Source organism: Benincasa hispida, chromosome 9 (assembly GCF_009727055.1).
Source record: "Benincasa hispida cultivar B227 chromosome 9, ASM972705v1, whole genome shotgun sequence".
Lineage (NCBI taxonomy): Eukaryota > Viridiplantae > Streptophyta > Magnoliopsida > Cucurbitales > Cucurbitaceae > Benincasa > Benincasa hispida.
This window is the reverse complement of record NC_052357.1, coordinates 89,390,907-89,462,995: the sequence shown is the minus strand read 5'-3', so window position 1 is coordinate 89,462,995 and position 72,089 is coordinate 89,390,907. Positions and strand designations below refer to the sequence as shown.

The 72,089-nt window shown below is 34.2% G+C and overlaps 3 protein-coding genes across 4 annotated transcripts; 1 reads left to right on the top strand and 2 right to left on the bottom strand.

The window, feature by feature from the left end:
• Nucleotides 1–21,549: 21,549 nt before the first annotated feature.
• On the top strand, nucleotides 21,550–24,565 carry LOC120084487 (50S ribosomal protein L13, chloroplastic). The gene is made up of 4 exons (XM_039040283.1): nucleotides 21,550–21,903; nucleotides 22,352–22,537; nucleotides 22,745–22,915; nucleotides 24,146–24,565. The coding sequence occupies exons 1-4, from the start codon at nucleotides 21,646–21,648 to the stop codon at nucleotides 24,260–24,262; spliced, it is 732 nt and encodes a 243-aa protein (XP_038896211.1). The 5' UTR covers nucleotides 21,550–21,645; the 3' UTR covers nucleotides 24,263–24,565.
• Nucleotides 24,566–25,724: 1,159 nt separating this feature from the next.
• On the bottom strand, nucleotides 25,725–28,598 carry LOC120085368 (probable small nuclear ribonucleoprotein F). The gene is made up of 6 exons (XM_039041315.1): nucleotides 28,444–28,598; nucleotides 27,639–27,778; nucleotides 27,341–27,428; nucleotides 27,225–27,262; nucleotides 26,455–26,519; nucleotides 25,725–26,056 (listed from the first exon to the last, which is right to left on the bottom strand). The coding sequence occupies exons 2-6, from the start codon at nucleotides 27,639–27,641 to the stop codon at nucleotides 25,987–25,989; spliced, it is 264 nt and encodes an 87-aa protein (XP_038897243.1). The 5' UTR covers nucleotides 27,642–27,778; nucleotides 28,444–28,598; the 3' UTR covers nucleotides 25,725–25,986.
• Nucleotides 28,599–31,180: 2,582 nt separating this feature from the next.
• On the bottom strand, nucleotides 31,181–35,005 carry LOC120086078 (zinc finger BED domain-containing protein RICESLEEPER 1-like). 2 transcript variants are annotated; one of them, XM_039042513.1, is made up of 4 exons: nucleotides 34,629–35,005; nucleotides 34,012–34,088; nucleotides 31,722–33,710; nucleotides 31,181–31,641 (listed from the first exon to the last, which is right to left on the bottom strand). In XM_039042513.1, exons 3-4 carry the CDS (start codon nucleotides 33,685–33,687, stop codon nucleotides 31,586–31,588), a joined length of 2,022 nt encoding a protein of 673 aa, XP_038898441.1. In that variant the 5' UTR covers nucleotides 33,688–33,710; nucleotides 34,012–34,088; nucleotides 34,629–35,005; the 3' UTR covers nucleotides 31,181–31,585. The 2 variants fall into 2 exon arrangements, with proteins under 2 accessions (XP_038898441.1, XP_038898440.1); XM_039042512.1 differs by lacking the exon at nucleotides 34,012–34,088 and having other exon boundaries at nucleotides 34,629–35,004.
• Between the last annotated feature and the right edge of the window lie 37,084 nt (nucleotides 35,006–72,089).

Genomic DNA, 72,089 nt, shown 5'->3' with positions numbered 1-72,089 from the left:
AGTTCATGAGGCTTGTTTGAGCTGTTTTACACGTTCTAGTTGGCCTTGCATCTCCTCAACGCATGGTGCCTTAATCCTAACCTTCCTAAGACCTCTTTGGACGCAAGGTAGCTCTTACCATGCATTTAACTTCCCATGTTTTCCTCATTCCTTCTTGGTGGTGTCATACTCAACTCGACATAGTTGAGGTTCTGTGGAGACCGTTCATGGTGTTCGGGGTGTTCGTGACCTTGGCGATCACTTAGTTCGAGTACGCGGTGATTGTGCAGTGTAGCAGTCGTGTTGGATGAGCATTTGTGTGTTGTTGTGTTGTTGTGATCGAGTGTTCGTGATTAAGGAACTTGAAGATAAGTCGACAAATGTTTGTTGATTCTTCCCTTGATATGTAGTAAAACATGCTGTAATTTCTATTTTATGCATAGCCACATATTTCTGTTTGTGATTGTAATTGTAAGGTTCATATACGATTGAAATTTGGAAAAATCCTTCCGCTGCTCATGAAAATCCTCGTGTTCGATTTCCTTCAATTGGTATCAGAACCAGGTTATGTAAATGAAGGAAATCGAACACGAGGATTTCCATGAACAGCGGAAGGATCTTTCCCAATTTCAATCGTATATGAACTTTACAATTACAATCACAAACAGAGACATGTGGTTATGCATAAAATAGAAATTACAGCATACTTTACTATAGAGCAAGGGAACAACAAACTTTTGTCAACTCATCTTCAAGTTCCTTGATCACGAACGCTCGATCACAGCAACACAGCAACACACGAACGCTCGTCCAACACGACCACAACACTGCACAATCACTGCACACTCGAACTAAGTGATCGCCAAGGTTACGAAACACCCCAAATACCGCGAATGGCCTCTACAGAACCTTGACTGTGTTCGACTGTAGTATGACACCACCAAAAACGTTACCTTGGTCATTCTCGGTGTGAGAATCCAGAGGTGGACTCTGTGTGGACTTGGTTTGAGGAAAAAAATCGGAGGAACCACAATCGTGTAAACGATTGAGCAAGTGGGAGATGGAACAACCTATCGTATAGGTCGATGCCCAATTGTTTAGGAAAAGTTATGCGATCGTCTAGCAAAAGCTATGCGATCATTAGCTCATTTTCTAGCTAAGTGTCTATCGTGTAAGAACACTCCACGATCGTTTAGCTAACTCTAAATTATCGCTTAGTAAATTTGATTTACTTGACAACTTCTCCGTGAGAATTTTTCGAGATTGGAAATCTCAAATCAACATTACTCAAAATAGGAAAACATTTTTCCTTTTATCTCACGATTACCATGAAACCATCAATAGCCTCCCACTCAATTGGTTATTAGAGAAAAAGAGATAATTATCCAATAATTAATATTATTATAAATATAAATGATATCCAACTTACCATACTATATTTATAACCTATAGTTTTAATATTTCCTCTCATGAAACATACAAACCATAACTCTTTTTCTATTCCATAACTCTTAATGTAAATCTCATTTATATTAATCCTCCACTTGATGTATCTCATACACCATATCGATTATATCATATATAATCGAATCTCTTGTCAATTTGAACATTTCCAATCAACCCTAAGAACTGATCCTCAACTTGAATCCATTGAGCTTCCAAGGGGATCTTATGGATCTGTAGCTCGAAGCTCCGATGGTACGTGAATAACTGACTAAACTCTTTAGTCACGGGATCCACCATCCGTTAACTGCCAGACACTTCACTAAAGATTGACAGCTGAACTCTCCTTACCACAAATATATTATGTGCCCATCTTAATCAATCAACAATGCGAAAATCCTTCACAGATCGCTCGTAAGTACAACTCAGGCCGTTATGCCCCTGTAGTTACATCTAACTCCTTATACTACTGAATTCTCTAATGAATATAAGTCATAGTTCTACTATGACTGAGTCATCTCCTCCAAAAAGAAGCTGTGGGCACTATGTTCAAGCCCTGAAATCAGCCCTTAAGGGAGCAATCTATCTACTTACCCATGCTTCAGGGAAGGAGTAAATTTCATCTTGTGTATTGAGTTTCCAGCTCCCAAATCAGACAAGTCCCCAAAAAGGTAGGCATGTTGAGTTGGCAATCTGGCCACTCTCACCCATACTAATTAAAGGATCGCCCTCAAAGGCGGAGTTCCCAAAATACTCAGGATTGAGGTCGTGTTAGATATGGTCATTTAGGTGAGATGTAAGTCTCCAGTATCAACGACGTTATATACAGAGTCTAGTCATCTCGTGGTCTGGTCTTATACAAACTCTTTGTATAGGACACCTCTCCACATGAATGATCAGGATCTACCATCTATAGTAGTTTATAATACTTCAAACCTCTACAAATTGGGTCGTATCCGTAGTGTCACTAGGATCAGGTATCCCACCTTAATCCTTATACTACAGACCTATTTAAGTTATCACTTAAGGCATGATCCACTTGTATATCTCATATACATGCTTAAGTTTACGCAAAATAACCATGGAGCTTTTTTTTATTGGATATGAGTAAATGCCAAAATGAAATAACAATTATTTTATTCATCAAACAATGTGATAATTACAAACAATGAGACTCTGGGAGAATTAGGACACCAATCCCAACATCCTTAGTTTTTAAATTCTTCCTCAAAGCATGGGTTCTCTACTTGTTCAAAGCATAGTTCTTGTGTTTCTCATTGTGCTAGGTGTCTAAGTGGCTATTTTTGTTAGGGTATGCGTCCACATGGCCTTCCTTAGGGTTCCTTGGTGTAACTCCTTCCCAAATAGAGGTCTCATGCTTTGCCTAGACTCCGAATATAGCCTTCCCCACGCCCGAACTACTTGATCCCCACCTATGTGTTGAGCATCCTCTTGACCATTCCTTCAACACATGGGTGGCTTTTCTTTACCTTTACTTAGCTTGGCCGACCATTTTTTATCTTTCCCTTATTCATTACTACATATGGCCTACTAAACTAGCTCAACGTGTGATGCACTCTCCTTCCATTGAACTACCTCCAACACATGGTTGCCTCTCTTGGCAACACTTAACAATTTATTTTCATGCTAAGTATCTTTGTGTGCATCCACCTTCTAGAGTATACCTATCTTAACTTAGCCAACTCAAACCTTCCTTCCCATTCTCCTAAGTCCAACGCAAGCCTTGTCTTCAAGCACCTCGTCAAACCTTCATAAGTCGCTCCACCTTGGATAATCCTTAAGGAGAAGTTTTAGGGGTTACAAATTCTGCCTTGATTACTTCTTTCCATTGAAGCCAATCTTTTCTATGTAGACATTCTTCAACAAATTTTGGTTCAGGATCCCCACTTTCAAATATTATTCATCAAGAGCAACATTATAGGAAAAATGTTGTCAATAACTACGCTAGTTCAGTTTCATATTTTCCTTGTCACGACATAGTTTATTGAAATATCATTATTATCTTTGGGTATTTCTCCTTCCTTATTAGTTATGTCATGAATTTCTTCAGGGGTATTAACATCTTCAACCAAATCTTTTTTACTATTAATTATTTTTCTTTTTTGAGGATTTTTAACTTTGGAACCCATTGGTCTACCACACTTCTGGGTGTCCCAAATTTATTAATGACATCTTGTTGTGTCGGGATATCAATTTTCAATTGAACATTTCAACTAATATACATGATTTAGTTACTTTCTTAGTATCTATAAATGCATTTGGTAATTCATTTGCTATATTTTGCAAATGAATTATTTTATGAACTTCAAGTTCACATTGATCTGTAGGGGTATAAATGAGACAATAACGATGTATTCCATGTAATTTCTTTTTCCAACTTCATAATTCCTCCCCTTAATGTTGGAAAATTTATCTCATTAAAATGAAAATCAACAAATTGTGCAATAAATTAATCACCCGTGAAGGGTTCGAGATATTTAATAATTAATGGAGAATCATATCCAACATATATTCCTAACCTCATTTGAGGACCCATCTTAGTACGTTTCTTAGGATTTGCCTCAAGCACATGTGTTAGGCAACCCCAGATTCCGAAATGACGTACTAGCCTTACGACCATTCCATAACTCCAAGGTGTTCTTGTAACACTTTTGGATGGAACAGAATTCAAAATATACGTTGTAGTCTATACTACAAAACCCCAAAATGAATTAGGTAAGAAAACATAACTCATCATATACTGAACCATGTCCAACAGGGTTCGATTTCTCATTTCTGATACACCATTCTGTTGAGGTGTACTAGGTACTGAGAGTTGGGATACAATTCCATGTTTTATCAAATATTTCAGTGTTACCACAGTTTTAAACATTTCAGTATTATGGAGGGCTTTAGTTGATAAGAGTCTTAGTACATAAAGATTAGTTTCCAGTTCAAGAGAACAAATATTGACACCATTCTTTAAAATAAACACTTTATCTACAAAGAAATTGAAAGAACCCTTAAGCGGAAGTGGATCTCCCAAATCCTAATTTTTTTAGAATTGAAAATTTGTATAGAGAAGAAGGAAAAAAAATATGCATTTAATTTTAAAACATATAACATGCTAAAAAATAAATTAGGATTTCATATACCCTTACCTTTGAAGAACTCAAAACTTCACGTATCCTTTCTCATGAACAATCACGAACTGTGAATAAAAAGGCCAATTGGGCACCACCTCAAGAAAACATTGGTATTCTCTAGGGTGAGAACCCAAGAGGAGTGAGCTAGGACTATTTTGGATTTTTTAGGGAAAGAAAGATATTGAGAGGAAGAGAGATTACAGAGGAATTCTACAGATAGCACTGTACAAACCTTAACTTTGTGTATTTTTTCAGAAAGAAGAAGAACTGACCATTTAGTTTCCCACTTCCACGATTAGGAGAGAAAAAAGGGGAAGGAGTTGCAACTCCCTCCCTTAATTAATTTAAAATAATTAAATATTAATTAATATATTTAATTAAATAAATAATTAATATATATTAATATGATAACTACCTTATCATATAATATATATTAAACTATATGTTATCTCATATAACCTATAGTTCTAATATTGTATCATATACAATTTAACCTATAGTTTCTTTTCTCTCACTAAGGACATTTAACCTATAGTTTCTTTTCTCTCACTAATGACATTTAATATAAATCACATTTATATTAAATTTAATAATATGAATCCAATTCACATAACTAACATTTGAGTCATATTCAAATATTTATTTCTTCTTAAATAATCTTTATATTATAATGTATCAAATACATTATAACAATTATATCATATATAATTAATTTAACTCAATTATATCATATATATAATTAATTCCCTCAATTAATTTGAAAATTCATATTAATTTAAAACTGATTCTCATTTAATCCCATTGAGCTACCGGGGGACCTCATGGACCTGTAGAGTAAAGTTCCAACGATACATGAATAATTAATTAAAGTATTTAATTAAATTATTCACCATCCATTAACTGAAAGACACTCCACTAAAGACCATCAATTGAACTCTTCGCACTATAGATATATTTCTATATCCATTGGATATAAACAGTCAACAGTACAATGACCTTTCGCAAATTGCTCGTGAGTATAGTCGGGCCAAAATGACCATTTTGCTCCTATAGTTACATCTAACTCCTTAAGTACCATCGATCCCTCTAATGAATAATAAATCATAGTCTAATTATGATCAAATTCCTCTCGGGCAAAGTGAGGGTGCGGCGTCACATTATTCAAGCCCCAAAATCAGCCTTTAAGAGAGCAATTTATCTACTTGCCCCGACATTGAGGAAGGAATGAATTCCTTCTTGTGTAGCTGTGTTCCCAGCTCCTCAATCAGAAGAATCCCCAAAATGGTAGGCTTGTTGAGTCGGCGATCTGGCCAATCTCACCCATATAAATCAAAAGACCGGCCTCATAGGCAAGAGTTCACAATTCACTCAAGAGTCAGGTCATATTACCTATGGTTATCCTGGTGAAATATGAGTATCTATTATGAATGACGTCATATAATGAGACTAAACATTTCGTGGTCGGGTCTTATACAAACTCCTTTGTATAGAATATCCCCGTTCACATGTCTCCGCATGAAGGATCAGATCATTTTTAGCACTTTACAACAATTGTAACACCTATAAAGCGAGTCATACTCGTAATGTCACCAGGATAAGGTATCCAACCTTATCTTTCTACTACAGACCATTTAGGTTATCACTTAAAACATAATCCACCCATATGTCTATACATACATATTTAAGCTACAAGATAACTATGAATTTTAGTTTATTGGTTTGTGGTTAATGCAACTAATTTTGAAATAAAACATCAGATATTTTATTACATAAATAAAATGTTTGTACATTACAATTACACATTATAGGACCTTACAAAATTTAGGGCATCAATCTTAACAATCTCTCACTTGACCTAAAGCTAGTAGGATGTACAATATAGATAATATACATAGTACACAAAGTAATAAACTAGGGCATAACACGCGTTCAGTACAAATCTCCCACTTGCCCTAGTCTAGACGTGGCCTGACCTATAGACCCATACTCTGTAGGTGGCCCTCAAACACCTTAGCCGTGAGGGCCTTTGTAAATGGATCAGAAACATTGTGCTCCGAAGCTATTTACGTGATGATCACATCTCCTCAATGCACAATCTCTCGAATGAGATGATACTTTCGTTCGATATGTTTATCACGCTTATGACTCCTAGGCTCTATGGAATTAGCCACAACACCACTATCTAATTCACCTTTCCAGGTAAGTTCCCAAGTAGGTATGTTACATTTCTGTCAATTTAAATACCCCAACCTAGACAGAATAGCCTTAGACAAAAGGTCTTTTATAGATATATTTGTTACAAAGTTAATCTTTTATTAAGAATCAATTTAATCCTATTCAACCGATTAAAAGATTAAACTTAGAATTCTAATCTTATTAGAAAAGTGATCTTAGGTATATGTGAATCATATTTTAAAACAATTTTAAAAGATGATAACCTAAGGTTTGCATGCAATTTTGAATTATTGATTTTTATTTCTAAATTCATTTAATTATAACAATTATAAAAAATGAAACAAAATTAAAACCAATCAATTGCCTCGAATGACGTACTTGGTAAATTATAATAATTATAAACTATCTAAGGTAATGTCATGCTTCATGCATTACCAATTCATTACTAACTATATATAACAATTATATAATAATGTAATGAAATAATTAATAACATTCATCCATACATACTCAAAACTATATATTATGACATTTATAATACAAATTATGCATGACAATGTTATTAATACATGCAAATATAGTATAACACTTATATTATATGATGCATGAGCATGCTATATTTATTAAATCACGCATTTATATATATTATAACACTTATAATTTAAATTATGCATGAAATTAAATGCATAACCTATGGTGGGATTTTTACTATATGATATACATTATGACATATAATTATAAATATAAATCATAATCAAATACATAATTAAAAAAGACAATTATTGGATTAGGATTGGACACCTTAAAAATTAATTAAATTAATATAACATTTATATTAATTTAATTAATTAAAAAAACTAACTATTACAAAATAATAGTCAACTTGTTCGAAACAAGTGAACCGAACCTTAAACCGCTTGAACCGAATCGCCCACAACCAACACATAGCCAGATCATCCAACGACACACCTAGCAATGATCGTATGGTGCTATCATATAGCATTGATCGCATAGAGCTATCACATAGAGCTATCGCATAGCAACGATCGCATAGTGCTATCACATAGTAACTCATGCCTTGTGCCATCACATAGCAAGCATCGCCTAGCAATGATCGCATATTGCCATTACATAGAAATGCATGCCTAGAGCTATCACAGAGCAAGTATCACCTAGCAACGAACAAAGAACGTTCTTCTTCTTCCAAAAAGAACTTTGATTTCTCTAGAAAGACATCAGAAACAACATGAACGACTCAAAAACTTTAAACTCAGACTCGATCGCAAACAATAATGTCCAAAACGAGAGCCCTTACAAACCAATTTGTAAATTGAAAGCGATAAATCTAAATAGTCCAATCCCGAAAAACATCCAATAATTGTAAACCATTCACATTCACAAACATCCATCACATGAACATATACAGAATGCTACCCACCAATTCTGTAAAATTAAAATCTGGAACAATAAAAATTAGGGATCAAAACCTGTTCTGATACCAATTGAAGGAACCTTTGAAGGTACTTGAGCAGAAGCGTAGAGATCGATCCAAAAATTATTTTCACAAAATTAAAATTACAGAGTTCAAATGTTATGCACAATCATAAATTTATAACATGCAAATAAAAAGAAAATAAGAGAATTAGGGTGAGAGAAAACTTATCCTGAAAGAACCTTTCTTCACGTATTTCCTTTATCCGGAGCTGTCAAGGATGAACTCGATCTAAATGGTCACCACCACAAAAAGAGCCTCATGTATTCTCTAATGGGATGAGAACCACTAAGGAGTTGTGGGCTCTTAGGTTTTTGGATGAGGGGAAGTGATTGAGAGGAAAAACTGTTTTTCTAGAGAAAAACTTCCATCTCCTTTTGGAATTTTGTTAGTCTATTGAGCACTATCTCTACATATTATATGTTAAATTATTTTAATTTATTTTTAAAATGATTTTGGGAGGGAGTTGTATTATCTAATGGGATGAGAACCACCAAGGAGTTGTGGGCTCTTAGGTTTTTAGAAGAGAGGAAGTGATTAAGAGGAAAAACTTCTATATCTTTTTGAAATTCTGTAAGTTTATTGAGCACTATGTCTACACATGCACTAAAATAGATAGAAATAAGGGGAAGGGAGTTACAACTCCTTCCCAAAACCATTTTCAAAATAAATTAAAATAATTTAATATATAAATATATGATAACTACCTTATCATATAATATATACTAAACTATATGTTATATCTAATATAACATATAACCTATAGTTTAATATTATATCAAATACAATATAACCTATAGTTTTCATTCTCTTAACAATGCATGATATTTAATATAAATCCTATTTATATTAAACTTAAATATATGAATCCAATTCAAATAATTAATATTTGAATCAAATTCAAATATTTATTTCCTCTCAAATAATGTATCAAATACATTATAGTAACTATATCATATATAATTAAGTAGAATTAATTATATCACATATAATTAATTTGAACAATTCAAAATAATCCAAATTGATTCTCATTTAATCCCTGTTGAGCTACAGAGGGGACCTCATGGACCCGTAGATTGAAGCTCCAACGATACATGAATAATTAATTAAATTCGTTTAATTAAATTATTCACCATTTGTTAACTGTCAGACACTCCACTAAAGACCGACAGCTATACTCTTCACACTACATATATATTTCTATGTCCGTTGGATGTAACCAGTCAACAATACAATGACCCTTCACAAATTGCTCGTAAGTACAATTAGATCAAAATTACTATTTTGTCCTTATAGTTACATCTAATTCCTTAAGTACCATTGATCCCTCTAATGAACAATAAATCATAGTCCAACTATGACCAAACCCCTATCGGGCTAGGAGAGGGTGTATTGTCACATTGTTCAAGCATTAAAATCATCCCTTAAGGGAGCAACTTATCTACTTACCCCGATATTAGGGAAGTAGTGAATTCCTTTTTGTGTAGTTGTGTTCTCAGCTCCCTAATAAGACGAATCCCCAAAATGGTAGGCTTGTTGAGAGTCAACGATTTGGCCACTCTCACTCATACAAATCAAAGGACCACCCTCATGGGCAGGAGTTCACAACTCACTCAGGATTCAGGTAATGTTACCTATGGTTATCCTGGTGAAATGTAAGTTTCTATTATGAACGACATTATATAATGAGACTAAACATTTCGTGATCCGATCTTATACAAACTCCTTTGTATAGAATATCCCCACTCACATGTCTCCACATGAATGATCAAGATCTGATCATTTGTAGCACTTTACAACAATTGTAACATCTACAAAACGGGTCATACTCGTAGTGTCACTAGGATAAGGTATCCAACTTTATCCATTTACTATAGACCATTTAGGTTATCACTTAAACATGATCCATCTATATGTCTATACATACATGTTTAAGCTACAAGATAACCTTAGATGTTAGATTATTGGTTTGTGGTCAATGTAACTAATTTTGAAATAAAACATGACATATTTTATTAAATAAATAAAATGTTGTATAATACAATTACAAACTATAGGACCCTACGAGATTTAGGGCATCAACCCCAAAAATAACTATTAGTCTAATACGTATAAGTGATACAACATGCAAACTAGCATGACCCCGTACAAATGTAGGAATCTTAACTCTCATAAGCAATGGTTTAACAATTAATTGCAAACATTTTATAAATGATTATGCTAAACCATTTTGTGTATAAACATAAGTTACAATATGTTCAACACTTATCCCAATTGACATACAATATTCATCAAAAGCTTGAGATGTAAATTCACCAGCATTATCAAAACTAATGGTCTTAATTGTATAATAAGAAAATTGTGCTATTAACTTAATATTTGAGCTAGTAATCTTGCAAATGCAAGATTTCAACTTGATAATAAGCACACGTGTGACCATCTACTAGATGCATCTATTAATACCATGAAATATCTAAATAGTCCACTTGGTGGGTTAATAGGTCCACATATATCACCATGAATTTGTTCTAAAAATGTAGGTGATTCACTTCCCACTTTGGTTGGTGATGATCTAATTATTCATTTGCCTTGAGAGGAAGCATCACATGATAATTCATTAGATTGAAGAATCTTTTGAATCTTTGATGAATGTCCATTTGAATTCTCAATAATTCTTCTCATCATTATAGACTTTAGATGACCCAATCGGTTATGCCAAATAGCAAATATATCTAGATTCATGAACTTCAGGTTCATTGTTGCATATGTTTCAATTAATCATATATGAGTATAATATAATCCAAAATATAAGGCAGACAACTTTTCCAATATATGTCTTTTTATTTGAGACAATAGATATGATATAAAGATACTCTATCTTATTCTTCCTATCAGTCTCAAAACGATAACCATTGCAACGTATATCTTTATTAAGTAGATTTATCTTTGATTGACTAGAGAATGATGCATTGTCAATTATAAATTTTGATTCTCTAGAAAAAATAATATTTGCTTTTCCAAATCCTTTAATCAAGTTTGTTGAACTTGATATTATATTGACTTTTGCTTCCAGCATTGTTAATTTGGAAAAGTATTTTTTACTTGTAAGTATTGTGTGTGTGTCTACTAGACATAGATCATATTTGCTCATTTTTTAATCACTCAACATATGAAAATGATCTAGGTTTCTTCACTAAAAGAAAATAATTACAATTAAAAAAATATTTGAATATACAAAAATTAACATTTACTAAGAAGGGAAAAAAAACATTAAGTCTAGATATTTAAAGTCAAAAGAAACACTTGATGTTCCATCAACTATGCCGATCTTCTCTTCATGAGATTCAAAGAAGTTCGCCACATCCAAAATTTTTATATAGGACGGGTCAAATATATCATTATCCTAGTATGCAAAATTTGCTTCCACATTTTCCCATTTTTCCTATAGGGAAGCTCAACACAAATCCATTAAGTGTTTCGATGTACAACAAATACATGACCAATGCCCCATCATACTACATCGGAAACATTTTTGTTCATCACTTTTTGAATTCTTGTCTTGTGGAGCTTTTCCTTTATGATCATCATTTCGTGTGGTTCTCTTAAAATTTAGATGATTATAATGCCCACCACGAATAGAAAAATTACGTCTTCTTGTACCACAGTCATGACCTCGACCTCGACCTCGACTACAACCACGACTTCAACCATGATTATTATTAAAATTCATAACATTCACTTCCGGGAATGATGTCGTTCTAGTTGGTTGAGATTAATGATTTTTCATCAATAACTTGTTATTTTGTTCAGCCACAGAAGACATGAAATTAATTCAGAATACTGTTTAAAAACCTTATCTCGATATTGTTGCTGTAGAAGCATATTCGAGACATGAAATGTAGAAAATGTATTTTCTAACATATCGACAACAATAATTTTCTCTCCACATAACAACAATTTCAAACTTATTTTAAATCATATGGAATTGTAATCACTTATTGATTTAAAATTTTGTAGCCTCAAATGCATCTACTCATAACGAGTTTTATGAAGAATTACTGTTTTTTTATGATAATACTTTTCTTTCAAATTTTTCACAAGATACAGGATCTCTTATTGTAAGATACTCAATTTTCAATCCTCGTGGGGATGATGACAAAGGAAAATCATAGCTTCTACTTTGTCCTGATTGGATATTGTATTTCCTACTTTAATTATTTCCCCATGGTTCATAACATCTAGGTGGATTTCACTATCGAGCACCCATGACAAATAATTATTGTTATTAATGTCAAGAGCTGCAAATTCTAATTTTATAAGGTTTGTCATGACAACACTATCACAAAACATTGTAGTTATATTAGAATGTACTAAATATGCAAAATAATATTTAATTTATTTATTATAATGAAGAAGGGAAAAATGACATACCTTTAAGACCTACTTTCAGCAGGAGAAATAAAAGAAGCTCATGTGATAAGGTGTTGTAAAATTTAAGAGCACAATGGCGCATAACGAGAACATGGATATGGAGAACATATAATATAATAATAAATAAAACAAATAAAGTATATAAAATAAATAAATAACAAAAGTAAAATTATGAAAATTTATCCAAATTCTCCATTAATTTTCTAATCTTTTTAGATTTCTCATCAATATTTGTCTCTACAAAATCCACAAAATGTCATTATTTATCGGTAATTTGACAAGTAAGAGGTGCACTATGTTGACACTCATATTGTGTAATTTTGAAACACATCAACAACACACGAGATAATGTCTAGAGAGTTCTGATGTATGTGTTTGGGTTTGTAGAGTTGTTATATCTGAGTTGATATGTATGTGTTTGGGTGTGCAGAGTTGTTATATTAGTGCTATCTGGTTCAGTTTTTGTACCCTATAATAATTTGCCTGTATGAACACTTTTTTTTAAATCTTATAATCCAATTATTGTATCCATCCTATTTGGAATAAGACATTGATTTGCACTTTTTTATTCTTTCCAATCTCAAGATATGGTATACAGTTCAATTTTATATTATTCATTCCAAACGTCTCATTAAAGAAAGCCAAATGGTTTTACAAAATAGTGTTAATTTAGACCGAATATGAAATTAATTAAATTCATTTCACTGATAAAATAAAAAAATAGACCGGATATGAAATTCATTAAATTCATTTCCCTCAAAAGATTTTACATAATTTGATAGTCCTATACATGACCATTTTACAACTTGGTTAGAAATATTTTCATCTATATCCAAGGACCACATACCACGAGCCATTCGTACATGTCACAAAAAATCAACAAATATTAAAAACCTATGGAATAAGAGACTAGGGGAAGTTACAAAAAATAATAACAAACCAACTTGCAAATACCGACAAAAAAATTAGTTAGTCTTGCCCAACAAACGCATGCAATACCTTTTCCTTAATGGTGGTGGAATGGCTAGAAAACCGCCTGTTCGCTGAATATCATTCACCAACAGATCTATGAGGGTCAACTGATCATGTTACTCTAAACCCTCAACTTAGTAGATCTGTTCGATGACCTCCTGATACCTTTTGAGCTCCAATACATATTTATCTTTTTGCCATTATACAAGTTTCTCCATTTTGCTTTCTTACACATCCATTGTTGTGCGTACAATGTCAAGCATTTCAGATTGGAAGGGAGTCTTGTTGCATTTAGTTCCTCTCGTATCGTTACTTGATCCAGTACGCTTACTGATGGGTGTATCTAGGAAAACCTCATCCATCTCATCAACGGTCGGCATGTTCATGTTAGGTATACTTTCTTGTTGCTCATTAACCTGTGATCCCAACCGAATATCCTCTAAATGCTCATCTGTTGCAGATGCTTGATCGTACGGGGTTTCACTGCCTTCACCAGTGAACCTATCTTTCCCAAATACGATTGAAAGCTCATCATAGTGGGGGAATGATTTGTGTCTCCAACCCTTCGTGTTGGGATGAGACTACAAACAGGAACATATATTATGTTAGAACATCATATTATATTAGAAAGAGTTCACCATTGTAAGATAATAATACTATAATATATTCTCTTACCCGAACCCATACATCGAAAACCTCTTTCTCTACTCGTCGTTCCAACCAAAGTCACTGAATGCATTACTCAGTATCTCAGCGATTGCACAATATTGTCGCTTTAAAAATCCAACCTTACACTATATTGTCGACAACCCGATGGAACAACTAGGAATTTTTTCCATAAGTAGACATTATAGCTGTTGTAGATAGCCAGGTTTGAATGTTCCATTATTAGCTTGCCAACTTGTTTCTACCAATTGCAATAGTTACTCCACTAATTGTGCATCTTCAACCTTTGTCCAAATGTGTTTTATCATTTTCTCACCTCCTGCCATCAGCTTCATACATACATATAACTTAATAAAATAAATTGGGCATAGTTAGATAAACAAATTTTGAGTACGAATAACATAGAACATGTATTTTCATTTACATGAACCAATTAACACAACATAAATTAAGATAATTCAATATAGTAGATTGTTTGAACCGAAAGATAACATAGTCTAAAAGTAGGAGGAAGTTATTCATAGTAAAGCTAAGTAAACAAGAAACTTTGTGCTCATGATGCTTGTTCCCATTCATCGAACATTCGTGTCGCTAACTCATCCTTGAAACTGGACCATTTATTGGACGTTTCAATAAATTCTATATTTTCATCGTCGAGCTCGTTAGATGTAAAATCTTCATTGTATTCTAGCCTATCTCCCTCATTATCATGTGTCAGCAGGCAACATGTTGTTATTGTTCTACATTGGATCTTAACTGGATAGTAGGAATTTCCATGTAGGATCGCCCAATGACCTTTGAGTACGCCAAATGATTTTTCTATGCAGTTTCTAGTGGATGATTGTTTCATGTTAAAAAATTCTCATGGATAGTCGATGCATTTCCAGCACCACGCCATTCTGAAAGATGGTACCACTATCCCCTATATGGTGCCAAGAATCCCTTGGCATTAGGATATCTAGCATCACATAGGCATTAATAAACTAGATATGGTATACAGAAAATTATTTGGCAAACTATTTGGTTTTGAATCCAGATAATGGAATCACAAAAGTCTACACCTTTAGGAACCTTCTGTTGGGGTTGATGCCCTAAAGTCTCATGTTCTGTAATTTATAGACACATTTTATACGAACGTTTGTGATGTATAATATATGATATTTACTTCACTTCTTGACTTTGCACATTTAGATGTTTTATTTGTTTTACCACAAACCAATAAACTTAAATCCCTGGTTGTCTTTATGTAATTTAAGCATGTATTAGTGACATACAAGTGGATTATGTCTTAAGTGACAACCAAAATGGTCTATAGTATATGGATATAGGAGAGAAACCTTATCCTGATAACACTACGGACGCGGCCCGCTTTGTGAAATAGTTACAAGTGTTGTGACTTGTCACAGATGGTTTGATTCCGATCATTCTGTAGGGGACATGCAAGTGGGGGCGTCCTATACAAAGAGTTTGTATAAGACTTGACTACAAAGTGTTAACGTTTCGTCATATAACTCCGTTCATGACAGAGACTTCACTTCACTAGGATGACCATAGGTAACATGACCTCAATCCTGAATGAGTTGGGAACTCCTGCCATTGAGAGCGGTCCTTTGATTTGCATGGGTGCAAATGGCCAGAGCTCTCACTCAAACCTACCACTTTGGGGATTTGTCTGATTTGGGAGCTGGGAACTCAACTTCACAAGATGGAGTTCACTTCTTCCCCGAAGTAGGGATAAGTAAATAGATTGCTCCCTTATGGGCTGATCCTGGGGCTTGAACAATGTGGTGCCACACACCTTCTCATGGTCCGAGAGGTGTTCACACATAGTAGAACTATGTTGTATTGTTCATTAGAGGGATCAATGGTACTTAAGGAGTAAGATGTAACTATAGGGGAAAAATGGTAAATTGGCCTAGTTGTACTTATGAGCATTTATGAAGGGTCATCGTACTGATGATTGGTTATATCCAATAGACTTAGAAATATATCTATGGTAAGAAGAATTCAGTTGTCGGTCTTTAGTGGAATGCCTGACAGTTAATGGATGGTGGATATCGTGGCTAAAGAGTTTAGTCAGTTATTCACATACCGTTGGAGCTTCGAGCCATAGGTCCATAAAGTCCCGTTGGTAGATTGGATAAAAGTTGAGAATCAGTTTTTGGATCAGTTTGAAATGTTCAAATTGACAAGAGGGTGCTCGATTTTATATGATATTATTGAGCTAATTAATTATATATGATATAATTAATTTTATGTATGAGATACATTAATTTGGAGGAAATTGGATATAAATATGATTTATATCTAGTGGAGGAAAAATACTACAGTTAATATATGATATTAATCCATAGGTTCTGAATATAATATGATTATATTTATTGTTTATTAATTGGACGGTTAAGGGATAATTGGTCGACGTCTCTTCTGTTTTCATAACGAATGAGTAAGATGAAGAATCGCTTTGAGACACTTATAGCTCATGGTGTGTTAAGCATTGGCGCGGACATAGTGTTGAAGTGTGTCATCGCTTAAAATCAGCCTATACGATAGTGTTGAATGATCGCTTAACGCTTACACCCGCGCACACTATTTACTAAATAATCGTTTAGCGCCTGAGTTTTTCTAAACGATCATATAGACGATCGCTTAGCTTTTCCTACACGATCATTTAGACGATCACTCGCCTTTTCATACACGATCATATAACCTAAATGATCAAGCATTTTGTCTATACGATAGACGAGCCTTTCTCGCACTTACTTGATCGTTGTATACGATCTATTTACTTCATTCTCTCTACCAAATTCGAACAAAACCCACCCTTTGGATTCTCAGTCCGAGAATACTGAGGGCTCTGAGTGGTGGTGTCGTCCCCGTTTCCTTCTGTTCGTGTGGAGACTGTTCGAGGTAGGCGATTGGGAGTTGCTGAACGATAGCTCGCCATTCCAGTGAAAGCGAGATTTACTGTGAAGAAAAATTCTTCAACTGGTATGATCTCTCGGTCTCTTATTTATTGATTCTCTAAGCATGCCAGTAATTTAACGTTGTGAATGCATATCTGTATGTTTGAATATATATGTGAAAATTTTGTCACAATGAATTGGAAAGATCCGCTTCCGCTCATAGGTACTTTTGAATAAAAGTTCCTTCACCTTCAATCCGTGTGGTCGAGAAATTGCATCCCTAAGCAGTCTAGAATCAGCTGTAGACCCTTTCCACCCTAGCAACACAAATATGAACTCACCAATTGTTGAACAGACGGCAAGCACATTCGTGGTTATCCCACCTTTCCAGGTACGATAGCGGGACGATCAACTGCACTTACATTGACCTTTATGTATGTGCCATCCAATGCACCCTGACAGTTCTGTATGGGATCATACATTGACAAAGGGATAAACATTTCCTAGTTTCCTAAAAATCAAGAACCTAATATTTAACTGGGAATGGAATTAAAATTGTTGTAATACCTCAAACCATTTACACCTACTGTCAGTGCAGTCACTTGTGATAGGCTCTGGTTTTTTCAACAGTAACTCATGAAGTTGTAGTACTGTGGTCAGAATGGACCTAAAATGCCTCAAAATAGTTTCACCAGACCGTGCGAATTGTTGTCCAACTACTCGGTTCTTGGACGTCAATGCATTGAGTAGGTGCCAGATGACCGACCATCGTAAGCATGTTACAGAGGTTGACAAAGTCCGTTTATCCATTTGCATGCTCTCACAACAGTAGACGTCATTCTCATAAATAAACCGAAAGAAGTTTAGCTGTCTAATTTGATGTCTAATGTAGGAGGTTTGGTTCTCTATTCTACGATGGTCATTTAGTAATAGAGCCAATGTTAAGAATAGTTGTCGATGGGACGTGGTGGTGATCGAAAGGATAGTAAAGACTTCTTCATTTTTCATATTTTGGGATAGAAACCTAAAACTCTAGGATACAAAAGGAAAAATAGTTTTATCAGGGATTGGACCTTCATTAAAATACATAACTTATATTAGAATTAGTACTTAAGATTATTTTGATTATTATCCCTTTCTTTAAAATGTTTTTTAAACAATTCTTTATTATTGTTGTTTAAGAAAAAAACTAAGTCAAAATTTAAGATTAATCGTAAATAGTCAACGAAATACCAACTTTTTAATACTAAATTGAATAATACGTACCGACTTTTTTTCTAAAACATTTTTCCGCTTTTTAATATTAAATTGAATAAGGTGTATCAATTGTACTATATTAAGAAGTTTTTCCATTTTTCCACTTTTCTAAAACATTTTTTCACTTTTAATGATAATATTTTCATTCATTAAATTGTACCTTAAATTGAATAAGGTGTATCAATTGTACCATATTAAGAAGTTTTTTGACCGTTTTGTTGTTCAAAATACTCTCTATTATTTCATAATTATATGCTTCATTTATAACTATTTAAATGTAAAAGATGGTAACCATAATGATTAATACAAAATTGTTATAAGTTGTAGCACTTGTAAATATTCGTACATCATCATTATCAAATGCACAAAAAAAATACAATTTATGAGTCAACTGTCAAATGTCCATTTTCAATGGGTAGTATACGAAAAAACCACAAATTACAAAGAATAGGAAAAAACCACAAACTAATGGCAGTGTACTTCAACTACAAGTCAAACCCAAATATACTACATTTAAAATTAGGAAAAACATATGTAATACATGAACCTCAAACTAATGGCAATGTTATTAGTTTGGGCTGAAAAACAACAAGGAAAGTATTTAGTTAGAAACTCACGGTATGTAAGACTAATAATTTAGGAATACATTTTGGATAAACGTATACATACTTATTTTACTTGGGGATTGTAGTTTGAGGATCAACGAACTACCGAATCGACTCTAGTACTGAAATGGTGTCGTCGTTAATGCCCATCAAATAAACCATGAACACATAGATAAGCAGAAGTGAATAGGAAGAAAATGTATATAATCCAAAAACAATGACAGCAAGGAATAACTCACCAGACTAACAAGGAATAACTCACCAGACTAACAAGGAAGGTAGTAGATTGTAGAGATTCATCAAGTGTACACAATGTGGGATACAAGTGATTTGTAGGAGAATAAATGTGATGGACCACATTTAAACTAAAGTAGAATATGTATAAATATAGTCGGCCTCAAACATCCATGACATGTAATTCATGAGTACGGAAAAATAAACATGGAATAGTTGACACCATGATATAGAAAATATAGTATAAATTCATATACAAGTTCATCAAACACACATACAAGCAGAAAACAACTCATACAAATATTTTTAAAATACTAAAGTATCAATAGAAAAAGTTTGCAAATAAACTGTGGAAAATCAAACCACTACCATATTAATATATGAACCTAAATAAATGATAGAGAGAACAAGAAAGTAGAAAGAAGTAAGTTGATGGAAATAACTCTCTTGCTTAAGAAAAAACATAAAACAACGAAGGATTCTCAAGTCAATTTAAGTTGGACATAAGTTGTTTTATAGAGGGAGAGAAGTGAAAGGGGGTAGTTGTTCACCCACCGTAATAATGGAGAGTAATAGAAGTAGTTCAACATTACATCAATAATTAAAGTAATGAGAACAATGGTGAAAAATGAACCAGCCTCCCATTAATCTATTTTCGGGAATTTCACTCTCTCTCTCTCTCTTTCTTTCTCTCGCTCTCTCTATCTCTTTATTTATCTCTTTCTCACTCTTTCTTTCTTTCTTTCTCTCTTTCTCGCTCTCTCTTTCTTTCTTTCTCTCTTTCCCGCTCTCTATCTCTTTCTCGCACTCTATCTCTCTTTCTTTCTCTTTTTCTTGCTCTTTATCTCTTTCTTACTATCTCTCTCTCTTTCGCGCTCTCTGTCTCTCTCTCTCTTGCTCTCTTTCTCTCTATCTCTCTCGCTCTCGGTCTTGGTTTTGCTTTCTCTTGGTCTCGTTCTTGCTCTCTCGGCTCGGTCTCGTTCTCTCTTGGTCTTGGTATCGCTCTCTCGGTCTCACTCTCGCTTTCTCTCGATCTCAGTTTCGCTCTTTCTTGGTTTTGATCTTTCTCTAGGTCTCGGTCTCGCTCTTTCTCGGTCTCAATCTCTCTCTCCCACTTTCATTAGTTTTATCAACAAAATTCATAAGAAATCATAAGATACGTATGAAACTGATTCAAACAAATCCCATCTAGAAACACATGCCAATCGAGCCCAAACACAACATAGATTCGAACATAACATAGCATGATATAGAATGAATAAAAAGGAATAAGAATAAACAAATAGAACATGAAAAATAATGAACAAATTTCATAAGAAATCATAAGATATGTATGAAACTGATTCAAACAAATCTCATATGAATAGAGGACCATCGAATCGGCAAGAGATTGAAATTAAATGAATGAGAAGGAATAAAGAAAAACAGACCAAATATGAAAATAGTGAAGAAATTTCATAAGAAATCATAATAGGTACTCATCATCAAAATTTTTGAACAAAAATTCATGGATAGGTACTCATCATCGGCCGAATGGGGTTTAGAAAATAAACTTGGATGGTATTCTCCCCCACTAAGCTTCAATTACTAAAACCAGTCCCCTACCAAGACTTCAATGCTGAACATTCGAGAAGCAACATGCATCAAGCCCCATAAACCAAACATAGAACAGGTCATGGGTGAACAGAGGACCATCGAATCGGCAAGAGATTGGTTTCAGGTTTTCATTGAAGCGACAAGGGTGAAGAAAGGAAACCCTTCTCCATGGAAGAACCAATGACGAGGAAGTGAAGTGATTTTAGAGGGTGAGAAAAAGAAAGAACGAAAGATCAACTGATATGAGAATAAAAAAACGACTTCCTCCCACTAAACTCAAAATCGAACACCCACTGATCATGCATCATATTGGAGAAAAGAAACGCCCTTCTCTATGATTGAACCAACGCTGAAAAATGTTTGAGGAGAGAGAAATGAAAGAACCAAAATGTCAGGAAAAGGGTGGGAAGATGAGTTGCGATATCGGTGGGTAAAACCTAGCACTGTGGGGATGTGGGGATCAGATATGGGTAACTGGGATGTTGGTGGTGGGGATGGGTAGCTGGGATGTTGGTGGCTCAAACAGTGACTTTTAAGTCACTTACATGATATGTCTTCTCAACTTCGACCCCAAACGAGCCCCTAATATTTATAATAGTAAGAAAGAAAATGATCCGAATTTAAAAGACTTTAGGCAAATTTAACGGTACCCATTTCTCATCTTCGTATTGACTAAGGCAAGAGTCTTATCCACAATCCACAGCAGAAATTCCCCAACTGAAAGAAACACCGCCTGAGCTACAATGGCGATTCTCTGTGCTTCCTCCTCTACACCCACTTTCTCTTTACATTCCGCTCTTACCAATGGAAGCACAACTAACAGAGCCATTCCCAAAAACTCACTCCTTCCTCATTCAAAATCTTCTTTTCTTTTAACCCACACCACGATTTCTCTGAACTCCAACCCGAGGAGTTCGCTTCTTCAATTGCGAGCTCAGGAGCTGGATCGTGTCCCTTTAGAACAGCGGTGGATGTTCGAGGGCGACGAGCTTGACGGCCCTGTACGTCTGTAAATCTTTCCTTACGTTTGTTTGTTTGTTTGTTTTCGCTAAATCTGGTATTGTGGATTTGAGACTAATTGAACTCGTTCTATGCATAAGACGTTAATGGGTTCCGAGAAGACCTAAAACGCCTGTCGAATTTTGTTATCCCGATACTTAAATGAGCTCTCATTTAGTTGGGTTGTTGTCTTTGTTGTTTATTTGGGGGCTATTACATCAAACTTCTGGCTTCTCCAGATTGCAATGTCCCTCTCCATTAATATATTGAAGTTATTTTTACAGAAACCATCAACAAAAAAACTTGGTACAACTATAATTGTCCTTTACAAAAATCTCTTTTTTCTTGTTAGGCCATTTTGATGCCCATTATTTCCTGTTTCTGCTAGCTGTTTATTTATTTTCAATTGTCAGATTGGATGCTTAGCAGTCATTATTCTTTTTCATTCAGGACATATGGAATAAAACGTGGTACCCGAAGGCTGCAGATCATGTGAACACAGAAAAACCTTGGTATGTGGTTGATGCCACCGATAAGATTTTGGGAAGACTAGCTTCGACCATTGCCAATCATATCCGAGGGAAGGACTTGCCAACCTACACTCCTAGTGTGGATATGGGGGCTTTTGTGATTGTGGTATGTGGTTGTACTTGTACATAATGTTTTATTTTGACTTTCATAAAAAAGAATGATCTATTGTGGCTGTATTCACTACAACATTGATTGAGAGCTATGCATATGCGCTTTTGTCTACACAACTTGAACTTTCTTGCTATCTCGATTCATTTAGTTGCTTATTCGTTGTCTCCCATGGACTATACTTATTCTCTTGATCCTACCTAGGTAAATGCAGAAAAAGTTGCCGTGTCTGGTAAAAAGAGGACACAAAAACTATACAGGAGGCATTCAGGGCGACCAGGTGGTATGACAGTAGAAACTTTTGACCAGCTACAGCAGAGAATTCCTGAAAGAATTATTGAGCATGCTGTTCGTGGTATGCTTCCAAAAGGGAGGGTAAGTGATTCCTACTACTTAAGTGCTATATTGTCTCCCATGTGTTATACTTATTCTCTTGTTACTACCTAGACTATTTTGAGGGTGCTAGAGTGATTGCAAAAGTTTTGAGCAACACTCCTTTTAGAAAATTGTGTCAAAAGATTATGCAGAAAGTATATTTTCTACTCTATCTGGTTGATCAGTTTTGATAGAAGCTTAAGTAGGTCGGTTAAGACAGGTTTTGGTTGCTGTAGACTATTGGTTAGTTATGTTCCATCTCACAGAAGAGTTCCTCAAACTTGTCACCAATGGGGTTTACAGCTTCAGATCCCCATATAAGTTGTTCCAATAGTTCTCACATTCTACAACATAGGACTCTGAGTTGGTGTATATGACAAATAATCGTGTCTTTCAGTTTATTAGAAGAAGAATCTCCAGTGATAGGAAAATAAGATTTCTGGTGGCCTTTCAAAATCTCTTCAAGAGGATTTGACAACTTGGATTGTGATTTGTTAGGTTAATCGTGTGGAGGATATGACAAGAATGAGTTGCTTGGGAAAGTTTGAAGTGCTTGAGAAACTGTAATAGGCATTCTGTTGGTTACATTTAATAGTAAAAATCTTTGACCCTTTATGATCAAACTGTCACTACCAGAATCCAAGACCTGTACGGTTGATGGAGCCTGACAACTGTGTATAGGGTGATTTCTTGGCAATTCAGGACCAGAGAAGCTAATAAATTTGCGCTGTAGATTTTGAAATTTTTTGGTTGTCTTTTGAACTACAATCAGTGATTTGGAAACTTCATGCCTTCCGAATACCAAGTATATGTCAAAAGATAAATTTGGGTATCGGATAACCTTATCTTAAGTTCAGCTCCCTAACAAGAACACAGTAAAATAAAATCTATGTTAGGAAAAAGAAACGAATTTTTATAAAGAAAATTAAAGAGACCTGCATCATCCTTTGAAGAATTCGTTCATGACAAACCGGCAGTTGGTTATACGTGGTGAATTCTAACGTAGGAACTTCTTGTTGTCAGTTCTCTGAGACAATGTATGAAACTTTTCTTTAGATTGTTCTCAAGTAGCTAAGAAGTATTTGCCTTGCTTGAAATACTGTTAACTATCACACTTTTTATTTCCTGTAAACTGCTTCATATTGTGGTGCCTAGGGGTTTTGTTTCCTGCTTCCGTTGATGTTCCCGATATTTTATTGGCTGTTTCAAACCATGGCAATTTATGTGCAGCTTGGAAGAGCACTTTTTAACCACTTGAAGGTTTACAAAGGACCAGACCATCCACATGAGGCACAAAAGCCAGTTGAGCTGCCAATTAGGGACAAAAGGATAAAAAAAGATAGTTAGTATAAACTACTAAGAGCAAACAAAAGACGAAGAGGTGAAGCTCTCTTTTCCGAGGTTTCCGATGTTTGTAGAATCAAGTTGGAGTTTTCATGCTTCAACTCAATTTGATATCAGTATTTGATCTGTATTTCGATTCCAAATCTTAGTCTCCTCTGATAACATCTTAGTCTAGTCCTAAGTTGCGTTTTCAAAGTTCTTAATTCGGAAGAGGACGTCTCTAATTGTTGCCCCTGTTGAAGGTCGTGATATTGGTATTTTGATTGCATTTGTTGATTGATTTCTCTATTTAGAGAGTTTCCTCTTGGTGTAGAAATGGCCAAAGGTTTTAACGACAATGTGCATTTTTTTATTTCACAATTATTTTGATTTCATTTAGAATCAGCTAAAAAATTACACAAGATTCTTTAAAAACCTAAGAAGCACGGATGCATATCATATTTTTAAAATTTAGGATATAGATACAATAGAGATGCATGTTTTTAAAATTTAGGATATGGACACAACTCAAATGCATTGATTAATACATTTTGAAAATATCACTTTTATACCAGAAGAAAATTCAAGGTTGATGAATCTATGCATTTATATGTTAAAAAAATTAATCCAATATATCATGCTCAATTTATATTTTTGTTATACACGTATCTATTAGGTAGACATAAATACATCCGTGAATGCATGTCTAACAATTGTTGAATCTATTTCTCAAAAAAAAAGAAAAAAAAAAAAAGTTAAATCTACTTTGTATAGCAAGTATCTTAACACATCTAATTACACTAACAACTGTCAATTCATGTCCAAATATCGATGTTCAATTATTCAACATTGGTCGAACACGAATACATAAACCTAATAAAGTTGTACTTAGTTAAAATCTATATTGAACAAATTGAGGGATAAAAGCATTTTTTTAAAAGGAAAATTGCTCATATCAATGAAAATCATTACCAATTTGATTTCACATTCCTCTCGAATTAGGCAATGAGGACTTTTAAAGAATTTTGAACGGAATCCTAATATCGGGTCCAAGGAATATAAATGGATTATTTCCCTAAGAAGTTCTATAAATTTGAGAAACACAGTTATCTAAAGTCTATCCTTTGATTCTCTATGAACTAGGAAAGGGAAGGGGAGAGAACTTTAAATTTGAAAAGATTTTGGATCCCAGTACACTAGGAAAGCAATTGCCATTTGCTAGAGATGAAAAGCTGCTCTTTCTCTGGGCCATAAGATACACATTGCAATTCCAAAAGGCTGGACAAACACAATCACTCTAGAGAAAGAGTGATTTCTATTTGCACCAACACGAGTATTATGGAGCATGCTAGTAGATGAATGTGACATGTAAAATCAATGTTGTACTAGGCCACAAATATATTCCTCCATCCCATTGCATTCCACATGAACAAATATTAAAAAGTTCAACTATATCTTATATAGAAAAACCAAAGCAATTCAAACCTAACACAAAACTTAGATGTTATATTCAAATTCATGAATACTTTTTCTACCATTCAATCTCCCTACCACAACAACAGAAACTAAATGATTGTTGTAATGCAGGTTTGAAATCAACCAAAGCAGAGAGTGTTCCTCAGCTTTAAGATGGCATAAATCGTATCAATAACAAGATACAAATTAAGCAACAGAAGAAAGAAACTAAACTAGAAAGCTAAATACTTTACTGCTACCACAACATTGAAGAGCTGCTAAAATTTTACATGCTAGTCACGCTCGGCATCTTCAATCTCTTCATCCTCTGGTACTCCGCGAAGATAGAGAACATTGTTACACCTGCCAAGAAAAAACAGGAAAATTGTCATGTTTGATGTCAGAAATCGTGGAGTAATTCATCATTAAGCATGAAAGTTCCAAATTTAAAAGGGCATGACCAAGTCCACCATGCACCAGACAAAGACTACAAACACTAGCGTTGCAAATATGCCAAAATACAAAACTACAAGATAACAAAGTACTTGAGATATTTGGAACTTCCCCACTCTTGAATATACTCACTCAAGCCTTAACTACTAAACAATTCTCCGCTCTCCTCTTTTATTAACCTTGTGAAAGAATAATATACCCTTCGCAGTCTATTAATATTCCCAACAACATGCCTATCATATTACTACCAACAAATAAGAATAGATGCATCGGGCATTGTGAATTTTCAATCACTGAGAGAAGGTTACCTGATCAATATTTCTCCAAGACTCCCCGTAAATTGTCCGTCGATGTATTCCTCAGTATTGGCAAGCTGTATTTAAAAAGTTGTATGCTGAATCAGCCACTAAAAGAGACTATGGGCTTACTTGGAAACGTTTTTCAAATAAATTTTCTAGTTTTCAGAACAAAGAATTCGGAGAAAAGGTTGATTTTACTTCACATCTTTTAATTTGTAACCATTGATGATCTATATTTCAGAACAAATGAAGTTACTCTTCCTTTTGATAATATTAAAACAAATAAGGGAGTGGTGAAGCAAACCTACGACCCCTTGGAGGAAGTAGAGATGCCTAAACCACTTGACTATGCATATCAATTACAAGTTTACAATATGCACGATAAATATTGATTGAGAAAACTAAAATGGACACATATCATCCAAACTGGTTTTTCAGAAAAAGCAGAGCACTATGAAATAAGAAAATGATAAATAATTGTAAGAGCCACGAGGGAACTTCTAATACAAGCAGAGAACACATCAAATGAGATTCAAATTATATTCAGAGATGAAGGACATTGAATCGGCAAGTGCAAAGTTCGAAAAATCTCTCATGAAAACAGACAATTACACCAAATTCCCTTCTCATACTACATAAATTCATTAGAGTCAAAATAGTTCACGGATACTCCGTTATAAACTAAGTCCGGAAGTAGAGGGAGACTCAAAAACAATAAAGATACGATCATACTGGAAAAGAAATATCTAAATTAGTTTCAATTGAAGTAGAAAACACACCTGCAAGTTCATGTACGAGTCCACTGAGACAAGAAATCCTGAAATGTAAAGGAAAGTCAGTACAGCTCCAGAAGGCAAGAAGAAAGGGGGAAAACAAACAGCAGATGGAAGCAAACCTTTGTACTCCATCCCCCACTTGAGTTTCACAACCACAGTCTTTCCAGTTAAATTGTTCAAAAATGGCTTTGGGTTAACTGGGATGCTCTACAATGTCCAAACAACCAAATTGAAGAATTAAGCGCGCCATTTACAAATCAAGGAAAAATGGGGAGGGGAACTTAACCAACCAAGAATCAACACAACAGAAGAATCAGTGAAATCAATCGAAATTCATCCAATAATCTAATACTACATACAGGTACATTAACAATCTTCCCACATTGAAAATCAAGGAAAAAGAAAATTCTTGCTTACCATGGTTTCAAAGTGACAAGCAAGGACTTCTGGTCGCTGTAAGTCTCACGGTCGAAACTCGCCAGATGAATAAGAATACGATGGGGGGACTTGAATGGCGACTGGACTGAAATGAACAGAGGGCTGCGGCTGATGCACGGCTGAAGACGCAAGGGAGGAGAGAAAAGGAGAGAGGTTAGGGTTATTTCTAAAATTAGAATATTTCTAGGTCAAATCTACACAACTTGTTAAGTGATTTGTACAAATAACTCCCCTCAAAATCAAGCTTAAACCATTGCAAACAGAATAATAATAAAACCAGTTATTGATTGTCTACCCAAAGTATTGCCGGCCCAATTCGGATAAAAAAAGTTGTGAGATTAAGACCACGAGAGGATTTCCTAGACAAAGGGCCCTTTGAAGCAGTACAAAGAACATATCTCAAAACATATGATTAAACAAATACAAATGACACAAAGTAGCGAAGAGTGCACGAACGGAGACAACTTGTTAATAATAAAGGCAATATTTGCGAAGAGAGCCCCATTCTTCAGCCATTCAAACAAACCCAAAAGCCTAAAACACTCCATTTTCTAATCCTCGGAAAAGTCATAAAGAACATAGCGTCCCCTCCACTAAAGATGCTCAGTGTAAGCACCATCATCACAGATCACATTGAGAAGAATGTAATCTCGTAAAAAGTAGATATTAAAATAACCAGAGATGGGTAAGCAAAGTTTTATGGCAACTAGTACATCGAGATTATGAAATTCACAAGATAACTGAGACTATGAAATTCTAAATTACTCAAATCCTACAGCAATACCTCAGCAAAACTACCACGTGGGTCGCGAGCGGTGGACGTCAACTGAGAGAGAAAGAGAGGCGCGCGGCGGACAAAGTGGCGAGCGGCGGACGCAAACTGAGACGAAGTAACTAAGCGAGCGGCAAAGATCGAGGAACTGAGACGAACTGACGAAGTAACCCTATTATAAGCGGGTCGGTCGATTCGGGTCGAATTACAGTTAAAAACCGAGCCGAGTTTTCGGCAGTTGGGCGAATTGGGTAATATGGGCCCCGTAATGGAGCCCATCAATGAAAGCCCGTGGGCTACCCAAAAGCTCCATGGTAAATTACAAAATTCTTCTTTGTTTTTTTTTTTTTTTTTTTTTTTAAATAATAAAAATTGAGTTGATCAACTTTTAATTTTGTATCAAATAGATCTATGAACTTTTAATTTTGTGTTTACAAGGTCTCATTTTTTACGAAACTGACTTATTTGATAACTGTTTCCGTTTCTTATTTTTAAATTTTAAGAAACGTTCCTAAAAAATGGATCAAATTTGAGAAACAACAAAAGTAATTTCTCCTATTTTTATTTCTATTTTTATTATACTGTTTTTTTAAATAATTTTTTTCTCAACTTTTGGTGTATTGGTATTAGACACCTATGATAATCTATTTGCCTTTTGTCAATCATGGGTTCAAATCCTACCTGAAGCAATTTTTTGGGAACATTTTCGATTTTTAACTTCATTATTTTTTTTTTTTTTTTTTGAAGAATCTATTTCTTCATTACACTTCTATATATTTATGAATTTTTTATTTACAAAAAAAATTCTCTAACATTTATATTTTATTTTAATTTTGAATTTAAAAATTCTCTCATATTTATATATTATTTTAATTTTCGATTTGTATAATAATTTTGTTATATTTCAAATTTCAACTCTCAAGATTGACATTTTTTTTGTTTTTTCTTTTATATTTATTTCCATCTTTTATATTTTATTTATTTTCTTTAGTTTTTGCTATTTACAAAAAATAATTCTACTATATTTATATTTTATTTTATTTTTGAAATAAAAAAATTCGAATATTTAGATTTTTTATTATTTTAATTTTCAATATGTATGTTACTTTTTTATATTTCAACTTTTGAGTATTAAATTTTGCATTATTTGTGCCTATATATCATTTTAATTCTAATATGTTTAGTATATTTAAAACCGAGTAGAATTTTAACAATATATAAATTTTACTGACTAAGACATTTATTTAGCTTACTTTTAACATTTTACAACTAGATATTTACATGATAATATAATTAAGTTGGATTTAACTTAGCATCATTTAAGACAAATGACTCGAGTTAAAAATGATAGTGTCGTTCAAATTTGGACAACATATGAAGGATATGATACAAATTTGTTATTATATTTAGTTGTCATCAAGATTACTTGTATTAGATGACATAAACTTTTGATCCTTTTTTTTTTTGTATTATATTGCTACATAAAAAAAGAAGAAAGAAATAGTCATCAAACAAATTTTTGTTTTTGTTTATTTCTTTTAAAAAACAGGAAACGAAAATAATTATCAAACAGAGTCTTGTTTTTTTGTTTTCAAAAAAGAAGAAATAAGAAATAGGAAACGAGAAACAAAAAACTAAAACATTATCAAACGGACCAAAATTGCTTGACGATGATGTTAGCAAAAAATCTCAATTCTATCTTAATATCCATTTTCCCTTCCCTATTCCTTTCTTCCCCCTCCAATCAAAATTTTCATGTGACAATTATCAACTAACCCATCAAAACTTTTCTTTATTTCAGAGCATTCCAACCAATCTTCTTCTTTTCTTTCATGCAGTTTTTGTCCTCAAGTCATATATTTATTATGTTTTTTTTAAAAAAAAAAAATTGGAAAACACTTGAATTTTTCTTTGCTTTGTTATCTTTAAAATAGTTTGTTTATTATAATTAAAAAAATTAAAACTATAAAAAAAAATACTCAACTTCCAGAAAAAAAATTAAATATGAAACGATATGACAATGACGATCCAAATTTTCATTATATATCACCACCATTATTATTTTAAGTTCTAGTTTTCGTGTAAAATTTCAAAGAATTTCTTTTATAAGGATAGATTGAAACGCTTATAGATCAATGATAATATTGTAACTTTTAAAATATGTGTAGTATTTATAAAACACCAAATTTAGGGAAATATGTTTGTATCGTAGAAAAACCCATGCTAGGTCTTAGACAACAAATTCTTTACACCGACTAGTTTCATTGTTTGAGCTATTTATGTAGAACAAGTACAATATTACTCTTTAGAAAACCACTTTGTCAATTTTAATGCTGAAAGGGATCAACCTAAAATTTTCTCACTTATTCTTATTCGTTGTTCTCTTTGTTTTTCATGAAAGACATCGCTTATTAATACCAAATAAGTTGTTCCCAGTACTTAGAAAATCGATCCAAATATGAGTGTATATACAAAAGGTAGATAATCTCAAAAGTAGCAGGTTTAGAATTCATTGTCAGTATTTTGTAATGTATAATAATAGATTACACTCATGTATGATTTGATTTTGGATATTCCTAGTATTAATTCGAATAACATTTCCCGTGTCACGTTGAATAAGTAAATCATCTTGATTGAACTAGAAAAAAAAAATCAGTACATTCACAAACAATTTTCATTAGTATATTCCACCATAGCTACATCATATGAAATTATAAATGACTTGTAAAATGGCTCAATAAGAACATTATTAAAAACAATCGCCCCTTAACCTCTTTTTACTGCACAACCCATTAAAGAAATCTTGACATCTGATCTGACAAATATGAACAGGCCAAGAACATGCAAGATTGAACCTTTCTAAATGATCATCCTTACCCATAGGACACCACTTATCTGAATATTTACAATTCTTATTACGAGCAAAACACACAATTTTCTGCCCATTGTCTGATTTATAGACGGACATTCAGAAGAAACACAATTCTATTATGCACAGCATAGCCCATTTGGACAAGGCTATGGCGTCGAGCAATCAGAAGCCATTGTATAAACTAACAGATCCATCAACCTAACATTATAAGAAAGCAAAACAATGGAGTGAGGTAGATATTGAGTAAGATATTTACATGACACCAAGCACCTATTTGTACAGTTAATTGGTTCCGAGCAGAAGTGGTATGTATGAAGCGGTAGACAATGGCCTTGGATCTGATATGAAACGAAAACAAATAAACAGTCAAGTAAAAGAAGAAAAAAACGCATTGAGGTAGAATCCATTATGCACATACCTTCAAGTTCTATACAAAGCCAATCTTGTGCGCATATTAAAGCTTGACGAATATTGGGGCTTAAGGAACTTCGACAGCGGTCGAGAACTCGACCTCCAGTGCTAAATGCCAACTCGGGTGCAATGCTTGACATGGGAGTCCCGATAACATCACGAGCCATCATGGACAATATAGGGTACCTTGGCGTGTGGACTTTCCACCAGTTTAATATGTTGAAATCGCAGTTTCGAGGAAACACTGGTTCCTCTAAATATTTGTCCAAATCAGAGATCAGACTTTGACCTTGGGAAGTCACATGAAGAAACTTGTCAAAGCCTTTTAGCCTGTCCCTAGAGTCATTGCTCGCCCCAGGTAAACTGCTTCCACACAAAGCTGAATCTTGATCAACCATCGTAAAGCAGATTGAATATGCATCATAAAGTTCCCTGATAGCATCAAAAACTTCCTTGATACGGTCCAAGGCCGTACTACCGTAAATCTGCGAATAATAGTATTCAACCAATTTCATTTTGAACCTTGGATCTAGAACTGCAGCAACTGCCAAAGCCAGACTGCATTTGCTCCAATATTTATCAAACTTAGCCTTTATTTTCAAAGCAAGGGAGTTGAGAAAATTATCTGAGCTTTTGCACCACTCGATTAATTGGATGTGAACATCACATATCTCAGGAAAATATATATTTGCCGTAGGAGATTTGTTGCCCGAGAAGATGTTCACAATTTCGACAAAAAGTTTCAAATAGTCAGCAACACTAGTTGTCCATTCCCACTCTAAAGCAGTAAGAGCCGATGCATAATGAGGATCCTCCTTTTGTAGAAGATTAAATGCACCTTTGTATTCCACGGCTGTCTCAAGCATGAAATATGTTGAATTCCATTGACCAGGACTGTCAGGGACCAATATCTTCTGACTGGTGATCCCAACTTGATGAGCCATCTCATTGAACCTCCTTTGAGTGATTTGTGAACTTCTGATATATTTAAAACTCCCTCGGATCTTTTGGTTAACCTCTCGCATCGCTTCTATCACGTCTTCAGCAATTGCATTCATGGTATGTGCAGCAGAGCATACGTCAAATAGTCTACCGTTACTCAACAGAGACTTTTTCTTCGATACGTGTTCTTTAATTCTTCTAATTATCTCGTCATTGGTTGAAAAATCATCAAATGTCAGTGCAAACAGCTTACAGTCAATGTCCCAGTCCATCAGGCATTTAATAATCACGTCTGAGAGCATATCCTCTGTGTGAGAAGAATCAAGTGTGACAAAATTCAAAAGCTTCTTTTGTAATTTCCAATCCTCATCAATATAATGTGCAGTCAAGCATAAATAATCAATATTTTCTGATGAAGACCACATTTCAACCGAAACATTAATTCTACCCTGCAATCTATTAATAGTTTCAAAAATCTTCTCTTTCTCCTTTTGATAGATTTCCATACAAGAAAGCTCAACAGTGCTATTGGGTAATATCTCAAACAATGGTTGAACATTTTTGACAAAAACTTTAAACCCTACATGCTCAACAATAGACAATGGATAACCGTGCAATATGATCATACGAGCAAGATCATTCTGACTCCGCTCTTGATCAAACTTACTACTCGCAATGGTGACTGCTTCATCCCTTCTCTGATTCGGGTCATATTTCACGATTGCTGATTTAAACTCGTCTTTTCTCTGCCCTTCATCAAAGCCGATGTTTGCAAGACCACTTGAACTATCCTTTTTTAATCTCTTGGCTGCAAGTAGTTGAGAAACGTCGTAATTGGATCTTTTTAGACATCGCATCAAGTGGTTTCTTAGATGTGTGGTTCCACTATTACTTGAGCCACTGAGCTTCTTGTTGCAATGCACACAAACAGCATAACAAATGTCAGCCTTTCTGACCCTCTCAAAGTGATTCCAAACTATCGATGTCAACCTCTTCGGTTTCTTAATAGTTGAGTCGTTAGACATCTCCATTGCATGGAGTTATAAACCAAATTCTGTACAAAGCAAAAGCGATAACAAGAACAATTCTTTCAATACTTTCTATATAGCTAGCACAAAAGAGACTAGCTTCTCAATTGTCCCATTTATAAAACAATGTAAAGATTTAAATTCTTCAGATTATGGTTCATAGAAAAATGGAACGCAGATAACAAGGATATAAAAAACAACTTAAATTCAAATAAAATTGCAAATAAACGAGTTAAAGAATGGGATGCAACTCAACTATGGACTACATGAATAAATGGAACAGAATTTCAAACAACATTCGGAATAAACGGATAAAAAAGTACTTACGATCTTAAAACTCTCCCATTGTTTGGGCCAAACCCAACTCATCAGAACTGTTACATACTTAAGAATGCCCTTTCCATCTATCAGGGGAGAGATAGAGATAGAGAGAGAGAGAGAGAGAGAGAGAGAGATTGAAAACAACTGAGGAATTGTTCAAGAAATAATTGATGAAAACCATAAAAACCAATCATCAGTCAATTCACATTAGCTAGCACCCAATAGAAAATGATCATGAAGTTGACAAGATAGATGGCCAGTGTCGAACAATATCTACTGTAAGAGAGATCACAACTAAAAGTCTCATGTTGTCCTAGCATTTTCACGAGTAAAATGAATCACAATTATGATGGCAAACAATACCAAAGCAAGAGAATCAACTAAAAACTTCGAGCCCATCCAAGAAAGAAGAATCACATTTTCATGAAAAACCAAAATTTGATAAATTTCCAGCAGAGATGACAAAAGTTCATCTCGAATTCCCTCCAAAAACAGAAATTATAGGAACATAAACACCATAAATTACATGAAAAGACAGAAACTGCTAAAACAGCTAAGTAGAAAACAACAAAAGAAGCAGCACAAAACAGCTAAGTAGAACCATAATTCGAAATGGGTCTTACAGAAAATTGTGGAATTGAAGTTTCTCCCTTTGGCAATGGTGGAGTCGGATTGGATAGTCCGACAGGGTTAGGAGACAAAAAGAAAGAATCCCAAATACGGATTAGAGAAGGTGAAACCAAAACCAAACCGATGCGCAACTGGGTTCATCCGATCATCCTGAAACCTAGATGGCTGGATTGCACAATTCGGGTGGGTCGACGATCGCAAGAGCGAATTGGTAGTCAAATTGAGTGTGATGGGAAAAGCAAAGTGGAGGAGAAATCGAATATTGTAGAAGGAATCAACCCAGATTTTGGTCCGTCAGGATTTTTGGGTTTTTTTTTTTTTGGCTTTGGGTAGATGGGTTGGTTGGATTTTAATGGCGCTGGGTTGGACCATGAGTTTTCTATTGGTTCGAGTTCGAAACGATGAAAATCATAAGATATATATCCACTTGCTTGTAAAAGTTTGTTACTACGTACTAACATCTCTACATCCAATACAAGGGGTTAATAAAGCATCAAGTTACCTATAGAATCGTAGAAGATAGAAAATTGGCTAGATTAAGTATTAATTAAGATCTAAAATTAAGATATAAAGATATTCTCTTCAACATTATCATTAAAAAAAACAGTCTTTACATCTATTTGTCATATTTCATAGTCATAATATGTTACTATAGACAAGAGAATTCTTGTAAACTTTAACATAACAATCGGAGAAAAAGTTTCTTCATAGTCAATCTCTTCTCTCTGGGTATAATCCTTTGCTACAAGTCTAGCTTTGAAGGTCTGTATCTTCCCATCTGCATCTCTTTCTCTTATAAATTTATTTGCACCCTATGAGTTTTATCCCTTTGGGTAGATCTACAAGCTCTCATACTAAATTGGTGTACATTGACTCCATTTCAAGGTCCATTGCTTTGATCCATTGGTTCTTATCTACGTTGCATGTCGATGGGACAATGGATTCTCAATGCCATCATTAGGTATGACGACTTGAGTTTCAGTTAAACCCAAGTAGCGGTCAGGTCGTGATACAATCCTCCTACTACATCGAGGCATTCTCAACAATTGAGAAGAACGAGACAAACCTGAAAAACTAGCTTCTTCATCAACTCTTGTTGAAGGATCAACTTCATTAATAACTCTTATTGACTTTTCAATAACTTCTCCTAATACTAACTTACTACGTGGTTTGTGATCCCTCATGTGGTCTTTCTCCAATAAAGTAGCGTTTATCGATACAAACACCTTTTTTTCTTGTGGGTTGTAGAAAAGATAACCTCTCGGTTATTTTAGGTAACCAAAAAATTGGCACAACCTTGAATGAGGTTCCATTTTCTTAGGATTTGTCACAGCATGCTGGACAACCCCAAATTGTGAAGTAGCGCAAACTAGGTTTACACCCTCTCCATAACTCGAAAGGTGTTTCAGAAACACTCTGTGAGGGAATATTGTTCAAGATGTGAGCTACAGTCTCTACTGCATACCCCCAAAACGAGCTAGGCAACTGAGCATAGCTCATCATCGAATGAACCATGTCTAAAAATGTTCTATTTCTCCTTTCTAATACACCGTTTTGCTGAGGTATACCAGGAGTTGAGAGTTGGGATTGGATTCCATGTTCTATCATATAGTCCTAGAATTTTTTATCCATATACTCTCAATCTCGATTAGATCAAAGTATTTTAATAGTTTTACCTAATGGGTTTTCAACCTCAACCTTAAACTCTTTGAATTTTTCAAGGGATTCAGACTTATGCCTCATTAGGTATAAGTAACCATACCTTGAATAATCCTCTATAAAAGAGATGAAATATTCGTATCCTCCTCGAGCTTTTACATTCATTGGACCACAGAGATCCGAATGTATTAACTCTAAGGGTTTTTTGGCCTTATAACATTTTCCGCTAAAAGATATTTTGGTCAATTTTTCCTCAAGACACGATTCACATGGTGGTAATGAATCATCTTCTAACTCATTTAGAAGTCCATTCTTTACCAAATGTCTGATCCTATTAAGGTTTATATGACATAGTTTTAAGTGCCAAAGATAGGTGTTGTTACTTGTAGGAGAAATGCATTGCCTTTTACTTTGAGTTTCAACAGTTTTAAACATCTCATGATTTAAGATTGCTTTTGCTTCGGTTAGTCTTAATACATATAAGTTGTCTTCTAATCTAGCTAAACAATAAGAATATTCTTGAAAATGAACGCTTCACTACTTTCAAAATTTACAGTGTAAGATTGTTCAAGTAGACAAGAGATAGAAACTAAATTTATCTTAATTTTTGGTACAATGTACAAATCCTTAAGAAAAACAAATTCATCTCTAAAAAAACAACTTTTCAGCTCCCATTGCACGAAACGAAATCTCCCGTTTTAATCTTGAGCGTCATTTCACCTTCTTCTAGATGCTGAAAAGAACTATTTTCCTATAAAGAAGAACAAACGTGATTAGTTGCTTCGAAATCAAGTATCTAGGCAAACTCATGTTCTACAAGACATGTTTCTAAAACAAGTAAATAACATTTACCTTTTTTTTCTCAGCGAGGTACTTAGGGTAGTTCCTCTTCCAATGTCTATCAATATTGCAGTGGAAACACTTGCCCTTGTCGGCCAACTTGGCCTTTCCTTTGCCTTTTACAACAGCGGCGGGAGTCTTCCCCTTTTCTTCCTTCTTCTTCTGAATTTTCTTCAAAGTAGAAGATTGAGGAACATGCTTAGTTCTAGAGGATGAACCCTTATGGAACTTTCTTTTGGAATGGGCAATGTTTTCCTCTTCTTCAATCAGTCTCTTATTTTTCATAAGAGATTGGTAAGTCTGTAGATCATCAAGGAGACTAGTCAGATTACATTGGATTTTGTTCATCTTCGTATTGCTGCAAAATTGTAGGAAACTTTTCGAAAGAGATTTGATGATGAACACAACCAGACTGCGCTTGTATATGACCGTTTCATTTGTCTCTGCCATGTTAAATTGGACCATCATGTCCAGGACATATTCCTGAATAGATGTACCTTCTTTCATGTGGCAATTGTAATGTATTTAAGGGTATCATGGTGGAGCTGATAGGACGGTTGTCCAAACATATCCTGGAGAGATTCCATAATCCCATCGCAGTTACCATAACCACATGCTTCTTGGACAAAACTTCAGATAAGCTCGCCAAGATATAAATGTAGGCTTTTTTGTTGGCCTTTATCCATCAGTCATAAGCATCCTTCGTAGTTTGGGATGCATTACGAGCAGGGGTCAGAGGAAAATCCTCCGATAAGACAAACCATAGATCGTCAACAACAAGAATCATATTTAAGTTGGACTTCCATGTCGAGTAATTATCGCCGGTAAGTTTTTCATTTTCAAGCAGTGCAATTATTGAGGAAGAAATTTCTGAAAATAAAAAACAAACATCGACCATATTAGTTTTCTTTGCCTTAACCTATCACACAAGCAAACAATTACAAACTATCCAATTAATTTAGCAAAAACAAGTTAACCCTAATAAACTATTGATTTACTTTTTGCAACGATGCTTCAGAGGTTTAGAGTAATAGCCACCGAAGGGTGATCAGCCACTCATCCTTTGAAATGAGACACTTTCAACTAATTCTAATACCAGGATAGCTCATATTCCTATAGACATTACCCCGTTGTTTGGTAAAATATTCGTTAACTCTTAACTCATCACCGTAAATGTAACCCCCCTACTTTCAGATCTCAAACGTGCGTACCAGCATACTATAGTTAAAGACAACTGTTGGTGATTAACCTAAGTGACTCTATCCTTTTCAAGAGTTTATTGTGTTTCGAATCCTATGATCAAACCCTCTAAAGGGATAATTATTCCAAAAAAACACGCAGGCGGATCATGGGAACCTCATGGTGTGACCTAAGGGTGGAGACCGAAGGATATGTTGACACGTGTCCCATTCCCACTTACTATAGACACTTCCCCATTCACCTTGTTATTGACCCATGCAAACACTTTTCGAAGAGAGGCTGCGCCCAAGGCGCCACGAATTTGAGCATGGATCTCACGTTGTGAACGTACAGGGACATAGGAGCAAAACTTGATATAAATATCTTGTTTTGTACTTTTTCTCCCACTAAAGTGTCCTATCGTATTTTAGGATTATTTAACTTAGATAAATCTAATTAAGTCAATCTATCTAAGTCTATATTTATTATAACTCTCATAAAAAGGTCTTTACACTATTTTCTAGGTGAATTAAACCATTTTAATTAACCTAGGGACATTGCATGCTAACATTAAACTATGATTAATTCAACTCAAGTTCCAAGTCAGGTAGGAGGTGTTCTGTAAACCGTTAACTTAAATACCTTAAGCTTAGATAGAACCTAATCGGCAGAGTTCACTTATAATAATAGTAATGTTTTTTTCCTACTTAGTTCATTAAAACTAAGAAATAATTCTAATCATATTAGAATTAAAAATGATCTTAGATTTAATTAATTTTAAATAATTTAAAATTAATTAATTTATCCTATGATCCTATGTTTGCATGTATTTCTGAATTACAGATTGACAGTTTCTAATCATTAATTTTAAAAACATTTTCAAATTTTAATGATTAGCCCTATAATCATACAAACATGCTCAACACATTCCATTAAATATATCTGTTTATATTTAACCTATGTATTAGGTGCTTCATGTTTTATTAATTTCATTAACTTAACATAAATATTATATTAAACAAATCATGAAATTAAATAATCATGTATTATCCCATGCATTATAACTATTATAATATATAAAAATGTATGTGCATGCTTAACCTAAGGTGAGATTATATCTAAATGACATCCATAAAATATTTAAATAGTATATGAACTAGTTAATTGACCCCTAGGATAAAATTAAAGAATAAAATTACATTAATTTTACAAATTTTATCCTAAAAAATCTTCAGCCACTCCAAAACCGGACCAAAATTGCTCGAACCGAACGAAAACCACTCAAACTGACCAAAAAATGCTCGAACTGGTCAAAGTCATTGGCCCAGTCAACGAATTAGTCAAACCAGTCAACGAATCACTGGACCAATCAACAAAACACACGCTAGAAGCCGAACCAAATCGCTGACCTAGTGCTAATGTTAGCATCCTTTGTGATGTGTGTGATGCTGATGTCAACATCAACTGCATTTTCCCCCATTTTTTTTCTGAATTCTAGCCTTTGCACCTCTGTTTTCCGCCTTTTTGGCAAAAAATGATCTCGATTTTTCACCGATTTAGGAAACTAATGTAGACATGAACTCACGAAAGACTTAATTTACAGTTAAAGGCCTAAAACGCAAGGACATGAATAAATCGTATAAAAAATTATAAATTCTAAGGCCAATTAACCAAATTAGTTCACAATAAAACTCAACATCCATAATGCAGATCCCACCTTAAATAAAAAAAAAAAAGCAAAATGTTAATTTGTTAATTAAAATTTTGAGATGGTTCTGACATCAATTGCTAGGTTTGGTTCAATTAACCTATAATTTTAATTAAATAATTAATTAACTCTCATAACCTATAATTTTAATTCAATTAATTAAATAATTAATTAATTCTCCAATTAATTAATCATTAAATTAAATATTACATATTTAATTTAACCTTATAATTGAATCATATTTAATTATGGTTTCTCTCGTATTACCTATGGTTTTAATGTGCATTTAATGTGCATTAATTTTAACCTATAGTTTTAATATGAATTCTATTCATATTAAATTTAATACTTGAACTCCTTCAAATATTTAATTCTCCCAATAATTAATTCTTGAATCAAATTCAAAATAAATTTATATTAAAAGTCTAACTAAAATATAAAGTTTACATTATAATGTATCACCATACATTATATCATTTCCCTCGGTAAATTTAAACATTTCAAATTACTTTAATTACCCCAATACACTCTATGAGCTCCAACAATATGAGATTAATTGGCTAAATTCATTAACCAAGTTAATCAATATTCATTAACTGTGGGTACATTCCACTATAGACCCACAGTTGCATTATTCTCATTACAGATATATTTCTATGTCTACGGATATTGACCAAGCAAGTTAAACTTTCACGAGTGCTTGTAACACCAAATGGGTCAAATTACCATTTTACCCCTAAGTTACCTCTGTATTCTTAAGTACCAGTGCTCATCTAATGAACAACCTGTTTATGGTCCAACAATTAAACAGAAACCCCTCTCAGGCTAGTGAGATTTGTTTAAGTCCTGGAAACACTACTTAAGGAAACACTCACCAACTTACCCTAAAGTCGGGAAATATTGAATTCCATCTCGTGAAATTATGTTCCCAGCTCCCCCACCGAGTCTTGTCCCTAAAACGGTAGGCTTATTGAGTCAACAAATTGGCCACTCTCACCCATACAAATCAAAGAACAATCCCTCATGAATATGAGTCCATAATCCACTCAGGATTAAGACTAAGTTACTTAGGTCATTGATAGCTTGTAGAAAAACAAGCTATTGCAGTTTTTACTTAGAATTATGAATGTTGATGAGTAGAACATGCATTAATATTGCTAAGAATTCATGTGAAATAATGAACTTGCATTAATCAGCATTAAAAATTCCTTAACCCTATATCATGCGTTATCATGTGTCAAAATGTCTATTTTGTAGTTGTCGTAGGAGTCGATCACATGCGTTGATCCCAAACCATTGTAGAGTTGATCGCATGCATTGATCTTAATGAAGACAAGTTGGTCGCATGAAATGCCGCAACTACAGAGTGATAGCCGTGATAGAAGGATGATCGCAAAGTGGGTGGAATGCGTTGATACTTNAGACAAGTTGGTCGCATGAAATGCCGCAACTACAGAGTGATAGCCGTGATAGAAGGATGATCGCAAAGTGGGTGGAATGCGTTGATACTTTAGAAGAAACAATCATGAACGCACACCTCGGGAGTATCAAAGAGATAAGATCATGATGACATTCTCACCTACCGCATCAGTAATGGCAGTGATTCAAAGCGAGATTATCAAAGCTATCGGCATTTGAGCTCTATAAATAGAGCCTTGAAGCCCAAATTCAATCATCTGGGACTTCTGCCTTGGGCAGATTCCTATGATCATAGACGAGAGCATGAGCAAGAAATTCTTTGAGAGTTCTTCACTTCTACAACTTCCTCCGATTGACGAACGGAGCTTCACTAGAGATAGGTCTCGAGAGGAACTACTCCACCGCCCATCCATTGCATCACCGATAGCCTTGACACACATCTGATGGAAGGAAAATATTGTCTACATCTAGCCACCTATCTCTCGTCTCACTTTTGTATTGTATTACATTTTGGCTTAAGACATTAATACATTTTGTAATTAATGCATCTCTTTAATAACATTATTTTCATCATTTTCTTCTATTTCATCATCTTTTTCTTTCACCGCATTGAGTTAAGTGCAGATTGCAAGAGTTATCACATACTTAATCATGCGACATAGAGATATGATGCATGTAGCAACCCACCGAGAGGTGTGCCTTGTGCGAGTATAGTAAGTCAATCCTGTTTTCTTAGTGTGAGGCTATCGCAATACTTGTCTATGAGTGGAATAGCTATAACCAACTGCCCGAGAGGTTAAGTAGTGAAACTCACTAAGCAAAGTAAGCATTGTTCCTAGAGATATGAATAACCTTATGCTCAATGCAACCATGTGTTATAGAGATATAAAGCATGTGACTGACCACCAAGAGGTGTGCGATGCGTTAGTGTGGCGAACTGAGATTACAACGGCCAAACTTAAAGACTTGGTGATACCTCCTCCATAACTCTACTTCTCCATGCATCTTATTATGCGTTAATAGTTGCCGCATCTTTACCAATTCTCATAGTCAAACTCCAATTGTCCAGTTTGTTTAGCTAGGAGTAGGAGTAGCACATAGTAATCGGCTTCTTTCTTTTTATTTTTATTCTCCGCCTCAAATGCATTACTTTACAATCATCTTTTAGTTGCAGGTCCATGCATTCGACCTCGGATCATTTTGAGAAACTTGTGATCTCGTTATACTTGGCAAGAGAGCAAGAAAACTTGTGACAGGTACGCATGATCATCGCATGCATGATTAACGCATATTGCATATTCATCAGACTAATGCATGATCAGTGCATGACCATCAATGCATATCCATTAACGCAAAAGCAAACAAAATAAAATTTTTCTCACCAACAGTCATCCTAATGAAATAGAAACCTAACTAGTCAATGGAATTACATCTAGAGGTTACTATTTCGTAGTTCGATCTTATGTAAACTCATTGCATAGGATATCTCCACTCTTATGTCCCCTAAACAAACACGTTTGATCATGGCAATTGTATCAAATATAAAGTGACCGTATCCATAGTGTCGCCAGGATAAAGTACTCAGCCTTATCTATATACTATAGACTTTTTTAGCTGTATCTTGAACATGGATCCCCGTATGTCTCTACATATAGCTCAAGACTCATACAATAGTTTAGGATGCCAGTTTATTGGGTTAGGGTTATTTAGGCAAGATAAATACAAGATAAGCTATAACTATTTATTGTAATAAACATTAATAACACTTTATAAATGATCAGTCAAATATTACATTTACTATCTACGAGTTTTAGGACATAAAACCCAACATCCTTAAGTATTGATTCTGGGTCTTGAACAAAGAGTACTTGCCCTCTCACAGGCCCAAGAGGAACATGGTTTATAGTAGGACCATAAACAAATTGTTCATTAAAGGGATCAATGGTACTTAAGAAGTAAGAGGTAATTATAGAAGTAAAATAATTTAACTCAGTTGTAATTCCGAACAACTCGTGAATGATTGACTTACTTGTAATGGTTAAATCCATAGACGCGAAATATTTTACAGTGTGAATAGTACAACTGTGAGTCTTTAGTAGAGTAGCCCATAGTTAAAGAATGTTGATTAACGTAATTAAAGAGTTTAAATGGTTAATCTCAGATCAATGGAACTTCTAATCTGTAGGTCCACTAGGTCCCACTGCTAGCTTACAAGGGGTAAACAATGACAAATAGTTTTGAAAGAATTTGACTTGATCAAATTATTAAAGGGAATCATATTAATTGTGTATGATACAACTAATATAACGTATATAGGTACATTTTAATATAAAGTTAATTTTGAATAAGATTCAAAATTTAACTTTATACTAAAGGCTAGAAGACTTAATATGTTTGAATATAATTCAAATATTAAAATAGTATTGATAGATTCATATTAAAACTATAGATTAAAATTTAATATGAATGAGATTCATCTCATTCATATTAAAACTATAGGTTATGAGAGAGATGTGTATGAACATGATTTAAATGTACATTTAATTGCCAACAAGAGCTTAGCTCAACTAGCACATGTATTTGCTAAGGACCAAGAGGTCCATGGTATAAATTAATTAATTATTTAATTTAATCAAATTAAATTTATTTCATTTTAATTTAAATTAAATAATAGGAAGTGAGAGTTGTACTTTAATCCTATTACACATTTTAAATAAAGGGAAGGACGGAAAGATTTTTCTTGAAGATTTGGTTATTGTAGAAAAAAAAAAACCTCCTCTCATATTCTCCATCTCCTCCCCTTCTCTCTTAATGTTTTTTTACAATGAAATGAGTTATTTATAAAAATATCTCTAAAATCCAATTCTCTTTTTGTTGGGATGTATGCCCTAAAGCCTCGTAGTTATATGTTATTTGAAATAATGTTTGATTATTTTATATATATAATTAACCATTAAAGAAAGATCCAAGGTTATTTTATGTAACTTAAACATGTATGTGGTTGACATACAGGTGGATTATGTTTAAGTAATAACCTAAATGATATGTAGTATATATTATTAAATAAAGATCCAAGGTTAGGTGTCTTATCTTAGTGATGCTACGGATATGACTTACTTTGTAATTGTTACAAAAATTATAAAGTGTTATAAATAATTTGATCCCAATCATATATTCATGTGGAGACACACGAGTAGAGGTATCCTATATAAAGAATTTATATAAGACCAAACCAAAAAATGATTAATCTCTCTTTAGAACACCGTTGACTAAATAGATTAACGTTTCATAGGATGACTATAGGTGACTCAATCTTAATCCTAAGTGAGTTATGAACTTTTGTCTATGAGGGCAGTCTTTGGATCTATATGAGTGAGAGTGGCTAGATTCTCCGACTCAATAAGCCTACCATTTTGAGGATTTGTCTGAGTAGAGAGCTCAGAACATAACTACACAAGATGGAATTCACTCCTTCCTGTCTTCAGGATAAGTAGATGAATTGCTTCCTTAAGTGCTAACTCCAGGTCTTAAACAATGAGGCTCCTCCCTCTCACTGGCCCGAGAGGGTTTTATTTATGGTAGAACCATAAACAGGTTGTTCATTAGAGGATTAGTAGGACTTAAGGAGTTAGATGTAATTACAAGGGTAAAACAGTAATTTGATCCATCTGTAATTACAAGCGATTTATGAATGATCGACTCACTATTTTTTGGTTATATCCATGGACACAAAATATATCTATAGTGTGAATAGTGCAGCTGTGGGTTTTAGTGGAGTGACATGCAGTTAATGAATGTTAATCAATTTAATTAAAGAGTTTAATTAATTAATCTTATATCATTAGAGTTTTTAATCTGTAGGTGTTGGGTTTATGCCTTAAAACTTGTAGATAATAAATGTTATTAATTGACCATCATCAGTAAAGAGTTATGAATGTTAAATCAATAAATGTTATTGCTTGTATTATTATCTATTTTATCTTAATAACCCTAAATTCAATAAACTAACATCCAAGGCTATCTTATGAGTTTTGAATTATATGTGGAGACATAAAGGATCAATGTTCAAGATACAGCCTAAAGGGTCTCTAGAATAGGGATAACGTTGGGTACCTTATCCTGGGAACACTATGGATACGACCCACTTTGTATTTGATACAAACGTAATGATCTAACGCGTTTATGTAGATGACATGCAGTTAGGGGTATCCTATACAATGAGTTTGCATAAGACTGGACCGCGAAATAGTAACCACTAGATGTAACACTTTGACTATTTAGGTTTCTATTTCAATAGGATGACCTAGGTGACTTAGTTTTAATCCTGAGTATATTATGAACTCCTATTCACGAGGGATTGACCTTTGATTTTTATAGGTGAGGGTGGCTAGATCGTCGATCCAATAAACCTACCATTTTGGGGACAAAACCGAGTGGGGAGCTGGAAACATAATAATATAAGATGGAATTCACTCATTTTCCCCTTAAGAATAAATAGATAAGTATTCCCTTAAGTGGTGTCTCTGGGACTTGAACAAAGAACCCTACCTTTTCATTGGCCCAGAGGGGTTTCTGTTTATTGGTTGCATCATAAATAGGTTGTTTATTAGAGGAGTACTAATACTTAAGGATTCAGAGATAATCCAAGGGTAAAACGATAATTTGACCCAATTGGAGTTACGAACACTCGTGAAGGACTAACTTGCTGGTATTGGTCTATATCCATAGACATAGAAACATATATGTAGTGAGAAGAGTGCAGCTGTGGGTCTTTAGTGGAGTGTACCCACAGGTAACGAATATTGATTAACTTGGTTAATGAGTTTAACCAATTAATTTCATATCATTGGAGCTTCTGATCTACAAGTCCACTCCCCTCGTTAGCTCACTAGAGGATACTTAAGAGGGATATCTTGAATTGTTAAGAGGGATAACTTGAATTGTTCAAACTAATTTGAGGAAACTATATATTAATGTGATTGATATATAATTAATTATGGATATGATCTATAATTAAATTGAAAAGTAATATTTGAATAAGATTCAAACTAATTAGCTCAAATGAATTAGATTCACAAAAAATTAATTAATAGAGAGGCTTTGTACATATACATGAGATGTATATGATAATTAAATATATACATTAAATTGGGTTTAATGTATAGATAGTTATTTGATTATCTTGCAAATTAAAATTAAATAAATATTATTTAATTGGACTAATTAATTAAATAAGTGTTATTTAATTAAATGAGCTGATTAATTAAATAAATGTTATTTAATTAATTATAGAAAAGAAAATATACATTGGGAAAGGGGCTTAGTTCTTCTCTATGTGAAGACCTCCCCATGGCCCTTTGGGAATGCACTGAATACACAATTCTCATTGTAGAAAAGCTTTGACAATACACAACTCCCTAGTGTTATTGTACATAATTTTCTTTGAACCTCTCTACTCTCCAAAATCTTATTCTCCTCTCCCTCTCCCAATAGTTGGGATACCACCTATCCCTCTATTGGAATTCCAAAGAATAATGAGGTAACTCTCATGGTAGTGTTCGAGATCGCTCAAAGAGTTGTTCGTGATCAAGACTATTTAGAGATTAGTTCATTGGAATATTGGAAAGGATTGTTCGTGGCACTTAGAGAATCTACAAAGGTAAGAACCGTTCTAACCCTTTCCCCAATAGCATGCTAATTTATGTGTTTATTCATTCAGTTTAGTATAACGATCTTGTTTATTGTAATAATCAAATTGTGGGATGTAAGACGTTCTCACACAAGACGTTTTTGCTGCGGGATTCGATCCCTTCAATTGGTATCAGAGCCAATTCCTTGCATCTTTGTTCTTTGTATTTTTCGAAACAAAATCGTTTAGAAGTGGGTTTTCATATTTTGCATCATGAATGTTTGAATGTTGGTTTGCAAAATTGGACGTTTTCAATTTTGGCCCTAGATTACTTTTTAATTTGATTAAATTGTAAGGGCCTATTGTACTTTTGGGCAATTTAATTCATGCTTTTAGTCTATAAGTTCACGTTGATCGATAGAGGAACAGTTGCTGTAGAGATCAAGATCAAATGGAGGTGTTTGGGACATGTTTGGACCTGAATTCGTGCAAAACAAGACTGTTGTACCAATCGGCACCGTGACGCTGTTATCGCATCATTGCAACGTTGAAAGGCAGACACGTTGAGTAGTGGTCGCAGCGTTGCAACACTCCAAAGTTTGGATGGAGCGATGCGGCGTGTGCGATATGAATTGGCTGAGCAGTTTAACCTAAATTTCCTTATTTGTAATTTTAATATATATTAATTAATTAAATTAATATAATAGTTATATAAATTTAATCAAATAATTTTATTTTAGGGTACCAAAGTCGGTTAATTTTTTTTCTATTTAATTTGATTATGTATTGGATGTATATTTTAAATTCTTTATTTTTGGAATTTATATTACATATTGTATGCATATAGATTAAAAAATACCCACCTTAGGATAAACATGTAAATGCATCACAATTAAATATAAAGGGTTATATTTTATAGGTGTATGATTGAATTAGCATACTCATGCATCATAATATAAGAGTTATGTTAGTGATGTTTGATTTACCTAAGCATGTCCATGCATCATGCTAGATATTAAAATTGTTCTAATAAATAGTGGAATGATGTATGAGAATGCTTGATGTGTTTATAGATTTAATAATTCATTAAATTATGAAGTTTTATAGTATTATTGAGATTGATTGGAATCTATAAACTAGATTGCATGCAAACATAAGTCCAAATTATTTTGAATGGTTTAAAATTGACTTATGTTATTTCTAATGGGATTAGGAATGAATTAATCTTTTTAATTAGTTTTAAGAGGATTAAAATAAATTTCAATAAAAGATTAAATTATAAAATAATTGACCATAAGAGATCTTTGTCTAAGGAATGTTAGAGTTGGAAAACATGCGAAAAATGGATCATTAAGCATTCTAATTCATTAATTTTGGCTTTAAGTTAGACATGCTCATACCTTTGAAGAAACACTTTAATCTTGAATCTTAATTGCAATCTTTTGCAATTCAGCTGTGAACAACCACAAGGCCTTCCATACTATCCTCTGGTGTCTTAGATTGAGTTGTGGAACTCAAAATAAGCTTGAATTGAAGAACATTTGGAGGAAACTTTCTGGTTTTAGCAGCTTGTGAAGAACGCTTCTTTAAGAGAGATTTTCAGCCAAAATCAATCCTTTTGCATGCCCAATTCAATTCAGATTCTTCAGTATATATTGCATAACAATCATGCAAGAAAAATTGCTGCATGAATTGCAGCTCATGCTTGGAAGATTGACTGAATTTGGAAAGTGGAAAGTGTGTTAGTTAGTTGCTTGGAAAGTGGACTTTTGGGATTTTTTCCATTTTTCGTTTCTTTTTCAATTTTTACTTTCAAAATTAATTTCCAAAGTTAATTTTGTTTTCAAAAATGAAATTTTATTAATTTAAAAAAATTAATTTATCTAAAAAAATTAATAATAAATAATTAATTAAACAATTTAATTAATTCTAATTAATTTAATAATAAATATTAAATTAATTTATCACCAATTCCACCATCATGAATATCTATTCATGAATTTAATATTTAAATCATATTTAAATATTAATTGATTCTCCAATTTTATTTAATTCCAAAATTAAATGCGTAATTATATCACATATAATTAGTAATTCCCTTAATTCTAATTTGAACGTTTCAAATCCACTTATCATGCTACTCTAAGGCTAATCCATCTGTGAGCTAGTAAGGGGACCTCGTGGACCTACAGATCATGAGCTCCAATGATCCGAGATTAATTGGCTAAACTCTTTATACCGAATTAACTCTCATTCATTAACTATTGGGTCACTCCACTAAAGCCCAGAGTTGTTCTCCCCTCATTGTAGATATATTATGTCCACTCGATATAACTATGATTAATAAGTTAACCTTTCACAGGTTGTTTGTAAAAATGGCTGGGTCAAATGACTGTTTTACCCCCGAGATTACCTCTTGTTCCTTAAGTCCCACTGATCCTCTAATGAACAATTATTCAATCATCAAACCGAGTCCCTCTCGGGTCAATGAGAGGGTGGGGCCCCTTGTTTAAGGCCTAGAGTTAACACTTAAGGGAACAACCTCTCTACTATCCCTAAAAGCGGGTAGGAGTGAATTCCATTTTGCACCCTATGTCCCCAACTATCTACCCGGTCTTACGCCTAAAATGGTAGGTTTATTGAGCCGGCCGCTGTTGAGCCAACCCTCACCTATGCAAATCTAAGGATAATCCCAAATAAACAGGAGTTCATAGTTAGCTTAGGATTAAGGTCAAGTTACCTAGGTCATCAATTTGAAATAGTCAGTCTCAAGTAGTAAACAACATTATAAAGTAAGAGTGACTTATTTCGTGGTCCGATCTCGTGCAAACTGATCATTGCATAAGACGCCCCCACTTCTCGTGTTATTACATGTACGAATTAAGATCACTTCATCTGTAGCACTTTACAACTCCTTGTAACAACTACAGAGTGCGCCGCATCCAATAGTGTTACCAGAATAAGGCACCCAACCTTATTCATATACTATAGAACATTTTGACTATTTACTCGAACCTGATCCACTTTTGTGTCTCTATATAAAGTTCAAGTATTCATGTAGTAATCATGGATCTTTTAGTTTATTGGATTTTATATATTCAATAACAATTTTATTGAATTTTCAGAATAAGTTTTATTGTTTACAAACCACAAGTTTTAGGACATAAAATCCAACAAACTCCCACTTGTACTAAAACTCTAGTAGTAACTCTAAAGTTGAGTGTTTGAGTTTTACAGAGAAATACAATAAACTAAGGCATCACATACCCATGGTTTATCTTTAGATATCACATACCCATGAGTTTTCTCCCACTTGCCCTAGGTTATATATCTGGTAGTCCTAGTCTTACAAGGAGATTCTCAAACACTTTAGTCGAGAGAATCACTATAAATATGTTAGTATACAATGGACTTCTTATTAAACTATATAAAGAATGCATCTTATTTTCACAACTCTTGTTTCTCAATAATGGCTAGGAAGTCATACATTCCTCCTACTACATCGAGGTACTCTCAACTCTTTGAGTAAGACGTATTTGATCTATCCAAAAATTTTTTTGTTTACAGTGTCAATTTTTAATCAATAACTCTTTATTGATATATGCAAGCTTTTATGAAACAAATAATACATGGTGATCTCGTATTTTTTTCCAGAAAGTTTGGTATTTGTTAATACAAACACTTAATTTTTGTTTACACAAAAATTATTCTTTTGGCTTGTCTACAGATAGGCATGCCTTTCGAACAATATTCCAACACTTAAGGGTTCGATATTAACACTTATATCAAACTTTTCAGATTTTTGAACTATGTAAACAACTTTTACATATCATAAACAACTTTTATGAGTTCTCCATATCTCATATGGATTTTCAGAAATACCTTGAAATGATGTTTAAAAAAAAAATCAATTAAGGTAACTAAGTGCAGAAAGTTTTCTCTGGATTTCATGTTCTATCAAATAGTCCTAGAAATCTCAAGCTTTCTATACTTTGATCCAATCGAAGTATTTCGGTTTATTTTACCTAACAAGTTTTGTAAACTTTGAACTTTTCTGGTGTTCTAAACTTATCACTTGGTTCTAACAGAAGTTGCTTTGCAATAGAACAAACACAATTTTTGCTAATGAACATTTCATTTATAACAACAAGTTTATACAATTTGTTCATTACAACAAGATAAACTAACTTTCATTACAATAATAAAAACAAGATTATCCTTTCAACAACAACTACACCATCCCCCACTGGACAATTGAAGTATAATAAGCAATCTTTAGGAACTAGTTTACCTGTTTTCCTTTCTCTGCTCTTTTCTCTGCAAGGTATTGAGGGCAGTTTCTCTTCCAGTACCCTTCTTCACTACAGTGGAAACATTTCCTTTATCTGCAACATTTGCCTTGCCTCTTCTACCAGTATATTTCTTTTTTCCTTTCCCTTTGTTCTTCTTCATTGGAATACTCTTATTATTTGAAGAAGAAGCAATATCAGGCCTCATGGAGGACATTCCTCTATTTTCTGCAATGCTACCATTTACCTCTAGTTCCAGACCTTTTGCTCTCATCATGGTTTGGTAAGCCTGTAGTTCATTGAGTAGAGTAGTCAAGTTATACTCTATTTTATTCATCAGTGCATTCATACAAGACTGTAGAAAACTCTTCGGAAGAGATTTTAGAATAAAACTAACTTGACTATTTTCATCAACGACAACACCATTTACTTCTGCTACATTGAAATGGACCATCATGTCCAAGACATGTTCTCTAACAGAGGTCCCTTCTTTCATACGATAGTTGTAAATATATTTGATAGCATCATGCCTTATGGAGAAGGATGGTTGTCCAAACATCCCACAGAGAAATTCCATGATATGCCTGGCAGTACTCATGCTCTCATGTTTCTTCGCCAAGACATCGATATGCTGGCAAGAATATAGGCATGGGCTTTCTCGTTAGCCCTGATCTATTTGTTGTATGCATCCCGAGTATTTCGATTTGCATTTGAGTCAGGAATAGGAGGACACTCCTCTGTTAAAATGAACCGTAGGTCATCTATCACCAGTATTATATTCTGGTTTGTTTTCTAGGTGACATAATTATCCCCAGTAAGTTTATCAGATGCCAACAATTTTACTAATGAACTCGTCATTCTGAAAAATATAAACACATTTTATCAGTGAATTACTTTTTAAACCCAATAAAGTTTTAGCAAAGAAATAATGTACCCAAGATTATTTTTACAATGATACTACAACAAGACATTCTTGACTAAATACTATCCACAGAATAACTCATATTTCGATAGTCATTTAGCTACCTTTTTTGTCAGAAATTACTAACACTACAGTAAATTTGTAAGTGTAACCCTCTATTTTTAGACCTTAGAAGTCGGCCCCAATAATGCTCCCAAATTAGAAAGTCAAAGTTGAAAATGATTTTAGAAATCCTATCCATTTCTGGAGTTTGAGTTGTTCTGAATCCTATGTTAAAACCTTCCGAGGGGATAGCTGTCGTTTAAAACGACTAGCGAGGTTGACTTAAAGACGACAAGTAGGCACAACATAGGAATCTCACGGTCCAAACAAACAGAAGAGACTGCAGGATATGTTGATACATATCGTTCACCCACTTACTATGAACTCTTCCCCCATTCACTTTGATCTTGATCTCATGACAAATACTTTTCGAATGGAGGTCAATCCTAAGGTGATATGAGATATAACGTGTGAATTCTCTAGGGACGTGAGAATTGAAATTAATATATCGTATATTTTATTTTTGATTGAACAAATTTCCCTCATTCACCTTGATATCGATTCATGCAAACACATTCCGAATGGAGGTAATTCCCAGGGTGACATGAAGTGCCGCATGAACCTCACAGTGTGAACATCTTGGGATGTGAGAATTAAAATCAAAACAACACATTTGATTTTATGGTGAACAACTTTCCCTATTCACCAAAATCTCGATTCATGTAAACACTTTCCGAATGGAGGTCACTCCTAGGGTGACACGAAGTGAAACATGAATTTCAATCGTGAACTCTTAGGGACACGAGAGCTAAAAAATAATCATATCATATATGTTAATAAATCTCCCACTGAAGTGTTCTAACATATCATATACGTTATTTTATTCTCATTGAAGTGTTCTAATAGCATATCGTATATCTTATTAAACTCCTGCTGAAGTGTTCTAACGTTAAATTGGGTATACATTTCCTTAGGCTTGTTCCGGCTAATTAACAACCTAAGTCTAGGTTTTTATCTAAGTATAACGTTAATCATTCAAATTTCACAAGGGGGATTACTTGCGCAAGGGGTGATAAACTAGTTTTAAACCTCACACCGCTTACGTATTGCTCATAAAATCGGTTAACAATGCTTAATTATTCGGCCATAATCCCCAGGTAGAAGGTGTTCCATAGACCTTCAACTTAAATACCCCTAGCCTTAGACAAGATTATATACCGATTGAGTTTGTAACCCTAGTTTTACAAGTTTAACAACCTATTTTAACTATTAAAACAAGTGGTTAACCTACGTGAACATGTAGCTGTTCTTTGTTATATATTTTAAATGTCTAACCCAATTTTATAACAACTTACAAAATTTTAGACATGCTATACATCCACAACATACATCAAAGGCATTCAATATTTAATATAACACGTATATTAAATAAAAGAAACCCTAAACATGCAACTATATATTATAACACTTTATAACATACTTTCAATGTATGTAACATGTTTCCAATGGTGGGATTTTAAATCTACATGACATACTTTATGCATATACAAGATTTATTTAATTATAACATACATCACATGCATATTTAATTAAACACTACTGATATGGACTTGTATTGGCATTCTAACAAGCAAAAAAAAAAAAAAAAAAACAAAAAAAAAAAAAAAAAAAAAAAAAAACTAATTATTACAAAATAGTTTAGAATCACTTCAATTTTGATGGAGAACTGTTCGAACCGACTCGAACCCCTGAACAGACATGAACCACTGAACCGGACCAGAATTGCCTTAATCGGACCAACCAAAAATCATTTGAGGCCTAACCGAAAAGGACCTGAGGCAAACTGATCGAACCCACCACTCTTGCTAGTTCTGGTGTCGCTTAGTTAAGTTTCGCCAGCATTTGCTTGCTCTGTTCAGTTCTCGCTAACTCTCGCAAAGTCCAGTGTTACTCGGTTCAGCTTTCGCTAGCTCCAGTTACATTGGCATCACTCTCGGTCAGCAACATGAGCAGCATTGCAATGCTCAAGGGCAGCGTTGCAACGCTGCATGGACAGAAGCTCCACTGGAATTTGCAGCAGCTCGACCTCCTTCACCTTTTTCTTCAATTACATCTTAATTTCAACTCTAATGACTCCAAATAAATTACAGGCTCTTGAGCACACATATAAGCTCGTCAATCAAGAGCCAATTACAAATTTAACAAAGGAATCAAAGAGAATTTTAATGCCAAAACTCTGAAATCCATATCAGTTCACGTTTCCATATATCTCATGAAAAAAACACCCACCAAGCCAAAAATAAACCAAATTGAATGCTTAAATGATGCTCTGATACCAATTGTTAGAGTTCGAAAACATGCAGCGGAAGAAAAACAGATCATTAAGCATTCTAATTCATTAACTTTGGCTTTAAATTAAGCATGCTCATAAACTGACAAGAGGGTTTCATGTCATACCTTTGAAGAAACACTTTAATCTTGAATCTCAACTGCAATCTTCTGTAATTCAGCTTGTAAACCACCACAAGGCCTTCCCTATTATCCTCTAAGTGCCTTAGATTGAGTTGTACGACTCAAAATAAGCTTGAATTGAAGAAAATTTGGAGGAAACTTTCTGGTTTTAGCAGTTTGTGAAGTACCCTTCTTCAAGAGAGATTTTCAGCCAAAATCAGTCCTTTTGCATGCCCAATTCCATTCAGATTTTTCAGTATATATTGCATGACAATCATGCAAGAATAATTGTTGCATGAATTGCGGCTCATACTTGGAAGATTGGCTGAATTTGGAAAGTGGAAAGTGTGTAAGTTATTTGGTTGGAAAGTGAAAAAATCCCACTTTTGGGATTTTTCCATTTTCCATTTATTTTTCAATTTTGATTTTCAAAATTAATTTCCAAAATTAATTTTGTTTTTAAAAATGAAATTTTATTAATTTTACAAAATTAATTCAATAATTAATTTATCTAATAAAATTAATAATTAGTTAATTAATTAAATAATTTGATTAATTCTAATTAATTTAATAATAAATATTAAATTAATTTATCACCAATTCCAACATCATGAATCTCTATTCATCAATTAAATATTTAAATCATATTTAAATATTAATTGATTCTCCAATTTTGTTTAATTCCAAAATTAAACGTGTAATTATATCACATATAATTAGTAATTCCCTTAATTCTAATTTGAACGTTTCAAATCCACTTATCACGCTACCTAAGGCTAATCCATTTGTGAGTTAGTAAGGGGATCTCGTGGACCTACAGATCATGAGCTCCAATGATCCGAGATTAATTGGCTAAATTTTTTACACTGAATTAACCCTCATTCGTTAACTACTGGGTCATTCCACTAAAGCTCAAAGTTGCACTCCTCTCACTGTAGATATATTATGTCTACTTGATATAACCATGTTAGTAAGTTAACCCTTTACAGGTTGTTCATAATAACGACTGGGTCAAATGGCTGTTTTACTCCCGAGATTACCTTTTGTTCCTTAAGTCCCACTAATCCTCTAATGAACAGTTGGTTTTTGAGCCGATCATCAAATCGAGTCCTTCTCGAGCCAATGGGAGAGTGGGGCCCCTTGTTCAAGACCTGTAGTTAACTCTTTACTATCCCTACAAGCGGGTAGGAGTGAATTCCATCTTGCACCCCATGTCCCCAACTATCTACCCGGTTTTACCCTTAAAATGGGAGGTTGAGCCGACGCTTTTGAGCCAACTTTCACCTACGCAAATATAAGGATAATCTCAAATAAACAAGAGTTCATAATTAGCTCAGGATTAAGGTCAAGTTACCTAGGTCATCACTTTAAAATAGTCAGCCTTAAGCAGTAAACAATGTTATAAAGTAAGAGTTACTTATTTCGTGGTCCAAACTCGTGTAAACTCATTGTACAGGAAGCCCCCACTCCTCATGTCATTACATGTACGAATTAGGATTACTTCGTCTGTAGCACTTTACAACTTCTTGTAACAACTACAAAGTCGGCTACATCCAACAGTGTAAGGCACCCAACCTTATTCATATACTATAGATCAGTTTTACAATTTACTCGAACCTGATCCACTTTTATGTCTCGATATAAAGTTCAAGTATTCATGTAATAGTCATGGATCTTTTAGTTTATTGGATTTATATATTCAATAACAACTTTATTGAATTTTTAGAATAAGTTTTATTGTTTACAAACCACGAGTTAGGACATAAAACCTAACAAGGAAGGTTCTTTAGGAGGGGGTATTTAAGTTGACGGAAACGGAACACCTCCACCTAGGAACCGACCTAAAAGGTGACTTGGAAAAATATTTTATAAGCATGCAATAAATGATTGATTTTATTAAAAGAGTTTAATAAATGAAAACAAGTATTGCTAAACCATTCAATATAAATGTTATATTGAGCAAATGTAAAGGACTTAGATAAATTCATTAGCCGAGTTTTAACCGAGTATAATAAAATCATAATAAAATATTATAATACTTTGATATATATGATATATTAAATTGCAGCTCTCATGTCTCCAAGAGTTCATACTGTGAGATTCATGCTCGACTTCGTGTCACCTTAGGTGTGGCCACCCTTCGGAAAGTGTTTGCATGAGTCAATAAAAAAATGAATAGGGAAAGAGTTCATAGTAAGTGGGAGAGGGACGGGGGTCAAGGTATCCTACGGTTTCCACCATTAGGTTGCACTGTGAGATTCCTATGGTCCATCTGCATGTCGTCCTAGATCTACCATCCCTTCGGAGGGCCTCAACATAGGGATTAGAACAACGTAAACTCCAGCAATGGGTAGGGTTTCTTAGGTTACTCTTCAACAGTTGTCTTTCTCTTCGGTAGCTTGTGGAAGCGTATCTCTGGGATCTGAAAATGGGAGGGTCAGAGTTACAAGATGAATTAAGTTAGTTAATGAATCCTTGACTGAAACAACGGTAGCTAAAAACTATAGTAATAAGAGTTATTATGGTATTACGATTGGCTGAGATTGTCTCAATTCAGGGGAGGAGTAGCTTATTGTTGGGAATGTTCAAAAACTCGCAGTTCGTATTTACTAAACATATTCTATTTTTGCAATAAAAGTATTATTAAGACTTCATTCAATAAAAGTGTTATTGAAATTGCATTTTGTTATAAAATCTAATAAACAAACTCATGGCTATAGTATGAATACTTAAACTTTATGTAGAGACATAAAAGAGGATCAAGTTTTAGTATATAGCCAAAAAGGTCTATAAGTATATGGATGAGACCAGGTACATCATCTTGGGGATACTATAGATGCAACCCACTTTGTATATTGATACAAACGATGTGATCCTGAAATCATTCATGTGGAGACATACGTGGAGGCATATTATGCAAAAGACGTTTCCATAAGACCGGACCACGAAATAGTCACTTTTCTTTATAACAATCGTTTACTATTAAAACGAACTATTTCAAATTGATGACCTAAGGTAACTCAATCTTAATCCTGAGCTAACTATGAACTCCTGTTTATTCGGGTTTATCTTTTGATCTGCATAGGTGAGAGTGGTTCAATATCACCGTTCTATAAGCCTCCCATTTTGGGGATAAAGCCGGATAGATAGCTGGAGACAGTTCTACAAGAAAGAATTCACTGTTGCCCATTTTAAGGTTAGTAGATAGGTTGTTCCCTTAAGTACTGATTCATGGTCTTGAACAAAGGGGTCCGACCCTCTATAAGAGAGAGGGATATGGTTTATTAGTTGGACTATAAACAATTGTTCAATAAAGGATCAGTGAAGACTTAAGGAGCAAGATGTATTTACACAGGTAAAATAGTAATTTTGAGCTAGCTGTAAATATGAACGACCTGTGAAGGATCGACTTCTTGATTATGGTTAAATCAAGTGGACAGAAATATATCAACAGTGAGAAGCATGCAACTATTGAGCTATAATGGTATGTCTCGGTAGCTAACGAATATTGATTAATTCGGTTTATAGAGTTTAGCTAATTAATCTCAAATCGTTGGAGTTCATGATCTGTAGGTCCATAAGGTCCCTCTACTAGCTCGTAAAAAATTATACTTTGGATTAGAATAGTGAGTGAATTTGAAATGTTCAAATTCAATTTGGGGTTTAGATAATTATATTTGGTATAATTAAATATTTAAATTTATTGAAATTAAACATTTTTGGAGAGTTCAATATATATTTAAATAATGATTTAAGTATTGATTACAGGAATAGGATTCATGTTTGAGTTAGGTATTTTATTAATTTAATATTTAATATTAAATTATTTAGTTAATTAAAATTTTTAAATTAAATCCATTTTCATTTTTTTTTCAATTAAATTTTAGAAATTGAATTAATGGTTAATTAATTATATTTAGAATTAAATTAAAATAACAACAACATAGGATTTAGTGGAATTATCCTAAACTCAATTGTTTGAGTAGATTTTTCCACAAATTAACACCTAGCACATTAAGTTAATGCCTTTTGAAGTGTCATTAGGCTGATTAACTAAGTGCTTGCATGATCAAGTTGATTAAATACTCCTAACTTGATTAGCTTCAGTGGATGCATTCTGAATTTTTGAGAAAAAAAAATTATGAAGAAATTGTTTCTCAAACTCTCTCCAAACCCACTTCCAATTCCTTCTCAATTCATTGTTCCACCACTCAATCCAAGGTTGAGAATAGTAAAGAAGATACTCTTGGTGGTCTTGAAGAAATTGAAGGTCAATTTCGTGGAAATTGCAAGGATCAAGTGGAAATCATCAAAGACATCCAAAATGAAATCTTATTGTTTGAAAAACCTATTTTTTTAGCATGCTTGTTTCTCAAATTAATGTAATTAGAGTGTTTAATGATTATGTTAGCTTTCATATTTTGCATGTTTACTCTAGCAATTGGTATCAGAGTATGATTTAAGCACTCAGTTAACGTAAATTTGAGTATAATGGGTGAATTTCTTGAGATGCATGTTATGGTCACTGATATATTTGTTCATCTAGCTTTGGCATTAGATTCTTCTTTGATTATGTTGTAATAATTATAATTGACTTTTGTTTGGTGGGCCTTAATGTGTGCTTGAGGGTTTTTTATTTTATTGGAGTCAATAGAGTTCAAATTAGGTTGTAATTGAAGATTCAAGCAAGCAAGGTCAGCTGGAGAAAACTCAAAATGGTGCCACTTCTAGTCAGCATTGCAACGCTGCCTACAGAGCATTGCAACGCTGCCTACAGAGCATTGCAACGCTATTCTTCCTGAAGCCTGAGGCGTTGCAACGTTGGGCTGGAGCGTTGCAATGCTGCTCATCGCAACTCGATTCGTGGGAGTGGTTCGGTTCGATCGGTTCGGCTGCCTAGGATCTAGTTCATCTTTATTTGGTCCGGTTCAACTTATTTTGGAGCATTAAAGGACTGGTTCTTGTGGTTTGGGTCTGGTTTGGGTCGGGTCGAGCGATCCAAAGGCAATTTGAAGCTTTTTCTATTTTAAATTTTTAATACCTAGCTTTTTTGCTTGCTTAGGATGCCAAAGTTGGTCTATATCAGTATTGTTTAAATATTTATGCAAGTGATGTATGTTATATTTAAATTAAAACATGTATGTGCATATTGTATGCCATGTAGATTTAAAATCCCACCATAGAAAAGCATGTTTCATGCATTAACATATGTTATAAATAGTTAATGTATAGTGTGCATGTTTAGAGTTTCATAAGTTTAATATAATTGTTATATTAAAGTATGGAATGATTAAGTAATTGTTATAACATGTCTATAGTTTTATAAAAGTTACAAAATGAATTAGACATTTAAAATCTATAATAAAGATAAGCTGCATGCTCACTTAGGATTATCCAATAATAACTTGTTTTAATGGTTAAAGTAGGTCGTATCTTATACAATCCAGTTACAAACTCAATCAGTCTATAATCTTGTCTAAGATTGGAAGTACTTAAGTTGACAATTTACGTAACAATTGCTACCTGGGGATTATAGCCGAAATGTTGAACGTCGTTAATCGGTTTTATGAGCATGCATGAGCAGTGTGAGGTAATAAAATGATTTTATCACTTAGACATCGTAGGTTAAAAATCCAAATATAAATGTTATACTTGGATAAACCACATAGACTTGGGATGTTTATTAGCCAAAATATACCTAAGTTCAAGAGATACCCGAAACAATTAGAACACTTTAATGGGAGATTAACAATATATACAATATATTGTTTTTAGCTTTCACGTCTCTAAAAATTCACACCGTGAGATTTGCATGGGTCAATAACAAGGTGAATATGGGAAGTAGTTCATAGTAACGGGTATAAATGTGTCAACGTATGCTACAGTCTCTTCCATTAGTTTGAACTATGAGATTCTTATGTTTCGCCTGTTGTCATTTTTAGGCAGCATTAGCTAGTCATTTTTCACGGCGATCCTCTCGGAGGGTTGTAACATAGGATTTGGAACAGTTCCGTTTTGAACATTGTCTTCCAATTCGGGGGCATGTTCATACCTTTCTACGAAATCTGAAAATGGAGGGTCACATTTATAAGAGTTACCAATTGTTAGTAAGTTCTTGATCGTAAATGGTAACTAAATGACTATAGGAATAAGAGTTATTCTAGATATAATATTTAGTCAAGAATGTCTTGCTTCGGTGAAGGAGTATTTGACTGCCCTTTGGTAGCATCGATTCTGGCTCACTAAAGTATCGTTGCAAATGAATAAAGAAATATGGGTACTTTCATGTCGTACAGATGGGTCAGGGTTAATGAAACAGCCAGAGCCTACATTTTAGCAAGTATATTTGATGTGCTTACTAAAAAGCATGAAACCATGGTCACTGCTAGAGAGCTCATGGAGTCGTTACAAGGGATGTTTGGACAGTCGTCCTCATTGGTACAACATGATGCTACAAATACGTCTACAATTCTCGCATGAAGGAAGGGATCTCTATTAGGAAACACGTCCTGGACATGATGGTCCACTTTAATATTGTGGAAGCTATTGACACTGTCATAAATGATAAAAGTCAAGTTAGTATGATCATGAAGTCTCTTCTAAAGAGCTTATTAACTTTTCGCACTAATGCTGTAATGAATAGGCTTGTTTACAATTTGAAAAATATCTTAAACGAACTCCAGACTTATCAATCTTTAATGAAAAATAAAGAAGGGGAAGCAAATGTTGTTACCCAAAGAAAGTTTCAGAAGAGATCAACATCTGGTTTGAAATCTTCTGATAAGAAGTCTGGCCCTTCGAAGGATAAGAGTATCTACTTGAAGAGGAAAGGAAAAAAGAAGAAGAATACTTCTGCTAAGAAAAGAAAGACAAAAGTTGCAAAAGAAAAATGTTTCCATTGTAATGAAAATGGGTACTAGAAATGGAATTGCCCAAAATATCTTGTAGAAAAGAAGGTTGAAAAGGCAAACTAAGGTAAATCTGATTTACTTGTAATCAAAACATGTTTAGTGGAAAGTTCTCATTTGACCTAGATACTGGATTCAAGCACCGCTAATCATATTTGCACTTTCATTCAGGAAATTAGTTTCTGGAAGCAACTGTTAGAAAACGAAATGACTTTCAAGGTGGGAACAGGTGAAGTCATTTCAGCTGAAGCAGTGGGAGACAACATGTTGTGTTTTGGAGATTCCTATATTTTATTAGAAAATTTATATTATTCACCTAAAATGAAAAGGAACTTAATCTTTGTATCTTGTTTATTGGAACATATGTCTAAAGTCACTTTTTATATAAATGAAGTGTTCATTAGTTCAATGGATGTTCAAATATGTTATGCTAAACTTGAAAAATAATTTGTCAATGTTAAAACTAACTGAGGCAAAAGCTATTTTAAATGTAGAGATGTTTAAGACAACCGAAATTCAAAATAAGAAACGAAAGATTTCTCCTAAAGCCTATCTTTGGCACTTAAGACTTGGTCACATAAATCTTAACAAGATTGAGAGATTAGTAAATAATGGACATCTAAATTAGTTAGAAACAAATCTCTACCTCCATGTGAATCATGTCTGGAGGGAATAATGACTAAAAGATCTTTTTCAAGAAAAGGTCTTAGAGCCAAAGAACCCCTAGAACTTAAACATTCAAATCTTTGTGATGCGATGAATGTTCAAGCTCAAGGAGGATCTGAGTATTTCATCAATTTTATTGATGATTATTCTAGATATGAATATGTTTACCTAATGCGTTATAAGATGAATCTATTGAAAAGTTAAAAGAATACAAGATGGAGGTCGAGAACCTATTAGGTAAAAAGATTAAAACACTTCTATCATATCAGGGTGGCGAATATATGAATTTGAAATTCCAGAACCATTTAGTAGAACATGGAATTCAATCCCAACTCATTGCACCTGGTACACCACAATAGAATGGTGCAGCATAAAAGAGAAATTGAACCTTGTTAGACGTGATTCGTTGAATGATGAGTTATGCCCAGTTACCTCAGTCTTTTTGGGGGTATACAATACAAGTTGTCGTATATATTTTGAACATGGTTCCCTCAAAAAGTGTTTCAGAAACACCATATGAGTCATGGAGAGGACGTAAAGGTAGTTTACACCAGTTTAGAATCTGGGGAGGCTCGACACATGTGTTGGTGCAAAACCCCAAGAAATTGGAACGATGTACAAATGCCTATTTGTATGATACCCTAAAGAAACAAAAGGTGGACTATTTTATGATCCTCAAGAAGATAAAGTATTTGTATTGAAAAATGCTACGTTCTTAGAGAAAGACCACATAAGAAATTATCAACCCTGTAGTAAACTGGTATTAAATGAGATATCTAGAGAATCTACAGATAAATCAACAAAAGTTGTTGATCAAGCTGGTCCTTCAACAAAAGTTGTTGGTCCATCACATCCTTCTCATGAATTGAGAATGCCTCGACATAGTGGGAGAGTTGTGCAACAGCCTGACCGCTACATGGGTTTACAGAAACTCAAGTTGTCATACCTGATCATGGCTTAAAGGACCCTTTGACCTTTAAACAGGCAATAAAAGATGTAGATAGCGACCGAATGGATAAAAGCCATGGGCCTAAAAAATGGAGTCAATGTACTTCAATTTTGTCTAGAGCTTATAGATCAGCCAGATGGAGTAAAACCTATTGGTTGTAAGTGGATCTACAAGAGAAAGTGAGACCAAACTGGTAAGGTGCAAACCTACAAAGGCAGACTCATAGAAAATGGTTTTACCTAAAGAGAGAGGGTTGACTATGAAGAAAAATTCTCTCATGTTGCCATGATTAAATCTATTAGAATACTTTTATCCATTGCTGCTTTTTATGATTATGAAATATGGCAAATGGATGTCAAGACAGCTTTTTGAATGGTCATCTTGATGAAAGTATTTATATATCTCAACTAGAAGGCTTCATTGAATAGGGCCAAGAGCAAAAAGTTTACAACTTAAAAGATCCATTTATGCGTTAAAACAAGCAGTCTGACCTTGTAATATAAGATTTGACACTAGGATCAAATCTTATTGCTTTGGATAGAATGCTGACGAACCTTGTGTTTATAAGAAGATAGTCAACAAGACTGTAGCTTTTCTGGTACTCTATGTTGATGATATCCTTATCATTTGGAATGAGACAGAATACCTTGTGACGTCAAGAGATGGATAGCATCATAATTTCAAATGAAAGATTTAGGAGATGCACAATACGTTCTTGGAATCCAAATTGTTTGGAATCACAAGAACATAACGTTAGCACTATCTCAAGCTTCTTATATTGACAAAATGTTGTCAAGATATAATATACAAAATTCCAAAAAAGGTATGCTGCCTTTTAAACACGAAATTCATTTGTCCAAGGAATAGTGTCTTAAGACACCTCAAGAAGTTGAGGAAATGAAAAGAATTCCTTATGCATCAGCAATCGGGAGCTTGATGTATGCTATGTTATGTACACACTCAGATATATGCTTTGCAGTCGGAATAGTCAGTAGGTTTCAATCCAAACCTGGACACAGCCATTGGACTGCTGTTATGAATGTCCTCAAGTATGTTCAAAGAACGAGGGACTATATACTTGTATATAGAGTTTAGAATTTGATCCTTGCGGGATACACTGGTTCTAATTTTCAAACAAATGTAGATTTTAGGAAATCTACTTTGGGGTCAGTATTCACTCTAAATGGAGGAGCTATAGTGTGGAGGAGCATCAAATAAAGTTGTATTGTTGACTCTACTATGGAAGTTGAATATGTAGCTACATGTGAAGCAGCTAAAGAAGCAGTATGACTCAGAAAATTCTCGACAGATTTGGAAGTGGTTCCAAATATGCATCTGCCAATCACCCTATATTGTGATAACAGTGAAACAAGTGCCAACTCAAAGGAGCCTAGAAGCCATAAACGCGGAAAACACATTGAGCGAAAGTACCATTTCATCAGGGAGATAATACATCGAGGAGACATGATAGTCACGAAAATAACCTCTGAAGATAATCTTGCTAATCCATTTACGAAGGCCCTCACGGCTAAAGTATTCAAGGGTCACTTGGTAGGACTGAGACTACGAGCTTCATAAATCTAGGGCATGTGAGAGAATGTCAAGGGCATATAGATGCCCTAGTTTATTTTATTTTTTCTATTTTTCTCAACATTGTATATTCATATATGTTTGTAACTCCCTAGAGTTTTAGTCCAAGTGGGAGATTATTGGAAATGTTCTAAAACTCGTAGTTCGTATTTACTCAACATATTCTATTTTTGCAATAAAAGTATTATTGAGACTTCATTCAATAAAAGTGTGATTGAAATTGCATTTTGTTATAAAATCCAATAAACAAACCCATGACTATAGCATGAATATTTTAACTTTATGTAGATACATAAAAGAGGATCAAGTTTTAGTACATAGCCAAAAAGGTCTATAAGTATATGGATGAGATTAAGTACCTCATCCTTGGGACATTATTGATGCGGTCCACTTTATATATATACAAATGATGTGATCTCGAAATCATTCATGTAGAGACATATGAGGTGGGGCATCCTATGCAAAAGATGTTTACATAAGACCGGACCATGAAATAGTCACTTTTCTTTATAACAACTGTTTAATGTTAAAACTGACTATTTAAAATTGATGAACTAAGGTAAATCGATCTTAATTCTAAGCTAACTATGAACTCTTATTTATTCGGGATTATCCTTTGATCTGCACAGGTGAGAGTGGTTCAACATCATCGCTCTATAAGCCTCTCATTTTGGGGATAAAACCGGATAGATAGTTGGGGACATGGTTTTGCAAGAAGGAACTCACTCCTGTCCGTTTTAGGGTTAGTAGATGGGTTGTTCCCTTCAGTATTGATTCATGGTCTTGAACAAAGAGGCCTCGCCCTCTCATAAGAGAGAGATATGGTTTATTAGTTGGACTATAAACCAATTGTTCAATAGAGGATCAATGGAGATTTACGAAGCAAGATGTATTTATAGGGGTAAAACGAAACATGCAACTTTGAGTTTGATGAGGATTTGACACTAAAGAACCACTAACTCAAAGTGGGATTAGTGGGGCAAGTGTCTTCAAATGAAGACACACTTAGCAATGCAAATACTGGAATTTCCCACTCACAATTGTTGGATCTTTCCACTAACTTGGTCAAAGGTTAAAATTTGGATCTCAAAGTTCAAAGTCAACAATTTTTGACATTTTGACTTTCAAAGTCAAAAGTCAACAATTTGATTTTCATTGCATTTTTTACCTAGTCAACAATTTTGACTTTTATTGCAATTTTGACCAATTCCATTTAATTTAAAAATTAATTCTAATAATTAATTTTAAAAATAAATTAATATTAAATAATTTAATTAACTTAATTTAATATTAAATCCAACACTAATCCTAATTAATATGAATCCCTATTCATAATCTTGATATTTAAATTTTATTTAAATATCTCCTATTTTCTCTCTCTTTATGTTTAATTCACAAATTAACATTAGGGTAAATATATAGAATATATTTAAAGTTTTGCTCTAAAATCGAATTTGAACGCTTCAAATTCGTTCATCACACTGTTCTAAGGTTTAGTCTGATATGAGATAGTAGGGGGACCTCATGGACTTACAGATCATGGGCTCCAACGATCCGAGATAAACCAACTAAACTCTTTAACCTAATTAACCACCATTTATTATCTACCGGATCATTCCATTAAGCCAGTCATATTCAATTAACCAATTTTTTGAACCTAGCAACTCATGCATCCTAAGAATAGTCATCAAATGCACAATTAACTATTGCTACTTAGTAATACATTAAAAAGCAAAAACATACTTAAACAAGATACTCATGCAAATTGCGATGAACTAAGAATCGATTAGCGTGCATGATAAAGCGTGAAATTCAACATCAATAGTCATGCTTGGGAATTTAAATAGATTTAAAGAAAACAAGATCCTGAATTGCAAGAAATAATTAAAAACAGAAAACTCACAAAATTGACATCAAATCCTTGATCCAAGAAATTAGATGAAGATTAACTCATAAATTCATAGACAAATTCAAGAGTTCAAGCCAATACATGTTTACAATCCAAAATAAAACTAAAATCTAACCTAACGATACCGAAAACATCAAAGGAAAAGAAGATAGTAAAACCTCTCCTTGGCCTCCAGAGCCTCCAAGTTCATATCCCTTCAGCCTCCAAGAATTTTCGCATAAAAATGACCTAAACCGAAGAGAGGAATTTATAGAATTAATCGCAGCGTTGCAACGCTGGCCTACATTTGGGTTGAAGACAGAATGTGCACGCAAGGCTGATTGGTGTCAATGTATCCGTAGCGTTGCAGTGTTGCAATGTTGCCCACACTAGCATTCTGTCTTCTGGTGTTGGGCGGAGTGTTGGACTGATAGCTTGTAAAAATACAAGCTACTGTAGCCTTTTACTTGGAATTATGAGGGTTGATGAGCAGAATATACGTTGATATTGATAAGAATTCATGTGAAAAAGTGAGCTTGCGTCGATCAGCACTGAAAATTCCCACTAACCCTATATCATATGTTATCTTGCATAAAAATGTCTATTTTTATAGTTATCGTAGGAATCGATCGCATGTGTTAGTCTTAGACCATCGCAAAGTTGATTGCATGTGTTGATCTTCATGAAGACAAGTTCATCGCATGGAATGCTGCAATTACAAAGCGATAGCCATAGTAAGAGGATGATCACAAAATGGGTGAAATGCGTTGATACTTCAGAAAAAACATTCATGAACCCATACCTTGGGAGTATCAAAGAGATAAGATCATGATGGCATTTCACTTACTGCATCAGTGATGGCAGTAAAGTGGGACTACCAATGCTATCGGCATCTGAGCTTTATAAATAGAGCCTTGGAGCTCAAATTCAAAGCATTTGAGTTTATACCTTAGGCAGATTCTTGTGATCACAGATGAGAGCATGAGCAGATAGTCTTTGAGATTCTTCATTCCCACGAGCCTTTCCAAGTGACGATCGGAGCTTCGCCAGAGATAGAGCTTGAGAAAGACTACTCCACCACCCATCCATGGCACCACCAACAGCCTTGACATACATCTGATGGAAGCAAGAGATTGCCTACATCTAGTCCTCTATCTATCTTCTTAGCTTTGTATTGTATTACATTTTGGCTTAAGACATTAATACATTTTGTAATCAATGCATTTCTTTAGTTCCTTCAACACCATGTTCATCATCTTCTTCTACTTTATCATCTTTTACTTTCATCACAATGAGTTAAATGTAGATTGCAAGAGTTATCGCATACTTAATCATGCGACATAGAAATATGAAGAGGTAGCAAACCACCAAGAGGTGTACGTTGCTGAGTATAGTGAGTTAATCCTCTTTTCTTAGTGCGAGACTATCGTAATACTTGTCTATGAGCTGAGTAGCTATAACCAACTACCTGAGAGGGTAAGTAGTGGAACCCATTAAGCAAAGTAAGCAACGTTCCTAGAGATAAGAATGATCTTATGCTCAACGTAACAATGCGTTATAGAGATATAAGCATGCGGCTGATCACCGAGAGGTGTACGATGCGCGGCGAGCTGGGATTACCTTTGTGACCAACTTAACGACTTGGTGAAATTTTCTCCCTGCAACCTTACTTCTCCATGCATCTCATTACACGTCAACAGTTGCCGCATCTCTACCAATTCTCATAATCAAACTTTAATTGCTTAGTCAGTTTAGCTAGGAGTAGAAATAGCGCATGGTTAATTAGCTTCTTTTTTTTTTTTTTTTTTTTTTATATACCACCTTAAACGCATCACTTTACAAGCATTCTTTAGTTACAAGTCCCTGTGTTCAACCTCGTATCATCTCGAGAAACTTGTGTTCTCGTTATACTTGGTGAGAGAGCAAGAAAACTTGTGGTAGGAACGTATGGTCATTGCATAAATGATCAATGTATATTGCATATCCTTTAGATTATCGTGTGATCATCACATATACCATTATCACATATTCTTCTTATCAACGCATGATCAGTGCATGACCATCGATGCATATCAAATCATCATCAAAACAAGAATCATATTTCCTCGCACCATGGACTTAGGCAAACGGTGAGCGTTGCGATGTTGAGGTAGGGGCATTTTGGTCATTTTTACTCATTTGAAGCTCGGTTGCTTAAATCAACTACAATTTGCTTCAAATTAACCTTGGTTAGCTCATGATTGCTCGATTTTACCTCATGATTGCTCGGTACCTACAAAATGAGATAATTAACATATAAAATCTACCAACAAGCCCGAGTTAAACTAGGAATTATAGCTCTTTTTGAGAGCTATCAAACACCCCCAACTTAATTCTTGCTCATTTTAAGTAAGGTAGAAACAAAAATTTAAACAAAAATTCATTAAAAAATATCATGCTTGCTCTAAAATCATGTTTAGTTGTTACTCTAGCCTCAACAGTCAAATAGAACGAAATTTGTAATCAAGAACGAAATTCAATTACAATCAATCATTGAAACACAATTTTAAGAATTATTCTTAATCTGTTCATGCATGAGTGAGCTTAGAGTCTTACTAGTTAAGCTTGCATAGTCCGAAAAAGTTTATAAGGTACTCATCTTGTTTTCCCCCCTATTCTAGCTCGGTTATCGACCTTGGACATACCTAACTTGCAAAAAGGCAACACTAAGACAGGGTGCCTAACTCACACGCACAAATTTTAAAAGCAACTGTCAGGAACCTATCCACTCTTTTGTCGTAGGGCCCTAACTAGACATGGCAGAGGTAGCTCTTTTCACCTCTATCTATGCACACACACACACACACACACACTATTTTTTGCAGGCAAGCCGACGATTGCCTCCCTTTTTCTTAATTTTTTTTGTCTCTCAAAATTGCAACTAATTTGGTTTTCTTTCTTTTTCTTTTTAATTTTATTCACACTTTAGGCCCTATTTTATCCACTTTGTCTAGTTTTGCTCTAAAACAAGTAAGGTTGCTCCTAAGTCAAAGGTGGACCTTTCAAGGTGACAACAGAAATACAAACCAAATAACCCAATTTTAAGCATGCAAGACTTTAATTTCGCAAAAAAAAAAAAAAAAAAAAACTTGAAGATGCACGAGAGACAAGATTTTTTTTTTTAAAAAAAATGGGCTAAAAGTCATGATCATGCTCTCCTAACATCATTTCATGCAAATTTAATCATAGAAAGAGTGCGCCAGAAACTACTCATTATAACAACCTAAGCAGCAGAGCAAACACAACAATCAAAACATACATCATCAAGAAATATAGTTTGAGAACAGCGCTCAAGAACTCCAGATCATGCTCAAAATTAATACCTAATAGGTACCCCATCCCCAACTTAAAGTCATACATTGTCCCCAATATATGCTAACTAAAGCTTAAAAATAAAAAAAGGTACCAAGTGAAGGATCTCTTATACAAGAGTACCTATGAGCGGAAGCGAATCTTTCCAATTCATTATGACAGAATTTCCACATATACATTCAAACATACAGATATGCATTAACAATGCTAAATTACTGGTATGTTTAAAGGATAAATAAAAAAGAGATCGAGAGAACATACCAATTGAAGACTTTTCTTCACTTGTAATCTCACTCTCTCCACGAACAACCTCTCGTTCTTGCTAAACCAGCAAGTAATCATCCAACAACACCTCGATTGTCTACATGAACAGCTTCACTCGAACAACAGGAAACGGGGACGATACCACCATTTGAAGCCCTTAGTATTCTCAGAGTGAGAATCCAAAGGGTGGGCTTTGATGGAATTGGTAGAGGTGGGGAGGAAAGGCTATCGTGTACTAATATCAAGCAAGTGGGAGAATGGAAAGACTATCGTATAGTCGGGTGCTTGATTGTTTAATGTGCGATACACGATTGTGTAGTAAAAGCTAAGCAATCGTTTATACAATCGTTTAATTACTCTCAGGCGCTAAGCGATCATCAACAAAATGATACATGATCGTTTAAGAAAACACGGGTGCGAGTGTGCAATCGTTTAGTAAGCTAGCGCTATCGTATAGGCACTGCAAACACTAAGCGATGGAATATTTATCACAACGGGAGCAATTATGTGTCTATCTTGTAAAATGAAAACCATTTACATTTTATTCTTCAGTTTTAGTAACTAAAACTGAATTGAACTTCCCACTAATGTATGAATTCAGAGAAAACGGTGGGTAATTATCTCATAACCGTCCAATTAATAAATTAATAAATATAATTATATTATATTCATAACCTGTAGTTTGATACCATATATCAACCATAATGTTTTCTCCTTATATCATATATAGTTGAACTCCCTCTTGTCAATTTGAACATTTCAAACTGACCCAAAAAACTGATTCTTAACTTGTATCCAAGCTACCAAGAGGACTTTATGGACCTATGGCTCGAAGCTCCAATGGTAAGTGAATAGCTGACTAAACTCTTTAGCCACGAGATCCACCATCCGTTAACTGCCAGGCATTCCACTAAAGACTGATAGCTGAACTCTTCTTACCACAAATATATTTATATGTCCATCGGATATAACCAATCATGAGTAAGATAACCCTTCACAGATGCTCGTAAGTACAATTGGGTCAATTTACTGTTTTGCCCCTGTAGTTACATCTCACTCCTTAAGTACCACTGATCCCTCTAATGAACAATGCAACATAGTCCTACTATGTGTGAACACCTCTCGGGCCATGAGAAGGTATGTGGCACCACATCGTTCAAGCCTTGGAATCAGCCCTTAAGGGAATTATCTATCTACTTACCTCTACTTCGAGGAAGGAGGGAATTTCATCTTGTGTAGCTGAATTCCCAGCTCCCAAATCAGACAAATCCCTAAAGTGGTAGAAAGTGGTAGGTTTGAGTCAGCGACTTGGCCACTCGCACCCATGCAAATCAAAGGATCGCCCTCAATGGCAGAAGTTCTCAACTCACTCAAGATTGAGGTTATGTTACCTATGGTCATCCTAGTGCAGTGAAGTCTCTGTCATGAACGGTGTTATTGAAGAAAATCGATCATGAGGATTTCCATGAGCAGCGGAAAGATCATTCCAAATGACATCATGTATGAACATTACAATTACAGTCAAAACCAGAAACATACGGTTATGCAATCAATACATAAATTACAGCATGAAAATACAAATGAACAAGGAGAAATGCTACGAACATTTCTCGACTCATCTCCACGCTCCTTGCTCACGAACGCTTGAACACAGCAACCTCGAACGTTCGTCCAACACGACCGCTGCACAACACAAACAC

Bases quoted from the DNA above. Each gene is read 5' to 3' on its own strand.
- LOC120086078 (XM_039042513.1), bottom strand. From the start codon at position 33,687: ATGGAGATGTCTAACGACTCAACTATTAAGAAACCGAAGAGGTTGACA. The intron at 31,642-31,721 runs GTATGTGCATAA...GTTTCATATCAG, and splicing joins GCTTTGTATAGAACTTGAAG to ATCCAAGGCCATTGTCTACC.
- LOC120084487 (XM_039040283.1), top strand. From the start codon at position 21,646: ATGGCGATTCTCTGTGCTTCCTCCTCTACACCCACTTTCTCTTTACAT. The intron at 21,904-22,351 runs GTACGTCTGTAA...TTTTTCATTCAG, and splicing joins GCGACGAGCTTGACGGCCCT to GACATATGGAATAAAACGTG. The intron at 22,916-24,145 runs GTAAGTGATTCC...ATTTATGTGCAG, and splicing joins GTATGCTTCCAAAAGGGAGG to CTTGGAAGAGCACTTTTTAA.
- LOC120085368 (XM_039041315.1), bottom strand. The intron at 26,520-27,224 runs GTGTGTTTTCTA...TTTTAAATACAG, and splicing joins ACTCGTACATGAACTTGCAG to CTTGCCAATACTGAGGAATA. The intron at 26,057-26,454 runs GTAACCTTCTCT...TTTTCTTGGCAG, and splicing joins CTTGGAGAAATATTGATCAG to GTGTAACAATGTTCTCTATC.